At 32.3% G+C, this 71,824-nt stretch overlaps 6 protein-coding genes and 1 long non-coding RNA gene across 10 annotated transcripts; 3 read left to right on the plus strand and 4 right to left on the minus strand.

Annotated features, from left to right (window-relative positions):
- Nucleotides 1-8,976: 8,976 nt before the first annotated feature.
- On the minus strand, nt 8,977-10,881 carry LOC146959018 (auxin-responsive protein IAA32-like). Its single transcript, XM_085740548.1, has 4 exons — nt 10,312-10,881; nt 9,665-9,889; nt 9,307-9,415; nt 8,977-9,204 (listed from the first exon to the last, which is right to left on the minus strand). The coding sequence occupies exons 1-4, from the start codon at nt 10,454-10,456 to the stop codon at nt 9,132-9,134; spliced, it is 552 nt and encodes a 183-aa protein (XP_085596674.1). The 5' UTR covers nt 10,457-10,881; the 3' UTR covers nt 8,977-9,131.
- A 3,057-nt stretch (nt 10,882-13,938) lies between these two features.
- On the minus strand, nt 13,939-21,210 carry LOC146959019 (alpha/beta hydrolase family protein). Of its 3 annotated transcripts, none has more exons than XM_085740551.1 (10): nt 20,895-21,210; nt 20,445-20,522; nt 19,107-19,568; nt 18,552-18,654; nt 17,686-17,786; nt 17,431-17,605; nt 15,283-15,453; nt 15,098-15,198; nt 14,330-14,458; nt 13,939-14,202 (listed from the first exon to the last, which is right to left on the minus strand). In XM_085740551.1, the coding sequence occupies exons 1-9, from the start codon at nt 21,111-21,113 to the stop codon at nt 14,402-14,404; spliced, it is 1,467 nt and encodes a 488-aa protein (XP_085596677.1). In that variant the 5' UTR covers nt 21,114-21,210; the 3' UTR covers nt 13,939-14,202; nt 14,330-14,401. The 3 variants fall into 3 exon arrangements, with proteins under 3 accessions (XP_085596677.1, XP_085596675.1, XP_085596676.1); XM_085740549.1 differs by having other exon boundaries at nt 18,861-19,568; XM_085740550.1 differs by lacking the exon at nt 15,098-15,198 and having other exon boundaries at nt 18,861-19,568.
- A 5,469-nt stretch (nt 21,211-26,679) lies between these two features.
- On the minus strand, nt 26,680-34,063 carry LOC146959020 (uncharacterized). Its single transcript, XM_085734356.1, has 3 exons — nt 33,971-34,063; nt 33,679-33,878; nt 26,680-27,487 (listed from the first exon to the last, which is right to left on the minus strand). Exons 1-3 carry the CDS (start codon nt 34,061-34,063, stop codon nt 27,199-27,201), a joined length of 582 nt encoding a protein of 193 aa, XP_085590482.1. The 3' UTR covers nt 26,680-27,198.
- A 5,769-nt stretch (nt 34,064-39,832) lies between these two features.
- On the plus strand, nt 39,833-40,779 carry LOC146959021 (uncharacterized). Its single transcript, XM_085734461.1, has 3 exons — nt 39,833-39,989; nt 40,074-40,262; nt 40,361-40,779. The coding sequence occupies exons 1-3, from the start codon at nt 39,861-39,863 to the stop codon at nt 40,370-40,372; spliced, it is 330 nt and encodes a 109-aa protein (XP_085590587.1). The 5' UTR covers nt 39,833-39,860; the 3' UTR covers nt 40,373-40,779.
- Nucleotides 40,780-47,798: 7,019 nt separating this feature from the next.
- On the plus strand, nt 47,799-50,819 carry LOC146959022 (uncharacterized). Its single transcript, XR_015024780.1, has 6 exons — nt 47,799-48,116; nt 48,217-48,243; nt 48,646-48,723; nt 49,057-49,153; nt 49,399-49,423; nt 50,489-50,819. It is a non-coding gene; the product is annotated as an uncharacterized LOC146959022 (long non-coding RNA).
- A 4,364-nt stretch (nt 50,820-55,183) lies between these two features.
- Nucleotides 55,184-58,431, plus strand: LOC146959023 (putative glutamine amidotransferase GAT1_2.1). 2 transcript variants are annotated; one of them, XM_085740540.1, is made up of 6 exons: nt 55,194-55,319; nt 55,487-55,628; nt 56,611-57,344; nt 57,437-57,643; nt 57,737-58,022; nt 58,319-58,431. In XM_085740540.1, exons 2-5 carry the CDS (start codon nt 55,538-55,540, stop codon nt 57,989-57,991), a joined length of 1,287 nt encoding a protein of 428 aa, XP_085596666.1. In that variant the 5' UTR covers nt 55,194-55,319; nt 55,487-55,537; the 3' UTR covers nt 57,992-58,022; nt 58,319-58,431. The 2 variants fall into 2 exon arrangements, with proteins under 2 accessions (XP_085596665.1, XP_085596666.1); XM_085740539.1 differs by lacking the exon at nt 58,319-58,431 and having other exon boundaries at nt 55,184-55,319; nt 57,737-58,236.
- Nucleotides 58,432-59,557: 1,126 nt separating this feature from the next.
- On the minus strand, nt 59,558-64,013 carry LOC146959024 (uncharacterized). The gene is made up of 6 exons (XM_085740541.1): nt 63,382-64,013; nt 62,158-62,369; nt 61,605-61,884; nt 61,389-61,474; nt 61,208-61,299; nt 59,558-60,436 (listed from the first exon to the last, which is right to left on the minus strand). Exons 1-6 carry the CDS (start codon nt 63,706-63,708, stop codon nt 60,207-60,209), a joined length of 1,227 nt encoding a protein of 408 aa, XP_085596667.1. The 5' UTR covers nt 63,709-64,013; the 3' UTR covers nt 59,558-60,206.
- Between the last annotated feature and the right edge of the window lie 7,811 nt (nt 64,014-71,824).

Genomic DNA, 71,824 nt, shown 5'->3' on the forward strand with positions numbered 1-71,824 from the left:
AAAATAGTTTTTCTTTAAAAAAAAAATCATTTAAGTGTTAATTTAAAGCTAGACCATACATATACCGATACTTTTTTTTTACACAACGTACTGGTAGAAATTGTCCAATGCAACACCTTTCCCTGAATTGTCATGAATTTAACGAAAATGTTAAAGTATTTACGATAAGGAATTAAGGATACATTTAGATGAATTTATTTGAGTTTATTTGTTGATATAAATACTTGTAAACAATTTAAAAAAAGCTTACAATGAAAGTTTTTTTTTTTTTGGAGGGAAAAAAAAGCTTACAATGAAAGTTTATGACATGCTCATAAGTTGTCCTCCATTGTGCATTTCTATATAGACAAAATTGACTTTATTTTAACTTATCCTAAAAAGAAAATGTTAACTAGTGCTCTCGGGCATTGGTTAAGGATTATAAATAGTAACTTTTTATGAAAGTTTGTGTAATCGATGCATTTAAAATTAAATTTTTTTGACATTTTTATAGAATAATTACTTAATTTAGCATATTTAATAGTGCCCCTAGGACACTCGTTAACAAGACTCATTATAAAAATAGCTCGTGCATACATATGATAATAAGAGGGGGAAAGCGGCCAAATGTATAAGGTTTTTTTCCTTCCATACAAGTCAAACATTTTTTTTTTTTTAATATGAACCAACTAAAGTTCAAATACTTTAAAATGGATGACGTATTGGTATCCGATACATATCCTGCATTAATACCTACTCGATACGTCGTGATACGCATCGAGAGAGTACTTGGAGATTAAATTTTATTTGTTAAAAAACAATTGTCTAATACTTTTCACATACATTGGGGATACACAAGGGATAAGCAGCGGAAAATCGATATGCGCTGGATAAATGATGTTTCTATTATTTTTGGGTTATATGTAATTGACTAAGTAATAATGTTCTCTTTTTGGGATATATTATACGGCATGTAATTTGACTAATTGTCACTCCCTATCTTTATTATAAATATTACTTATATTTATATTTCTATTATTGTTCGTCGTCTGTTTTGTGTCTTTTTGTGTGTTTCAGAATATTGTTATTGTTGATTGTCGTGTGAAGATAATTTTATTGTTGTGCCCTATCGTTGTTTTACGTCTGTTTAGTTTAGATTTTGCGCCTATTTCTTTTGCTTTTAAGTTTTAGTTCATAGATTGTATTTTGACTTGTAATTTGTAGTTTAAATTTAATTTTTTTTTATTAAAGTATCCCAAACTTATCGTATCTTGAATTTTAAAAAATTTCTGTATCGATGCGGTATTATACCGTTATCATGTATAACCAAAAACTTTTTTTTACAAGGAGTATAACCAAAAGTTGGTTTGATCGAGCCGAAAGGGATAACATGTCGTTATCAGTGAGATTAATTTCCGACAGTTGTTTGTACCAATCAAATTACTAGCAATGATGTCTTGATCCTAAAATTCCAATTTGTTAGGAACTAGTAAGAGTTTAAGGCATCAAGTATTACATGCTCAGACTTAGAGTTTATATAGTTCAACATGTTATTAAATCGTTAAAAATATTATCACTAATAAAAAAAAGGAACAATGTTTTGGAAGTGCATAACCAAACATGTCTTCTAATATTATTTTTTTTTGAGAGAAAAAAACATGTCTTCTAATTGAATTGCTAAACTTGAGCATCGTGCATGATCAAGAATACAAATTTTCCTACCAATGGAGACTCATCCATGTTAGAAAATTGCTCTACTAACCATCACATTTGTTCCAAAACATCGAGAAAATATCAAAACAACTCCAACGGCAATGTTCCAAAACATCAAGAAAATACCAAAATACCCCTATTACGCCAAGGGTATTTTTTATCTTTCTAATGTTTTGGATCAAAAGTGATGATGATAAGAGCACTTTTCTCCAAGTTAGCCTTCACATAAGAGTTTAAGACCATCTCTCATTGTTCTAGACCCCCTCTATCTCTTCATCGAAGTTTTCATGCACAATCTAGTTCTAGAACGTGTTCTGCTTGGGAAAGTATAATGTCCTATTAAAAAGCACAGTCAGTCAATGCTTGAGTTTCATGTGTAGTAGAGCTACTCATTTACTCGCGAGTATCTAAATAAATGAATGGAAATTCCAAAGGCACGTGGAAGACAAGGAGACCTACTCCATTATTAATCATTGAATGCATAAAGCTTATCTTCTGTTACTGTCAACATGGAAGACATGGTAAAAACATAGGTGGCATTTAACATGGGAAAGGATAATCCTTTCCCACCATGGGTCAATTGAGTTCTACCAATAGATTAAATGAAGAACACTATTTTATCATAGTCCAGCAGTACTGGATTTTTTCCCCACCATCTTCCTCAATTATTTTCTCTCTCCTCCATACTCTTCTAATTTTTCTTCAATTTCTGTGTACAATCACGACACCCACTCTCTAATTATTTTTCTCCCTGATTTGGAATTAGGAGTGATGGATTTTATGAATTCGTTTATGCTGGCTTGTTATAGTCAGTTATGTGGAACCACCATTGAGATATCAAAAATTTGAATAAATCAAAAAACTAATACTACTAACTTAACCTTGCATGTTTCAAATTGTTGGGGTCTGATTGTTACAGTTCCAAGATGCAATTATTCAAGACACAATTTTTTAATTGAGATTTTGGAATTTGGGTTCGGAGAAGTTAAGGGAGCGTTTGGGAACACAATAATTCGATTGAATCTGGAAGCAAATTTCATTTCACAAAATGGACTGTTATGATTCATGCAGAGAAAAACCAAACATAACTCATTTTCTACTCAAATCCTCCATGTTGCTGGTGGTGGTGGGTGAGTGGAGAATGGAGGAGAGAGAAAATAATTGGGGAAGATGGTGGGGAAAAAATCCAGTACTGATGGACTATGATAAAATTGTGTTCTTCATTTAATCTATTGGTAGAACTCAATTGACCCATGGTGGGAAAGGATTATCCTTTCCCATGTTAAATGGCACCAAAAACATAACACTGCAAGAACAAGAGATGGCCAAATTGATCCTTTACAAGACATGGTAAAAAGCATAACACTACAAATGTGGCTTAAAAAAAAAAAAAAACATTGCTACAATGTTCAGACTTTGTGTCAATTTTTTCATTGTGAAAGTAGCTCAAGACAACACATAGAAAAAGAAAAATATTAAACGAATATTGAACCTGCTGAACCAGCATATATTTCATTTAGAGGTAATGATGTACCTATGGCTACACATTTGTCATAACTGCATTTGGGTAATCAATCTAGTAGCTAATTAAGGCACGGATGGTGTCTATTTTATTTATCTTCTTTCTCTCAACTATGTGTCTGTTTCAACTTAGAAACATGAACATGGTCCAAATCACACTACAGAAGAAAACTAAATTTGTCGTCAAAATGTAAAACCTTTTTTTTTTGTTGCAACCCTTTGGTTCTCGAAGAAAATAAGTTATGATAATCCACACTTCGATAAAAAAAGTGTGCATATTCTGATCAATAATTATTTTAGAATTCCAATAGAATTCATTCGATTGTAAAATCAAACCTCAAGAGATTTAAATAAATATAATTAAAATTAGGGAAATGTTAACTTGTGCCCTTGGGGTATAAGTTAAGAAACCAAATGTGGAATTTTTTTCTTGGAAATTGTGCATTCAATACCTTATAAAAGGTTATCTTCTCAATGAAAAATTTATTATTTAATTCCATTTTAAGTTTCTTATCTTGTGCCATAAGGGCACAAGTTAACATGACCCTTAAAATTAACATATGGTGAACTTTGAAGTTGGATTTTGATGTGGTTGATATTTTTTTTTTTAAATCAAATATCCTCCGCATGCAAATGCGAAGACTAATCCCAAGTTATGTGAGACCCAATTGGATGGTGAAATGTGATTGAATTTTGATTAGGTTTGTCAACTAGTTGAGTGTGTTTGGAACTTGAGACATAATTTCTCCAAGTTGTCTAGACTTCCAAATGTTCATCATGCTTCCATAGTTTCTACGAGATATCTTCTGATCGGATCAATATACTAGAATACACCAAAAAGACTAAGACACCTTGTAAAGTTGTCTAGTTAGGAAAGTACAAGACACACAATGACTTTAACAAAACATTACATACTTCTTCTGCAACCTTGAATAACTCACTCTAAATCCTCAAGAAAACCCTAAAATAAACAATAAAGGACTTGATAAATCACTAAAGTATATGATGCGATGATTGATGAGGAGTCATCAGTAACACTACCATTTATTTTTGTCAAAATTGAACAACCCTTCGTCCTAACAAACAACCAAATTTATTCCTTTTGTTGTAATGAAATGACAAAAAATGTAAACAATTTAAATCATGCTAAGAAATTTGTAATTACAACATTTAATATTGTTGTGGATTGGTTCACAACTTTCTTGAATCAATTAACAAATGTAATAATTTTAGAAACTTATCAAACCTTGATGAATGTATATATACTTTATTAATTATAGAAAACAAATTACTCCCTCCGATCTTATTTATAAGAGAAAGTTGGGTCAACAAAAGTTGATGGATCTGGACTGAATTGTTAACGAGATACATCAACTTTTGTTGACCAAAATTTCTCTTATAAATAGGACCGGAGGGAGTAAAATATCAATAATTTTAAATAAAAGTCAATTTTGAATATCAATAAATCACACACAATTGACATTCTCTTATTCTCAAGAATTAAACATTACTATTGGAGTCATGCATTTCAATTCCACAACACCACCAACTACATGCATGAACTACCAATATATCTTGCAAAAAATGCATAATTCTCTCAATATTCATGTATTAAATATGAATATAGGATTCATGCATCTAAATCACACACACCAACATCAACTACATGCATAATCAATATATCTTGCAAAGAATACACATTTTTCTTGTTTTTCATGTGTTAAAAATGACTATTTGAATAATGTGTGTCATATGAGAATAAATATTATACATGTTAGAAAAACAAAGTGATTATAAATTTTAACTTCTTCCTTCAAAAAAAAAAAAAATTAACTCCTATTATATTTATGTATCTAATATTTACCAAATAACTGATTGTTTTGTTTTGATTATAAAAAATTGAATAAATCTTTTAAAATTAGACAAGAAAATACAAGATTCAGTTATTTGGTCTCTCTTTTGGTTAATTTTTTTTAACCCCTATCATATTTATGTATCTAATTTTAACCTTTATTATATTTTAACCCCTATTATGTGTAATTCATTTAATCTTTTGAAATTGATTAGCCCAGCACAACACCAAAGCCCAAACTTTGGATGCCACACACCATGCACAAGAATAAATAAATGAGTCAATTTTTCCACAACGCCCCCACACAAACCACAACTACAACTTTATTACTATCCTTTGTCAAAAAAAACTTTTATTACTATCCAAATGAATATCCTCATGAATTGCAAGATTGACCATCTTTGGAATAAGATCGCGCGAAGTAGAACGCCACAATTTTTGACAGAGTTGAACACTTTCATAAATAACAAAACACTTTCTCCTAAAAAATTCCAACATTATCTTCTAAAACAATCAACCCCTCCAACAAGCTATACGTTGAGTTCACAGAAAATAAACCCCATTCTTCCGGCCTCTAACCCCAACCATCCTCCTCATGAGATCATGGTCATCCCTATCAATTTAGAGGCCCCACTATAATCTTGACAATTTTTATTTAAAAAGAACTGAAAAAAAATTCTACACCACTTATAGCAAAAAACATCCACGTTGTAGTTAAATATACGAGCAATCATTCAAGCGTATGACTTTTACCTACTAACAAATACACATTTATCTATGGACTATGCATAATTGACAACAAAATTGTTGTCTTCCAAACTTTTACCTAAGGAAAACTGACATTTAGATTTTATTAAAGGATTTTTTCTATAGGTGATTTTTTTTTTTTGCAAATTTTAAGGGCCCCCACCTGCATGAGACAATGATACTCCCTCTAATAACTCCATAAGATTACTTAGTAAATGCACCTCATACACAAACATATTCATTCGTCAAGAAAACAACCACCTTTCCTCCCCTCCAACCCCTTCCCTCAAATCCATAATCATGGCAACTTTTTGGTCTAAAAATCAAAACGAGAAAAACGATCACAAAGAGATATATTATTATATTACTCTATTTTTTTATTTTTTTTGAGAATTTATTATATTACTCAACATCATACATCATAGGACAAGAAAAAACAAAACAACATCATTAGTTTCAAAATTAGGGGTTCACACTCTTAATCCATGCGTTGAATTGTGCAAACCAACCTGACAGCCTCCAATCAAATTGTCTCATTCTCCTTCAATCAAATCATTTGTTTTTTGATCCCAGAAACAGAAACAACGACGAGTCTAACTGTATTTTTTATTTATTATTTATTTTATTTTTAGTTAAGATGGACCCCCGAACGGAATGACATCCACGACAAAACTGATACGGAAACAAAACTCTGATGGTGTTCAAAGCCGATGGAAAAAGTGATACGGAAACAAAACTCTGATGGCGCTCAGAGCCGATGGAAAAAGTTATGAGGAAATTACACTTCATTTTCACGTATGAGGGGTAGAAAGGTGGGTGTAATAGAAGACAAGTATCGTCTGTGGAAGAGGATGAGAGTCCTATTGAATTGGAATATAGGACAAAGAAGCACTGGACCTCATTGGAACCAAGGACTCTAGTGGAGCTTAGAGTTGAAGGGAAAAGCTTTGAAGAAATAAGATTGAATAAATGAATGAGAGGCAGAAAGGTGGGTGCTCTTAAGGACAAATATCGTAAGATTCAAAAAGAGGATATGAAAGCAAAAGAATGCTTTAGAGGCCATAGCCAAAGAGAAGGAAGAAAATAACAGCTGAAAGGAAAAACAATGGAGAATGTGGCCCCACCTCATAAGGCTGATCCACAGAAGATCCTTAGGTTGCATAAAGTGATCAAAGAAGAAATCGCTGACCATGAAAAACGATGACTCAGCATGTTAAGACAGAGAATAGTAAATTAGAGAAAAGTTGGTGGAACTCATCGGTGAGATGATGCAGTGAAATGGCTCTGGTTCATGACATTAAACTTTGACTACTGCAAATTCAGGTTTTGTATGAATGTTTTTATACAAAGAAATGTTAAAAATTTTCTTACTTTGTCTTGCTTTTTTAATTTAGTCTTAATATCCTTGAATAATTTTTTAGAATATTGTTGAAACAAATGATAAAAGAAACACAAATAGAGTAAGAATGAACTTCAACAGCCATGAAAAATAGTATGTTGAAATGAATAAAACAAAATGCATTGCAAAGTATGAAACCCAATTAGAAAAATTTGAAACAAACCATCTTTTAAAGAGCAATCCATGACAATATTTGAAAGTCCCATGATCTTGGTTATAGTAATAGAATGTGTTTTAGTAACACAACAAAAGACCATGAATTAGAAAGCCGGCTCTCGCTATTTATACCAAAAAATGACTTTAGGAGCTAACATTGTGGCTGTCCGTACAGCTACTGGTAAATTATAAATTGAAACGAACAATAGAGAATCATAACGTTTTTTATAATCAGTTGAAGCGCTTTCATTCTGAAGAGACCGATTAGTCTCCACAGGATTTTGGTTGTATAGAGTACTTAGAAGATGTATGTCCACTCGGGAAACTTTTGTACCCTTCCTCAATAACACTATTATCTCCGGTACACAGAACATCGCCTGTTACTTTATCAAGCAACTGAACATTTCATGAAGCAATGTCGTGTTTACTGAGTACATAACTACTTAAAAGAATTATGTAACAGTGCCAGCTTCCAAAACTCAATACGCCAATCAAATTCCTTTGATCAAAAAATATATTTATTTGGTAACTACTATTTACAGGAATATGAATCTCATTGCCTGCTTCATAGTCTATTTCATTTTGCGTGTCCCTTTGGTTCAATTTTTCTCAGTTCCTATTTGTGTAAGACCACCCACAATGAGCCTATTGAAAGCAAGATAAAACATGTTGAACCATTGGAGTGGGGTTATTGAAGATGAGGTGGAGGAAAGAGGTGATGAAAACATTCAATAAGTTGAATCTCTGCACCGAAAGCCACGCGGCGTGTTTTCATTTGTGACAAAGGGCGCGTGTGGAGACAGAGGGCGCGGAGAGAGATTTTTTTTTTGAATATGCAGGGACACGTGGCTTGCTACGATTGGCTGCTTTGATTTTTTATCTTCTTAATATTTTGGACTCAATTATTTCATTGCAAATAATTTTTTTTATTTTATTTTTTTTACCAAAATTTCGTGATTTTTTTTCTCTATAAATAGAGACTTGGATCATTTGATTTAGACACAGAAAAAAAAATCAAGTTTTTTCACTCTCTTAATCATATTATTAGCCTTTCTTTTGAAGTTTTAGTCTTTGATTAGTGAAATGGATCCCAATAACAATCAATTAAACACCCAAAATTCTTCTGATTACCCATTTAACTACCAAAATTCCAATAATTATCAACACCCAAATAAATATTGTTTTAAAAAAAATTAATTGTATTATTTTAATTTAATTATAATCGATAATTATAATTTTATGTAATTATAAAAACAAAAATTAAATAAGAATAAAAAATAAAAAGTGGTGGGGTAGGGTGTTGAATTAAAACCATTGGAGAGGTAAAAATTGAATGAGTGTTGAATTAAGAGAGAGAGTTGAAAAAGTGAGTGTTGAAGGTTGTTGAATATAATTTGCCATTGTACATGGTCTAAACGGCGGAGGAAAGTTTCTTTTATTACAATGAGTATGAATCAAAAGTTGGTTGATCAAGCCTAGAGAGATAACATGTCCTTGTCATAGTGAAATTAATTTGAGACAGTTGTTTGGACCAAATTACTATTAATAATGATGTCCTGATCCTAAAATTCCAAGTCGATAGGAATTGTAGCAATTGAAAGCAACACTGTAGTATCAAAGTCCTTAGATTTACTAATGATAATCACTTTTCAATTTTCCATGAAGGACTTGCCTTTACAATCTAAAACAGCGCATGCAAAGAGTTTAATGCATCAAGTATTACATTACATGGTCAAAGTTTAGACAACTCCATGATTTATCTATCTAAGATGAAGTGTTAACATAGCCTGCATTCTTTCTTGCAATCCTTAGCCTTTTCACACATTCTACAAACTCCCTGTTAACAAAACATTACAAACAAACAAAAAATAATTATTGTCCAACTAGTATATATAATAAAATGTAGAAAAGTGTTAAATGAAAAGGGATGAACACATACTTCCACAGGACATCACCAACAGTCCTCCAATTGTCTTCACTATCCTTGTAGAATAATGAGTACTCTGATCCAGATTGAAATAATCTTATACCAGATACTGATTGGCTACCTGAATAGGGTAATTATACAACTTATCAGTCATTTTGGTCTTTGAATTTGTTAGATGTTATTCGAAGAGTCCATGAATGTATCGGTTCATTTTATCAGTGACAATGCATCACACATTTATAAACTAAAATGTAAATAGATGTACAACTAATTTTATCATATTATAGTATCAGTTCTTTAAAACTGTCCACTTTGATAAGATGGAGAAATATGAATAATATGACATTATTGACACAAGGACACTACTTACCAAACATGTCTTCTAATTGAATGGCTAGACTTGAGTATCCTCCATGATCAAGAATACAAATTTTCCTACCAATGGAGACCCCATCCATGTTAACCTTCACATAAGCCCATCTCTCATTGCTCTGGACCCCCTCTATCTCTTCATCAAAGTTTTCATGGACAGATCTAGAATGTGTTGTGCTTGAATTCTTCATATTAGGCCAATCCATAAGGTCATCATCATACACTGAATCCAAACATCATTACATTACACTATGTATTTGAAATAAGTGTTTACTTTTCATCTATAATATTTATCTACTTAGACCTTACTGCTGTATTTAGTTTAGTAGTTTGTATCAATCATTTTTAGGTTTGTTTTTGCTAAAGACAACATACAAAATTCATTTAATATCTGACAAAAACACTGAATGAAAAATGAGGATTTAATTTATATACATTAGTGTAATGATTTTCTACACTGTCAATTAATCATTATCGTCAAAATGTTCACTATAATAATAACTTCTTCTAAAGTCATATATGATTGATTGTAATTTGTTAACAATGTAAAACTTTTTAAAATGATGGGGGTATCAAAATTTAACTCACTCAAATAAGAAAAGGAATTGAAAAATTGAAACAATGAACAAGGGGACGAACTCATACAGTTAGCAGAAGAATGATAAGCATCATGTTGAACAGTTCCAAGACTAAGACCAAGATCAATTATGCCATCATCATGTTTGTCCTGATAGAAAACTGAGTGAAAATTTGAAGAGTTCAAAAGAAAGCTAGATGAATTTGAGTCCATTGGTATGATATAATGTCCTATGAAAAAGTTTAGTGGTCAATGGCTATGAGTTTCATTTGTAAGACTAGCACATTTATATTGAAATTTTTTGAGTATCTAAGTGGAAATTCCAAAAGCACATGGAAGACAAGAAAACCTACTCCATTATTAATCATTGAATGCATAAAGCTTATCTTCTGTTACTGTCAACATGGAAGACATGGTAAAAACAAAACACCACAAGAACAAGGGATGGCCAAATTGATCCTTTACAGAAGTTATTCTGGATTATGCTACCTAACATTGCTACAAATGTTCAGACTCTTGTATCAATTTTTTCATTGTGAAAGTAACTCAAGAAAGCAAATGGAAAGTATTATATGGTATTGAACCTGCTGAACCAACATGTATTTCATTTAGAGGTATTGATGTACCCTTCTGGTTATACATTTCTCATAACTGCAGTTTCAGTAATCTACTAGCAGAAGTTACAGTGTATTTAATTCATTTATGGTGCCTGTACTACTATCAGAAGTTACCTTTGAATGCATAGATTAATGAAACACGTGGACATAAATCAAATTTGACATACTTATTGCGTGTTTGGTTCAACGTCTTCAAAATTGATTTTGAATGAATTGATTTTGTAAAAGTGAGTTGAACAATAAATTCAAAGCTAAAAATCAATTATGGAGGCAAAAGCTCTAAATCCTAGCTTCATGTTAGAATAAATTCTAAAGGGAAAATCCTTTCTATGCTAAAACAATAAAACATGTATAACTTAACTTTATTCCTCTAGAATAAATTTTTCCTCCACCAAAAGGGGAACTGAACATGCGCACATGTTTAGAGTCACGGTCAATTTGAAGCAATCAAGGCAATTTCGTTGAAGTTCTAGAGTGTAATTTTTATCAAAATCTTGATGGTACCATGATTCAGCCTAACTAAACGCTAATCTAAACATATACTTCTGCGATGTTTGGAACCGCGTCAAACCCTTGCAATTCGTACATCTACATGAAGCTATAAATCCTGGCTTCTCCACTTCACGGCAAAAATAACACATTGAGACGCGGTTTTGTGGTCGCAGTGGTTTTCAAACTTTTGGCCAATACTGAGTAAATTTGATTCAATTATTATTCAACCCAATTTTATATGAATGTATTTAAAGTTTAAACATATATTATTTTATATTTAACTTACTTTTAGTTAAAATAGTTTTACAAAATCAAGTAATTCAAAAATAATTTTTGGGACACAGAACCAAACAAGCAAGCAATAAGCAACGTGACAATAGATAAGATATAAGCGCATAAAGCTCGCTAAACCTTAGAATATCTGTTTGAGTTATCTTCATGTGTGACATGACTGCCACTTCCCAAGGGAACACCGATCTGGTCGGATTCCAACATCCCACACCATCGTGACTTTTAGCAGAAAGAGTTTTATTTCTCCTTTTTTTTTTTTAATGGGATCTAAGACTAACATGGTATGAGATGATTGATAAATACTGCTCAATCTCTTAAATATATAGTATGAATTCAATCTCATATTAAACTATACGGTGAGACTAATCTTTTTAGTGAATATTAGTACTTCCATGGATTAATTCATACCAAAAAAGCAATCATTTGTACATTGTGATGTGATTGGGATTGTTAGTTCTGAGCTATTGGAATAAATATTTGTACCTCGAAGATAAATTATAGTAATATTGGAATCTTTTGGAAAAATAATTTAATTGACATGCATATATAATGTTAAGATTTTGCATATAATTTAAAAGTCATACAAATGAAGGGTTGTGATCGATTGATGGTATATCAAAATTAATCCCTTAGAATTTGGTAATTTTTTAACATTGTGTACAAATGTATCGATAAGCAAAATACTCCCTCCATTTCAAAATGAGTGTCGTTTTAGATGTCTACACATATTAAGAAATGCAATGATTAAAAGAAAGAGAATGGTTATTTTACCAAATTATCCTTATTAACTATTGGTTAGTTTTAAAAGTAATACTTTGGAAGTAATGTGCAGAGTATTAATTGGAGGGTACAATTGAAAAGAAAAAGTTACTCCCTCCGACTCATAATAATTGTCTCTTTACAATTTTTTCTTTTTCTCAAAATAATTGTCACTTTAGAATACCAATGCAGCATTTATTATTTTTTCCATTAATATACCCTTATTTATTGAAATTCATCAAACTTAACTACTCCACTAACTACAATTAATAAGGGTGTTTTAGTAAATGATACAAATTTTACCATCAAAATCAACTCAATTAATCATTTCCTTAATAACCGTGCACAAACCTTAAACGACTATAATTTAGAGACGGAGGGAGTATTATTGCATTGGAAACTGAAAGTGACATTCATTTTGAAACAAATTTTTTTGGCTAAAGCGACACTCATTTTGAAACGAAGGGAGTAGCTAATATCCGGCTAATCAATTTTAGAAAAGGACTACTGATGTCTGGGTGTAAAGTTCATCTGTAAAAATAAATCTAGGTGTAAAGTTTGTTTTGAACAAAATCAAGGAATGACTTAGATATTTCTTGAGATGTCAAGATCAACAATGGAGGGTCCCGTGAAGACAATGTAGAAGGTGAAACCATTATTGATATCTCTTGCTGGCAGAAACACAATGGCCTGGTATCTATACTATTTACTTATCTTCTTTCTATCGACCTAGAGAAGCCTAGTAACCTTTTCTCTTGGATAGTGACGACAATGTGTTTGGTTCAACTTAGAAACATGTTCCAAATCACTATCGAAGCCAGCAAACTAAATTTGCCGTCAGTGTGTAAAACCAAACATTATGAGACGTGATTAAATAAAAACATATAAGCGAAAAGAAAAGAGTATAAAAAAACAACTCGTAAGAAGGAACTATGGGAGACTACAATAGATTTGGCAACAGTAAAAATATGTGAGCCCCAACTACTAGGCTACTTGACCATTACATCGGATTCTAGAGTTTTTTTTTTTTTAATTTAATTGGTGGCCATAACCATTACATTGGATTCTTGAGTTTTTTTTTTTAACGTATCGCTAATTGTCAAACAAAGAGTACTTCCTACAAACTTGAAAAGATACTTCCTTTTCAGCTAGAAATGACCAAACGGTGTAATTTCTAACAAACTCAAAACTTGATCTATCTTAGGTTTCATCAACTGCAATAAGTTGTCATTTCTGCCATAAAATGTCATGGTGTCACCATCCTTGGCAAATAGCAAATTGGTTTGTAACGTTTGGCAAAATAATATCCACCACTGACATGACGTCGTGATGGCTACTATTTGATAACACTAATAATAAACTGCTGATTAATTGATTGCAGTGATGCATGATTATGATTCTTTGACTCTTAGTTTCACTTCTATATCCGCGCCACCAAGCACCTAACTGTTGTAAGTGTATCATTATCAATTAAATATAAGATCATCTAGACTGGAGGCAAGATGTTCAACTATCCATGTCCAGGCACCCGGAACAGAGCAAATCGGTCAATTTACATTCAAGAAACTTGGGCAGGTTATACAAGAGTACTGTGTAATATATTCTATACAGAAATTTTATAACAAATCAGCAACAATGCTGAATTTTTTTCTTTAGGACTATTGACTTTGTATTTACTATCACTGTATACCTGGTAGTAATTCAGCTTTCAGAGTCCTATCCTTCACTGCCATGGGTGGAAACAAAATGTGAAAACTTCAAACTCCAATGCACAAAAGGGCTACAAGTTCTTTTAACTTTCTGCATCATATTATATACCCAGTAAAAATGATCAGATAAATAATCTTGTGATTACCATCAACAGCGTCAGGTTAGTGTGGCGTAAGTGTTCTAATAGGTTGTACAGAATGCAACAAGCAACGCATACCTGTTAGGAATGTAGTTATCAAGCGTGACCAAAGAATAATGTATTTGATGAATTGATGGTGTTTGGCGTACATCACTTGTCGTGACAACTAAGAAATTCGATTATACAGGGATATACCTGCTCCACTGCCTGCGCTCAATATATGCATAGAAAAACATCACAAAGAAAGAAGCAATAAATTTAAAAAAATATATATACCAATATTTGTGTCAAATAAATCTTGATACAACGGAAACAAGCAGAGCACCAGTGAGACAATTAAAAATGGAAGAAAAATCATCACAAAGTATAAGGAAAAAAACATGGCAATTTGGCAAGAGTAGATGGACGAGAAGATAAAACTGAATAGGCCATTACCATTAATCACTATATAAAATGAGTGAATAATCCTTTTGGTCCTTGAAAAGATATCAAGTCAACCATACTCGGAGGGTGAAAAATGTGTACTAGAAAAGAGTTTTGGGCTGAACCTTGTAATCACACTTTTTGCAGGTGATATCTTTCATAAAGGAAAATAACTTTGTCTGGGAAAGAAGAGAAAGACTTGGCACATGTGAACCTTGCATGACACTTAATGGCTACATGTGCATAACTGCATATCCATCAAAGTCAACTGACATTTATTAATGTCAAACTAGTTTGACTGATGGAATAATTTTTCAGGAACCTCGGAAGCAATTTACTCAATACAAAATTGGGTGCATATCAGCAACAATTTTCCAATCTAGCATAAACTTAACAATGACACTAAAGGGAGTAAGGTAATACCAGTCTTCCTCCAACCAAATCATAATGAGCATAATGTGGGCCTTCGGGTTCTCCAAAAAGTTTATAGGTAACCAGGTGCTCAGGAATTAGTTTAACGGTATCTGCTCATAAAAAACCTTTAATATCCATTTCTTGAAAGCCCAACAGGCAAAGTAAAACATCTACATCTAGGATATGAAAAATACCTTCCACAGCTTCAGGTGGGCAAATCAAATCCTTGTCTCCAGCAGTAGCTAAAATAGGAATTTTGCTTTTGTGTAGATGCTCCTTGTAAAAAAATGTCCCATTCCTATTACATAAACCACGCTCTCGAAATGCTGTTGTGAGTTGTAAGAGAAGTTTTGCGGGTATGGTGCCTGCCAGATGCAATAATATTATATGAAGATGATTTATAAAGTAACTAGTCAAATATAAATAATTTTCTTAACTGAAAAATAAAAAGTTGTAAGAAATTCTAATCCCAGGTATACCTAATTGCTGAGCAAAAGCGAGAATATCTAGAAAATACATCTAGCAGGGTTAGATAACCACAATTTTAATGAAAACCAGTCAAATCATCATTTCCTGCTCATCATATAATTCCGAATTAGTTCAATATTTTACCCTAATATGACCCTAATATGACCTATCCATGCCTTCTAGGTTCAAAGGCTTAGCCCTAGTCTTATATTAAAAACGAAGAAATAACATAACTTTTTCAACATACTGGTCATCATAGCATGTTTAAATGAAGTTATGCTATATCACTAATTCAAATCCATCTGATTGGCCATTTTAGCATGCTTAAATGAAGTTATACTATATCACTAATTCAAATCCATCTGAATATTCTCTCTCAAGATTTTCTATGATGATAATATATAACATACAATTCTCATCATCCGTAAAATGGAGCTACCGGGATGATGGTTGTAAGTATAGAGTAGGCACTAAAACGAAGGGCATGTACTTGTTCACACAGGTTACGGCGAGTCCAAAACAAATAGCATGAAAGTCCAACAGAATGATCCAAAAAATATATATTCTACAAAAAGAAAGGAGCCCTCTAATTTATATTTTCTTTATTTTCATGATAGTATCAATCCAGTGGCCATGCTATTACCTCCAGATCCTTTTAAACATCAAGTGCGCTTCTGAAATGAATCCAAAAAATCATTGTTTCAAAAACCAGACTGGTTGAACTGGGAACTGTGTCATTCATTACGCTGGTAACTTATTGGTTGGACCGGCGGAAATCCTTCAGGTTTGGTCCAGTTTGATACAAGACGTGTTTGTATTATTTTGATAAAACTAAATACTTTGGCATGCACAGGTTTCGAACTCTTGACACAAAATTCTTCTGTGTCAAACATTCTACTTAAGCTATACTTATATAATAATAATAATTATATTTAATAAATAAGAGTAACGAATAGCTCATTATAAAAAAGATAAAAAAATTAACGAATAACAAAAATGTAATACCAAGCATGCTTTGTAATTTGTATGTTTTTTTTTTTTTTACGTATGCATTGTAATTTGTATTTAAATGCGTAAATCATTCATTGCATTTGATTTTTTTTAGAATCATTGTATTTTTTAAGGTATAATCATTCATTGTATTTGATAGTTTATTAAACATATATATTTTTATTTTTCTACTAAAAATATATCTTTTCATTAAAAAATGTGATTAATGTAAAAAAAATGATAAAATTATATAAATAGAACTTTGGGTTTAATTATATCTTTTATTAATACAAACTATTATTTTAAAACATATTTAATCTTGTTTTAAATAGTTTGGTAATTTTTATGACATTTTATAGGTGTCTTGTTTTTCTATAATTTCTAGAGAATGAGTTATCCGGTTCAATTGGATTTAATACCTATACATATTTAATATAGAGACCTGGTTATCTAACCGAGTCATCCGGTTTAATGTGATTCAGCCATGCGGTTCAACCAGTGACTCGGTGGTTCGATCAGTGACCCAATACCCTCAGGTGGGTCAATGACCAGTCCGGTTTTTAAAACACTTATTGGAGAGGAATTGATAGTTTGCAATTTTCACGGCAGTGCTCTCAAATGTTAACCCAGATACTATTTTTGATCCCAAAATAAACTAAACCCCTACTACATGCAACAAAAAATATGTGCACAATCCAATTTTACCTTGCGCTGAGATTCAAAAGAATGGGAGGGATCAGACTCCTACGTCCTAACCACTTGTTAATATTAATAAGTCATAACGGATCTAAAACTAACATGTCAAGAACAAACTTTCCTAAGCATTTAAACAATTTGGTGATGGTAAACGAATATTTTTAGATTTCTCAAGGACAGAAACTTACAGAAGTTATTCAAGACCAGCCTTTTAAATAAATCGGGATCCATCATGCCCTCAGCAGAAATCAAAGTATTTAACCATGACAATGCATATGGTGAACGAGATGAAACTTCATAAGCTGCTACCAACATTGCCCCTAAAGGAACAACAGGGACACTCAGAGCCTGTGCAGGATCTGCCTGTTTAAAAATGACTCAATTACTGCCTTGACAAAAGCTCTCGAGGGAGTAACCAGGAACAGATAAAACTATCCACTTACAAGAGGCAAAAGTAACTTCAAAGTTGATTTGGATGATGTGTAGTCCAGAGATGATGCCAGTGTAACTACTGCAGCCAATTTGGGTTCTTTTCCTTCAAAACCTTGCATGAAATGAAAACACAAATGATAAGTAACTAAATAACTAACATGTTTATTTTGTAAATGTCTAAACAGGTCTATATGTGTGTGTGTCTCAATATAGAAAGGGGCCGTGCTACCTGTAGACCTAGATTTATACCTCGACGTATGCTCACTAGTAAAACATGACATGGGGAATGCTAAGGTCACACTCTCAAACACACTACTATAGTATGAAGCCATGTCATCCCCATTTTTATTCTTTTAATTGGTAACCGGCTACCTAATGAGAGATATCATCCTTTATGAATTTAAATTATTTATCATTGGGCATGATTATAGAGGATATCGTGAGGTGTAGCCAACCCCACATTGTGTAAAAAGGCTTTCGTTATATCACTACAGACACCATCAGAACAAAAAACAAAGTTAATGATTTTCATTGACAAAGTTGTCGGTTGCCATTTTCTCCACAAAGTAAATATTGTACTAAAAACCAATTCAAAATTTCAAAGTCTTGACATCTAATAACTGGATAAACGATGGTATAATTGGTCAGCCGAACAATAGAACAGAGACAACGTATCTGCCACAGATAGCCACCATTAAGATATCAACCTACTATGGAAATTTCCAAATCCTACACCTTCGCTCGGAATTAAAAATTAATTCAGGATTAGAGTTTAGACAATAATGGATGTTGGTTGAGAGAGTAAAAAATAAGATGATAACAAATAAAAGAAAAATGGTCCATGGTTGATCCACACTATAAAAAGCTGAAAACTTACCAAACCGTGACAGCATTGAATACAGCAAGATGCCACCCATGGAGTGTCCAATTGCAAGCAATTTTCCATCTTTTGGCATGCTCTGTCTCAAAATGTATTCTATCTGTATAGATAAAACAAAAAAAAGTCATATAAGAACAAGATATATGCAGCCAGAGAAAGTGTCCTTTGAATATCCCAAAAAAGAAAAGGACTGTGATTCATATAATTGTTTTTTTTTTTTGTTTGAAAAAATTCATATAATTGTTATCCAGAGAAAAAAGGAATTATGAATGTGTAACATTCCAACGTGATCAGATGTCCCCTCACCGCTGCAGGAACATCTTCTTCCAAGTAATGATCAAAGTCCCAATTGTACGTCACCATCAAATCCAGTTGCTTCTGAAAGTCTTCTATAGTAGAAGTAAAGCGAGCTTGCAAATCAAATAATGGAGGAGAAACGGATAGCTGACCTGCCTCAATAATATTTACTAGCTTTTCACTCAGATCAGTTATTTGACTAGTAATGCCAGAATTTTGTCTTGTTTCCAACAAAGTTGCAAGCTTTCCCCTTACCTCATTGAATTGTTCATATAATGGAGAATCCACCAAAAGTGTTGAAATCTGATCAAGTAATTTAGCAGACATGACCTTCGCTTGACTTTCACCAAGAAACCCAGAGACTCTTTCGGACAAACGCGTAAAAGTCTCAGTCAATTTAGCGACCAGCTTTGATTCATCCCAAGCAGTAGCTAACCTAGCCAGGTCTCCTATGACAGCCACATTCTCTGTTTCTACTCCTTCTGAGGCAGAACTGTAAGGTTTAGATACAGTACCAGATATGTTATCTAATTCCATTTTCGAAGATATGGGTCCATTGGTTGCATTTTCCAACATATCTTCCATCTTCTCAGACATTGCATGGGCAGACTGCTCAATATCTTTGGAATTTGATTCCTGAACACTCAACCCAGCTCCTCGTACTTCAAGAACCCAAGTCTCAAATCCCTGACCTGACATGTGACGTGCAAAGGATGACTGCAGTACATATCATGTGTTAGTAGAAGCCAGATATAAAAATAAAAATAAAAATATGTAATGCTTGATAAAATACAACTATCCAGCTATGATTAGGCAGAGAGTATCATTCACTCAAACATAGTTTAATTGCATAAAATGATACAGAGGAAAACTGAAAATTTAACCACGGTGGAAGGAAAAACGGAGAATCAAAAGATGCATCTTCAGTGCATTCTTTTAAGGAAGAGTAGTTCAGAATTTCACTATCAAAGTGCAATTTAAAACAGTATATTAGTGTCTCAATATCAACACTCAAAAGCCTCTAATTCCTTTGTTCATATTACATATTATTTTCTAATATTTTACATCCATAATTTCTAATGCTAAAGAAAAATATTTGGGTGTGAAAAATACACCGAAAAAAAAAAAAAACATATAAAATGGCATAACAACATTTCAGAGATGTGTCTCGTTTGATTGCCATACCTGTGATGCGAGACTTTACTTGCGTTGAATCATCTAATTGACCAATTTCATGTGCCAAAAAATATTTCAGGCAGCACAAGCAACTTATGTTCCAGACAATGATAAAATACAACAACAAAATCCATGCCCAGTATGTGGATCTGTTATTTTCTTGCTCTATGCCTATCTCTAACTATATATGCTCTATCAAATTAACCTTCCGTACTAGTGATAAAACACAAACACCGATAAAATTTGAGATGCAAAAATTGAAAATGAAAGAAGAAAGATAGGAAAGTAGGACAGGTAGAATCAAATGAAAACTACATACAAAACAGAAACACACACGCAATGCACGCACAATTATGAATGAGGGGCTAAGAAATTGTAGATACAAATAAGATTACTAGAAAAAGAAAGGTTTATTACCGTAGGCGAAAGGTCATATCCAACGGCATTAGTCCCCACTCCTGACAAGAGCAGCAGAGGATGATTTCTTGGAGGTGCCTGCGAAACAAGTACCGAATTCAATTAGAGATGATAAATATTTATCTAGATGATTCAATATTTATTAATGCAGTGCATATATAATCAATGTCTAAATTATCTAGATTTTAACATACATGACATGATCGTTAAAATATCACATAATTAATATCACAGTTGAATGGTGGATTTTGGAATCCATAAAAGATATACGAGTGTTGTAAGTGTCTATTTATTAAGCCTGGTATCAGATTATTATTATATATAAATAGTAAATTTTATTAAATCAGTTATTGCTTGAACACTCTTTCAGGTTTATAAACTAATTGATATTCATTGGAGAAGTTGAACGAAGAATGGAACAAGTGAAAGTAAAGGGAAAAAGTAAGTAACCTGAGGAGAAGGGTGGTAGCGCCAGAGAGCGAGTTTCCAATCGGAGTTGTGGACGGAGACATAGTGGAGTTCGTCGGCGGTGCATATGGAAGGCTTATCGCGGACGGCGGTAGAAAAGGCTCTAACACGAAAAGGAGCGGTGGCGCGTGGAAAACGACGGAAGGTTGTAGAAGAAACTTTGCAGAGAGAATACATTGGATCGTATTGTATGATTCCCATATCTCGATGGATGATGTATTGTTAGTAGTACTTTTCTTCTGATTCCTTCTTTTTGTCTCTTTGAAGTTTCAATTTGGGTTTTCCAAATCCAATTCTTATTTTTATGGCGGTTGACATTATCCACGCACAGTTACTATATGGAGTAGCAACTTAAAATAAAAAATAAAAAAAATAAAAACTTTTCCCACCTAAGATCAATTTCGGATTCACACACATATTTATTTAAAAAAATATATTTGCAACACACTTTTTGACATTTTTTTATTACTCTAAATTTGTAAGAGTTCCCCCAAATTTTTATTTATATAGTAACAACATAATTTATTTTTTAATGAATTGATTTCATAAAATTTGTTCCGACTAAAAGTAAGTTAAATGTATAGTAAATTTTGTTCAAATAAATTCATGTAAAAGGGAGTTAAAAATGAATTCAAGACTAAAATTTAATTTAAAAGATAAATTTTTAAGGCAAAATCAAGTATAGTTTTTAACGTAAAAGAAAGTTATCGTTTTATTATTATGCTATTCATAATATTCTAAAGGGAAATGCTAACCGAAGTTATATCCTTTCAAAAAAAAAAAAAAACTCACCAAGTTATATATAAATCAAATTATTTTGTTTATCAAAACCATATTTTTTATTTTCACCTTCTTTAACCATAAGCAATCAACTTCTTTCAAAAAAATAAAAACTATGAGCAATCTACTATTTACTTAATGTGGTAATCAGAATGTTACCATGAGAGAATGTACGAGATGATGGCGCAAGTGGTTGCGCGACCGGAGATGAGACCTTTACCGCAGCAGAAACATCTAGTGACGAGGTTAAGGAAAACTTGATTTATAAGAAGGCAGAAGAAGGCACCAAAGCCGTAGATGGTGGAATCATCAGTGTCGTAAACACAGATAGTTCCGTCGACGTTGGGAATCTCTAAAGCCTGAAAAGCGTAAAGGGATGAAAGATATTAGAGAAACAAAAAAAGAAAAAGGAAAACAAGAGTAGTGGTGTGTATAAATGAGACAAGGGTTACCCATATACAATTTTCTTCGGCACGAAAAGCACAAAAGAAAGCAAGGAGATGCGCAAAGATGTTGGCGAGTGTAACTGATATAGAAAAAGCCATGATTTATCAGACTTGTTGCAGACTAGGTATTTTTTTTTGGTACAATTTTGCAGACATAAAATGTTTACCATTTTATTCCTTTTCTTCCATGCTTGAATTACGCAATCTTTCCAAAATCATTTACGAAAATTTCGCATTTCTTCGCAGGATCATACCAAAGGAAACGGGATTGTCATAATATGCACTGATTTTATTTAATTTTTTTTTTGACGAAGTGCTATTTAGATTTTATAGTTTTTTTTAGTTAACAAGAGAAAAGATTGTAATCCAAAATTCAATTACGACATGACTAAACTATGATCAAGAATTATTCTTCTAAAAATATACCTCGGGTTCGTTCTCCTAAACAATACGTCTTTAATGAAGCTTTTTATTTTTACAAAATTATTAGTGAAACTTATTAATTAAGTGTTATTTAGTTTTTGATTCATATACTATTTTATTATTTTAATTTATTCAATGCTACTTTTTGAATGATATAATAGTCTCTCAACACAAGCCAACATTGTTTTAATGACAAATGTAACGCCCGTCGTAATTATTTAATTATTTGATGAGTTTTAACATATATTTATATGATTTATATATGCATGATTTATATGATTTAAGAAATTAAGTAGTTTACATGATTTATAGATAAATTATGTGATTTTCAAGATTGATGTGAAGTATATGATTTTGTGAAGTTATAATGTTGGTGTGACTTATTTTATTATTAAATAAAATAAGATATGAAAAATAAAATAAAAATATTAGAAGTTGGGCTGTGAGGTAAAATGAGTAAGTTTAGAGGTGAGAAGAGTAATGCGAAAAGATAAATAGGGCAAACGTAAGTTAGAAACGTTTTTTCGTGAAACGCTTTTGGAGGAAAAGGGAGAAAAGTCAGAAAAGAGGAGAACTAGAGGGAGAGCTGCGATTTCATCATAACCAGGTAACGGTGAGACTAACTTTCAATAATATTAAGGGTATGATTCTGAAGAATGAATTTAACATGATTAGGTTGAGTTTTTATGAGAATTGAGAAATTAGGTTTATGACCGATTTGATGATTGAACCGTGAAAAGTTGTTAGATTGATGCAAAACTCGTATACAGACCTTAGATATTTCATAGGGTGATAATTAGATGTTAATTGGATGATAGAACAAAGAGATTAGGTGAAATTTTGAGGAAAACATGTTTCTGGCTGTACTGACATTCATCGCTCGCAACTGCGACCAGCAACACTCGCAACTGCGAGCTATGAACTCATCGCTTGCCATTGCGAGCAACATTACTCGCCACTGCGAGCTACCCCAGACGCTCGCAACTGCGAGCAAGATCGCTCGCCACTGCGAGCAGACCCATTACTCGCCATTGCGAGCAAATCACTCGCCATTGCGAGTTAAGCTGCTAGTTGCCCAATTTGTTTCCCTTGCGATCCTTTCGCACGTGTAGTCATGAGTTGGTCTTAGGAGTAAGAATGAGGGTTGTTTAGGATACTTCCAGATGTTCCAGAAGTCTGTTAGATGACTGAGATTATTAGTAATGTTGTATAAGTGATATCTTGATGTGTTATGGAATTTATGTTGATGTAATTCATTCCTCAAATGATGTTGGAACATTCAAGTATTGTTACATGTTGTATTTTGCTGTTGTTTAATGTTGTTGTCCATTTAAATGTCTTGAAGTTGCATGAGTCGGTCTAAGTTGCAATGATTTAAGAAGTTGTCCATGTTTATGGAATTGTAAGAGATGTTCTCGATGTTTTTAAGTTGTCTAAGTTGTAGGAGGATTGAGTCCATTGCATGCTCATTAAAGATGGGGGCTTGAGGCCCGGCAGCTTAATGCTCAAACTACGTTGGGGGCTTGAGGCCCGACAGCTTTATGCTCACATGTTGAAGAGCCTATTTACGCTCATTTATGTTGGGGGCTTGATGCCCCGAATGGTACCACATGCATTTGCATATCAAGAAGTTTACGATGATATAAGTTGTTAAGAGTTGCATTTGTCAAGTTGTGTCGCATTGTCGAGTTAAGTGTCAAGTTGAATATGATGTCTGATGATGATTCAAAAGATGTTGTTGATTATGATTTACTGATGATATTTGATCATGAATTGATATTATGCTATGTGATAATGTTTTATGTTGTTAAATGCATTTTGATGAATTATATGTTTAATTTATTGACTGTGAAATCTCACCCCTTCTGCTTGAAAATGTTGCCCTTCGTATGGGTAACTTGCAGGTAACAAAGACTAGAGGCGTTCGTGAGTGGACTCCTCACAATGTGTCTAGGTGCTCTGATACGTAACGGGATGGGGCTCGCTTTACTTCTATTCCTTACGTGTCTTTTATGAACTTTTTATGAATAAGTATTGAACCAAATTATGAGATTTTCTGATAAGGCCTGCGTGCCAAGACTTTATTTATGTTGAACTATTTTCCGCTGCAAAGTTTCAGATTTTATGATGTTGAATTTTGAAGGATAATGTTAATTATCCATTTTATGACTTTCAAGTAGTATGTGACATTCCGTTTATGATTTAAATACTCTGATTTAATATGAAATTTTTATGTTGGGAAAACGGGGTGTTACAACAAATGTTAGAGTGTATTTGGATCGAGTAATGTTTTAAGATAATGTAATTTTTTTTGAATTCCTACTATCGATAATCTCTTGCGGCGATGCTTACTTTAGAATCAATAACTATGTGCAACTATGTGCAGGTGGTTGCAGATCAAATGAGGACATTAATCATTTGTTCTTGTACACTACAATTTTTTTTAATCTATTTGGACTTTGGTTTCTCATTGGGGTATGTGACGATGAATCCAGCTCTCATCACAAACCATTTACATCAAAACATCATCGGTCAACTATGTATCTTTTATGGTTATATTGCGTCTGGGTGATATGGAATGAAAGAAATGGACGATTTTTCAAGCATAAGGAGCACTTTTATCATTAATTGCTCGACAAAATTAAGTTGTAGACGTTTTGGTGGTCGAAAGAGAAATATGTTACTCTCTCTTTCGATTACCATTTATGTGGTTTAACATATTTTTGTGTTTGGGATCTATAACTTTAATTTGTTTTTCCCTTTTGCTAGTTCCATTGCTTAGACTTTGTAACACTTTGAATTAGCCTTCTCTTCCTGGCACACCTTGTGCTAGGAAGTTTTTGGCCCTTTGATGATATCGTTTCATTTTATCTTTTTCAAAAAAATATTACAATGTAATTTTTTAGGAAATTTAAATCTTTTTAGGTAAATTTTATTGTTTGGATGATAATTTGGAGAATTTTTAAAATGATGAAAATTTATTGTGTATTTTGACCAAGTTAAATTTAGAGAATTTCAAATCACACCTACAAGCTTGTAACTAAATTTCTTTCTTATAGTTATGTGTCTCCATTTATAGACATGTTAACAACATTGTAAGAAGTCCCTCAAAAAAAAAAAGAACATTATAAGAAGTATAATTTTTCTCTCAAAAAAAAAAAAACATTATAAGAAATTCTTTTATAAAAAAAAATAGAATTTTTAAATATGTAATGAATTAAATATAAATTTTTAAAAGCCAACATATCAAAATAAAACTAATGAAGATTTTGACCTAAAAATCATAATTTGAGCTAATTTTCTAAGAATGAACTTTTTTATAATGATTTAAACAAGTCTTTAAATACTACCAAAAAAAATCTTTAAAAAATCATTCAAAAATTTAAAAGGTTAAGCATAATTAAAAAAAAATTCAATTTAATAAGGACTAAAACTACATACTGAAATTTTTTATAGCGACTAAAACATGTCAACTTTTTTATCAGAACTAAAAGCGAAATTAACTATATTTATAAGAACCAAAAACTTATCTAACCTTTTATTTTACTGTCAAAAGAATATTATATCTATCAAAATATTATTACAAGAAACAACTCATTTTTTTTTTCTTCTTCATTCAATTTCCTACAAACAAATACCATGGGAATGCGTACTACTTCTCCTCCCTCTTCATTTTCATCTTGTAATGTGTCTATGCTATATCTTGTGGAAGCTCTTACTTCGCTTTCATCTTTGAAAATCAAAGGTAGGAGCTAAAGAATATTAGGAGCTTAGGATAACCAATTATACTTTTATTCGATACATGATACTATGAATTGGTAAGAAAAAAGATATTTTAAAATTAGAATATTTTATAAAATAAAAATCATTGAATCAAAAATGATGTATGTGGAAAACGATGATGCATATACCTGTTTTAATACGACAACTGCATCAATTTAGATTAATGGTAATCCGTTAAAAAAAATCTCGTTGAGTCGAGACCTTTGGCAAGGGATCCTTTATCACCATTCCTGTTTTTGCTCACAACAACATAAGCATTTGATGCACTGATGCAAATAGTTTGATGAGTCCATTTGTTTTAAGCAGGGCCGTCCCCGACAATTCGGAGGCCCCGTTATAATCTTGACAATTTTTCATTTAAAAATAATTGAAAAAAATCTAAAGACTTTTACCCACAGACAAATAGGCATTTACCTATGTACAATGCATAATTGACAGCAAAATTGCTGTTTTTAGACTTTTACCTACGGAAAAAGGACATTTAGTGACGGATTTCGGCCGTAGGTACAAGTTTTTTTTTTCATTTTTTCCAATTTTTGAGGCCCCTCTAAGTTTTAGGCCCTGTGCCAAGGGCCTTGATGCACTTGCACAGGGCCGGCCCTGGTTTTAAGAGCACCACTTCCAAATTGGAAATTATAATATATTGAACCCTTGCCATACTACTACCATCTATAATGTTTCAAGCACTCCTATGACGACGCAAATATCGCATGTACTCTACCAACAAGGTTTTTTAACACATTGCTCCTTCCATGACACCCAAGAAGAAAAAAAAAAACTAATCCAACAAAAAGGAATAAAAACAACCAAAAGTGTGTAAATTAAAACCCCAGCTTATTCAAAGTGGTAAATCTTCATCGCCTTTCTGATTCAGGAACATGATTACGTGTGTCCATTTCAATATCTTCTTCATTTTGGTGTCTAATCCAAAAATCAGCGGTGTCAGCCTTGCAATGTGCCCAATAGTACAAAATAGAAGTTAACATTGAAAACACGGTCAAGACAGCCCCAACCGCAAACACGCCTTTTCGAAGTGCGCTGCAAGACAAACCAAGCGTTGAATAATACCCTCGATATTTTTTCTTGTATGCACTCGTAGTAGACCCTACTAACAAGCATGCTTCTGCCGCCAAAAAACCAATCCTGGTTCCACGACAATGATAGCAATCATCATTATTTTCATCCACTTATGTTTATTAAATTGTTATACTTCACATTAAATGCGTGTCGAACAAATATATATATAGAGTAATGATATTTTGACATCCATTTGATGACAACTTTGTTGACAACCTTGTTTTTCTCACTTCTTATTGGCCAAAAACAATGGAGAGAGAAAAAGGAAGAGAGAGGATAACAACATCATGTGAATATGTAAGAGAAAGTTGTCCAAAAGTTGTCAAAAAGTGGTTGTCAAAATATTATTTCTCATATATATATATATATATATATATATATATATATATATATATATATATATATATGGGGTTGCTAACTTACTCCCACCTAAAAACATGAGCAAGTAAGTTAGCAACCCTATTCTCACTTGGTTTTGACCAAAATACCAACTCATTATTATTCAAACCAACTTTGAATGTAAGGGTAGTCTTGTAAATCTCATTTAATTAATTAAAACAAAAACCTCTATAACAGAAAACATCTGTTGTTTAACGTACTCCTAAAAAAATCTGTTATTTTCCCTCAAAAAAATAAAACCTGTTATTTAACCTACATATGTCTACTGTACAACGTTGCCCAATCAAAGCCATAAATCATTCACTAATAATTAATTCCAAATTACACAGTTCGTTTTTTTTTGTTGGAAAAAAAAATTCTGTCTTTTATTTACACTGATCAAAGACATTATTACACTAATCATGTGAAAGAAAAAACATGACGAAAGAATGATCCTCCATAGCATTTTTACGCAATCGTTTTTATTTGTAGTGTTTCAATCAGTCATTTTAGTTCATTATTCAATTTGAAAAATATATAAGAAAAATTCAGATCGAGTGTTTCACACTTAATTAACGTTAAGTGGTTTTTCTTTGAAAAAAGGCAACATAGAATGTTTTAAACATGCTTTTTGTCTACTTACTATATAATAAATATTAATCCCTGTGATTTTACCATTTTGCCCCTAGGAGGGGCATTTTTGTAATTTTCTAATAGGTGGGATGTGGTTGTTGACACCTCACCATTATATGGGTGCATTTCCCATTTTGCCCCTCACAATTTTTTTAATTATTTTATAATTTTTATATTTTTAATAACTTTTAACTATTTTCCAATTTTTATGTTTTTAACTATTCTTCAATTTTTTTCTCCCAAATTCAGTTGTTTCTACATTGCTGTCGTGGCAGATTAAGATATCGTTTGACCCGACTTTTTTTTTCCAACTTCTCTACATTTTTAAGGAAAAGTTAGGCCAAACACAATATCAATTAAGTACTTACTAAAAAAAGTAATTTTTTAAATGCATAAAATTGAATCAAATGAGCTTTGGTCAAAAGTTGTTGAATGCTACTTCAAAAACCTACTTCTCGACAATTTATTTCACAAACATCTCTCTTCAATTCACGTTTGAAACCATTTAATTTTTTAAGGAGGTTCCATTTACTTTTATTTTTTTTCAAAGAAATTTTATTATCTTTTTATCACTTATATATTTAATTTCAATATCGTTTAATCATCACAACCTCACAAATATTTTTAGTCACGCTGTCATTTAATGATACCAAATATTTTTATTTCCTTTCTTTAACCTCGCGAATATATACACACACATTAACATTTAGAGTAATACTTTATGTGTGTCTGTTTTTTTATTATGCTAATGCGTATAATTTTTTTTGACGTTGCATAATGCGTATGATTATTTTTATAAAATTTTGATTTTAATTAAAAGTAAAATTGTAGATGTCTTTTCTTCAAAAAAGGTCTAGATGCCTAAAAAAATTATACTTATATATATATATATATATATATATATATATATATATATTTTGCACCTTTATATTGTAACAAACTATGCATATCTTTTTCTTATTCAAAAAAACTAAACATATATGTTTTCTTGACACCAACAATGCAACAAATATAATATCATATACTATAAATTCTTATCTTTTTGAAAGACACCAAAAATATGGTATTCTAATAACGAAATTTGTTATAGAGTATAATTGAAATAGAAAAAACCAACTATTTTGATATTATTTATGTTATTATTTCAGGCTCCTTAAATTTTTTCTCCTTTTCAAATATTTAACAAGTCATTTATATGATGATACAGATTTGTATTCATGTCACAAAAAATAAACGTTATTGAGTAAATATAGTATTTGTAAAAAAAAAATATCTTTTACTTTTTAACATTTTTAGCCTTCAGAAAATATTTTAAACATTTTTATTTATTATGTTAATTCATAATAAATTCAAAGTTTTGTCCTCGTGAGATTAGCTCAAATGATAGGAGCAATGCATAAATATATGCCAAGTCCGAGGTTTGAACCCCGGAAACCATAAAAAAAAAAAAATCAAAGTTTGAACAATATTTTGCCAAACAACATTTAACTTAAAAATAGCTTTAAAACTAAAAAAACAAAGAAACCAAATAACTTTAGCTTCTTTCTTAAAGACCTTTATTTTAACTTTGTTTTTGAAGTAACTTTGAGACCGTAAAAAACCTTGGCCAAACGGTATCTAAGTTCAGCTGGGAACACTATTTCACTTTCTTCTTCATAAGAAGTCATTTTCTTCCTTTTTTCATGGTTCTGAGAACATACATGACTTGAGTTGACTGATTTTTATGGCTTGAGGGGTTCATTTTTCGACACTGTTTTAGTTTTTGCTTCATCATAGGCGGTTTTCTTGCTTTTTTCAACATTCTGCATTTTAAGGTTTTTTTTAATTGTTAGTGGATTATGTACTAGAAATTGTTATGTTGCATGACTATAGAAAAATCTTCCTTTGTTATGTGGAGTATAGTAGAGGTCGTGATGATTAAATTTTAATTCATGGTAAGGTTTTGACACAATTGTTATTTTAACTTCTGGTACTGTAGTTGAAAAAAAAATTGATTCATGTGGGTTATTTTAGTTTTTGTGAGTAATCCTAAAGCTGTAACAGTTTTCTTATTTGGTTTATTCTTTCCTATATCATTGAGTCGTATGAAAGTTGATTGGTGTAAATTTGTTTTGGTCATATCATTGAGGTCCAAAAATTTGATGATACAGAAATTTGTGCATTTAAGATCTGGTTGATTTGATGATGCAAAAATTGATCACATAGAAAAATGTTAGCTTCTTTCGATATCAGAATGAACAAAGGGATTAAAATTAAATGATGTATTATTGTATTTCTATATAGGACTTTCAATTTCAAGGGATTATGACTACATTAAGGATCTCAAAAATGATTTGGACATTTGAAAAATAGGATTTGGAGTGCTGGATTCTTGGATTGTGACTGGTAGTAATGAGAATCAACATATGAAGCTCATTATTTGTGATGCAAATGTTAGATGAGTTAGTTAAGATTTGTTGTAATTTCCTTTATGATTTATCAATGTTACTTATTAGTGTACATTTTGATTTATTTATATTTTTTGGTTTCTTTCTCGGGTTTAGGGTGATCGAGTTCATGTAATAACTCGATATAGAGAATTAGAGCATTGGAAGACTTTGATCGAGGAAAACAAGACTTATACTTTGTAAAATTGTCATGTGTTTGATAATGACATTGCATTTAATCCCTTTAACGTTGTTTTTGGTTCTGGTACAAAGGTGCAGAAGTATGACAAGTTAGCTAACGATCTTACTCATGAATTTCGCTTTAAGTCATTTAAGGAAATTCAAGATGGAAAACTCAAAACTGACGTTTTATATGGTATAGTTATGTGCTTTAATTTATTTTTGTGTTTTCTCCGTTTATAATGTTCTTATATATGTAATTTTTTTTAAAGAAATCATCGGGCTTCTTGAGATTGTCAAGACAACGCCAATTGGAACGAGAAAGAAACCGTGTACGAACATTGTGTTGAAAGATAAAAGGTATTATTTTCTAATTTGTCAGCATCAGATGATAGGATTTTGTATAAGTTTGATAATGACCTGAAAGATGTCTTTCCTTATGTAGTGGGAATATAGTTGATGTAACACTATGGGAAAAATACTTCGTAGCTTTATCATTTACCATCTATTTATCTTGAGTTTTTTGCTTCCATTTTGTAGTCAATAGCTAGATTTGAGATCCTGCACGAGTTCTATTGTGAAAGAGATGGATTTGGCCAACTGCATATGCAGCAAGGTTCTTATTTATCTGCAATTTGTTTTGTACCCAGCACTTCCCAAATGAGATATCAAGGACATTTCTAAAAGGAACACGGAAAACAATCACATTCATCGACAAACAAGCTCAAAAAAGGTATAAGTGTCGCTTGATAACGGCAAAGAGAGCAAGTTACAAAAAATACTTAGGCGGCCAATGATTCAACTTTTGCCGAGAACATATGTTAGGGGTAGGTGATAAGCTAATTTTTTATCTAGAGAAGCCACCTAAAAATATGTACGTTCAAGTCGTTCCCAAATAAAGATTTGGTGTTCATGATCCGCACTTTGAATAGATCACCTTAACTCTAATCCTAGACTAGATTATCTTCACTCACCGATGCTACTTCTTTGCTTGATTTCATCTGATGTAAATATGAGTATCAATCCTTTTTTGGTAACTCTATAACAACAACCCTCTTTTTTATAATTTTGGATAATGTGTAAATTCTTAATCTCATAAAGTGATTATATGCTCTCACAATGTTCCGTCGTTTTAACGTCTCTTCTTTCGAAGAATTTTTTATCGAATACGTTATTGAACCCGTGCGAAGCACGGGTTTGTAACTAGTTTTAAAAAAAAAAATAACATAAAATGTAATTTACAAATTTATCCTTGTGTTTGGAAAGAACTTAAACTAGTAGCATTGAGTTTTTAGTAAAATGCAAGTGGGAGTAGGGTTGCTAACTTACTCCTTAGGGTTGCTAACTTACTCCTTCATGTTTTTAGATGAGAGTAAGTTAGCAACCCCCTATATATATATATAGACACACACAACAAAAACATCAAAATTATTGGTCTTAGATACAAGCAAAATCCAATTACCAATAGTTTCTCCCATCTCGTATACAAGTAACAAGAACATCAAAATTGTTGATCTTAACTATAGGCAAGATTCAATTGCTTATATTTATGGGCAATATTTTTATTAAACGGGTATTACCGACCTCATGCATCAAAATTCAAGTTCGACCACTTCAATATTTATCATATCATTACTAATTCATAGTTTTCTATCCAACCCAACAATAACGATGTTCACATCTAAACCGATCTAAAATAAAATCGTAAACAAATTCAAAAACAAACAAAATCTGTACAAAACCAAATTTTATTAATTATATTAGATTTGCTTTTGTAACAACCATTCGATTTGGATCGTATTTTAGATTCATTTTTCAAAACTCTAACCAAAGAGCGCCATACATAAATATTGATATTTTTTTTGTTTGGATTCTCATTTTTTTTGTCAAAAAAAATACTTATTATAGTTGAATTTAATCTATTTTTTATTTTTTACTATTTCACGTGATTTAATACAAAATCGTTTATTGTTATTTCTGATTGTTAATTATATGTTATAACATACATATATGTTATAACATACATCAAATTCAAACATATGATTTTACGGTGTCTTTATAATAATAATTTTAATAAACCTTTTTACTAAATTGTATTTTATGCTGATTGTTAATTATATGTTATAACATACATATATGTTATAACATACATCAAATTCAAACATATGATTTTACGGTGTCTTTATAATAATAATTTTAATAAACCTTTTTACTAAATTGTATTTTATGGTCTATTTATAATATTGATTTTAATAAAAACTTTTACTAAATTGTAATTCGGATATAAAAAAACCATTACAAACAACCCCATAAATCGATCATATACTTTTTAGGAGTCATGCAAACCAAACCGAATCACAATTTTTTTTTTTTTGGATCCGAAGACTTGTTACTTTATAATCGATCCAAATTGCACCCCTATCCAACACTACATGAAATCAAACCAAAAGCCGGATTCACCTCAACTATATTTAATCCTTAACTTCAAAGTGGACAATCTTATATATAGATCAAATGATTTGTTTATCAAAACCATATTTTTCATTTTCACCTTCTTTAAATATGAGCAATCAACTTCGTCCAAAAAAGAAAAACTACGAGCAATCTACTATTTAATAAATGTGATAATTGAAATGTTACCATGAGAGAATGTAGCAGATGATGGCGCAAGTGGTTGAGCGTCCGGGGACGAGACCTTTCCCACAGCAGAAACATCTAGTGATGAGGTTAAGGAAAATTTGATTTACAAGAAGGAAGGAGAAGGCAACAAATCCGTAGAAGGTGGAAGCATCGGTGGTGTAAACGCAGATAGTTCCGTCGTAGTTGGGAAGCTCTTCCGCCTGAAAAGGTAAAGGGATTAAAGAGATTTGAGAAACAACAAAAAAAAAAAAAAAAAAAATAGTGGTGTGGGTTAATGAGAGATTAGGGTTACCCAGTAACGATTTACTTCGGCGCGAAAAGCATAGAAAAAAGCAAAGAGATGCGCAAAGATGATGATGAGTAAAACTGATATAGAAAACGCCATGATTGATCTGTGTAAAGAAGACTCGTTGCAGACTAGGTATATATATAAAGAGGTTACAATTTTATTCTTTTATTTCAAGGCTTGAATTACGCCTACTTACCAAAATCATTTACCAAGATTTGGCATTTCTTGGAGGATGATACCAAAGGAAACGGGATTCTCATAATATGCACTGATTTTATTTAATTTTTTTTTTTTACGAAGTGCTACTTTTGTTTGGTAAAAAAGGAAAGAAAAAAACGTTGAGAGTGCTCTTTAGAAATCGTGGCTGCTCTAACATAATCCTACAAAACCGGCTTAAATGAGATGACGAATGTCTCTTCTTGCTTAACTAAGGTCATGGATTTGAATCTACCATTGAGCATGCAACAATGTTAAAATTCTAAGGGAGAGTTTGCCGTTCATTTGGGTCCCACAATACTCGATGGATTAGTCTTCGCAGTTGTGCGCGCAAAGGATACTAGTTTACGCAAAAAAAAAAAAACAAGAAAAGAAAAGTAAAAGACCCAAGCTAGGGTCGAACAAACTCAACCCCCAAGACATCTGCTAAGCTAAGGTCATATCAAGAGGGGCATCATACAAAATAACAAGGCTACTATCACTTAGAGCACCCTTTTTAGCTAGGCATTCAGTTGCTATTTACTTCTTTTTTTTTTGTTGGCTTAATTGCAGTTTTAGCCCCCAACTTTCTCAAAGTTGCGATTTTGGCCCCTTAAGAAAAAAAACTACAAAACTGCCCCCTAAGTTTTGCAACTATAGCAGTTTTGGCCCCCCAAGGCAAAAAAATAAAATAAAAAATGACACGTTGCACCTCACTTAGGGTGCCACGTCAGCGTAGACCGAGTCAAAATTGGTCTTGGGGGCCAAAACTGCCACAGTTACAAAACTTAGGGGGCGTTTTGTAGTTTTTTTTTCTTAGGGGGCCAAAATCGCAACTTTGGAAAAGTTAGGGGGCTAAAACTGCAATTAAGCCTTTTTTTTGTTAACAAGAGATACGATTGTAATCTGAAGTTTGGTTACGAAATAAATAAAATATGATCAAGAATTGTTTCATCCAAAAATATAACTCAGGTTCGTTCTCCATATATAATAACTTGTCCTTGATGAAACTCATTAACCACCTAAAGTAGTTGCTTGATTAAGGGTTAGTTTTTTGTTCATATATTATATTATTATGTTAATTTATTCGATAATACTTTTTGAATTTTATAATTAGTCCCTCAACACAAGCCAACATTTTTATAATGACAAATGTTATAGCGTATTTGGATCGTGGAATGTTTTGAGGTAATGCAATTCTTTTAGGGAATTTAAATCTTTTTAGGTAAATTTCATTGTTTGATGATAATTTGGAGAATTTTGTCCAACTTAAATTTAGAGAATTTCAAAGGACATCTAAAGCCATGTGTCAAAAAAAAAAAGGACATCTATAGCCTGAAATTTTAAATTTCCTTTTTCATAAAATTTCTTCAAATTTTGCATTTTGGACCTAAAGTATTTCAACATTTTCAAATTGACCCCAATAAATTATCAAAAAAAATTAATATAAATTTTAAACAAAAGGAAAATTATATGAAATAAAAACATGGAGATACAAAGATTGGGGTCATAAGACATAACTCATGTACAATTCAAACATGAATATAGAGTGAAAAATCAAATCAGGTGGATCAACCCTAAACTATCCTAACAAACAATCACTCATCACGAACACAACCTTTCGAACCCGCGCACAGGTGTCAAACCAGATCACAAATAAAAGATGAAGAGTAAACATCTGCCAAGAACAACCATCGTTTATAACTGGCGAATGAATCGACCACCAACACGAAATCAAGGTCCATGTACCAAGAATTCCTTGAATCAAGCAGCACACATAAAAGTTCTTTTGAGCAAAATGGTCTAAGAACAATCACAACGACTGAGACAGATACAAAGTTGGTACCATAATGGAGGCAACCCTGACGCCTTGAGACCTGCATATCTCAACAGATCATGGACATCAGAGAATTGAAGAGTGCATAACACCAAACACAATCATTTTCAATCAGACACGTATGAACATAGATCAAGGGATGAGTCTAATATGTTAGTAACCAAAGACCTTCTTAGGATAACAAAACCAAATTAAGGAGATCCTTTCGGGTTTACGAAATCAACCACCACAAAAGAGGTCACATATATAAAGCCACATAATCTCTAATTAATAAAAAAACTGAAGATCTACGAAAACAAACCTTCCACCGATGAAGAAGAACCGACGATTCACACACTAAAACAACTCGGCAACCCTGCAACACGAACACACAACGACCACGACACTGACGGCTGAAACAACACAGAGAAATGTGAGGCTGAATGGAACACCCGCCACCGTAAGGACAAATGGAACACCCACCACACAATGAGCCACCACCGAGAAAACCAAGAAAAACAGCCCAACACCACAATAGCGATGACAACCCAACGACTGAAGGGTGATAGCGGAGACCTTGTAGTAGAGCTGTGGAGGTCGCCGGCGGAGAGGGCCAAACAACACTACAGGGGGAGAACGAGGCGCGTAGGAGAGGCCTTGTCACACCGTCTCTATGTGAGCCTACATTGGATCAAATGAAGCTTGGATTTGTGAGGGAGAGGCGCGGGGAATCTTGTTTCTAAAGAGAGTTCATAGAGTTTCGTTTTATTTTTTTCAATCGCCATATATATATATATATATATATATATATATATATATCTATTCTATATATAAAAGTTGTCCCAAGCCAATTTTGAAGCCCTAATTTTTCCTAAACCCTAGCAAATAAAATACCTGTTTTAACCCTGACCTAAACCTTAATTACGAAACAGCTATAGAGAAAAAAAAGCCAAACAACTGTACGCGCGCTCAACAAGCCTGTTTCTCTTCCTTGAAAACAATCATTCTGACCTAACCCTCCATTTCATCTCCGCCGCAGCCATATCACCACCATCACTAACTCTGGCCTTCTCTTCTCTCCTCCTTCATTACAATCTAAATCTTCATCGTCGGTGACCACGACCGGCGACGATCCACTCTTCTCATTCTCACTACCAGCCTCCTCTTATTATGTCTCTCTCTCTCTCTCAAAACCGAATATCTTCTTCCTCCTCTTCTCCAAAACCCATTTTCAATTTTTCCTTCTCAAATTCAAACTCCCTCTCTCCGGAACTGATACGGCAGTGGCAACATAACAAGCGGAACCGAAAGCTAGGACTTCATTGTGAGTATTATACAATCACTTTTTTTTTTATTTTGGTTGATGATTCCATTTATGATTTTGGTTTTTGATTGGTTGCTACTTTAGGTTTTAGATATCACGCACCATGTTGCAATGGATGGGATGATCAAGGCTGACAGTGAGTTAGTTTATCCTTCTTTTTGCAGAAATTTCAATTATTATTCTTCCATCCTTTGCGTTTATTCCTCTTCTTTATGTTCTTTTTGCTTTCTCTCTTCTTTGGATTTTTTTTAAAGACTCTTCTTTTCTTCTTTGGAATTGTGTGATGCTCTCTTTTGAATTATAGTTGAAAACGAAATTGAATGTATTTGAAATTAAGGGTATTTGAATACTATGTCCTTTCATAATTTTGTAATTCCATTAGAAATTGACACATACTATGTATTTGATTAAATGTCTAAATAACATGTGATCTATATTATCTTCACTGTAGTGCTTACTTTTTTCTTAAAATGTATGATTTTGGTAATGTCTTGGTAAGAGTTTATTCCCAAATTCAAATTGTGACCTCCACTGGTAATGTCTTGGTGGAAGATCATTGTTGAAACTTGAGGCAAGATCTAATCTTTTGATTACATGTAGCAATTTGAACATTCTTCTTGATGTCCTTTTTTTCTTCATATTTTTGCTTTCGCTTCGGTTTAGTCAGCCTTGATAAATGATGTTATTTCATTATGCATTTAATTTCTTCTGTTGCAAAGATGTCTGTAAGATAGTGTTAGATTTATTTCAAGTGTTTGCTCATGTTTTGATTATTGTTTCATTCAAAATACAAGGAAAAATATAAGGCTTAGATTTTGAGCTGCCACAATTATTTTCCTAATTTTATGCTAATTAAAAGCACAAATGTTGATTAAAAAGTTGGTTTGGCTAATATTAGTAATAAGTTTATGTTTTCATTCAGTCCCTTAAATTTTGTGAATACCCTAGATTTAACAACTTTATGAATGTTAAATCAATTGAGACCCATTAGTTGTATTGATGATAATCTATTTATTATGTAGCACTGCTATTTTTTCTTTCAAGCAAATAGAGCATCGAAATCTGTAGATTCTAAAGTTTCAGCTTTGAGCAATTGATCTATCACACATATTTCAGTTTTCCATGTATATAGTTTACTATACTATGTTTAATTCACTAAGACATTTTAATGGTTCCCGATATGTCTCAAGTGATTTGCTTGGCCGCGCACCAACCACACTGTGAGACATAACCGATAAATAGATGAAGGAAGAGAATTAAGGTATGTGATTTTTTGACGAGATATATCGACTTTATTTGTGTTTATGGTATGTGATATGTCTCAAGTGATTGTGCTTATAGGTGGAGAAAATAATAGGTGCAGTTGTGATATGTTGGCAGTTGCAGTCACATGACAAACATTGACATTGACAGTCACAGACATAATTATATTCGAGTCAGAGACATATCCATGTGCTTATATAGTATCAGATCGTTCTCTGCGACTTTGAGAGAAACTAATAGTTGGGGTTTGATTTGTTTGCCAATTTAGTGATTTTTATATCAGGGATTTCATAAATCAAAGTAATTTTTCCTTTTTCCGGTGATTTTTCAGTGGCAATGTAACTTTAGCAATTGAAATGCTAACGGTGGTGCAGCCGATATGCATTTTATGGATGTATGAGGTCCAGTAATTGAATAAGTCAGGTCTCAATTTTCATCCTTTTTGGTTGAAGGTACTGTACTTTTTCCTTATAGACTCTGTTTATCACAAGCCAAGTCTTTGTTTTCTTAATTGTTTATCCTTTAAACTTCTTAATTTGCATTATCTTATGTAATAAATAACTCAATTTTTTTACTTGGTTTTGAAAAAGTTCTTCGTAGGATTCCTATTCACCAACACTGTTGTTCATATAAATAATTGCTTTTTCTTTCCCATGGCAAGTTGAATAATCTAGGAATTGGGTGGTGGTTGCAATTGTGAAACACAACATTGCTGTCATCAATAGAGGGTGAACGTTAATTTGTTCAATTTTCGCTTTTCTACCATTAATGCATGCTAAGCCATGTAAATTGTGTTTTTTATAATAAGTCTATGAAGATCAATGCATGATAAGCCATGTAAATTGTGATTCCAATACATGTAATTATTATACTCAGGCATTAATGGTAGTAAGCGCATAATTCCAATAACCCACATCACAAGCATAATTAATTATTCGATTCATATCACATGAGAACCTCCTATAAATACCCCTCTTACTATCATCGAAATTCATTTGTATCTCAGATTATATTCATACCATTGTATATATCGGTTGAATTTGTGAATTTCCTATCACAACCAGCAATTACGTTTCAGCAAATGGATAATTTTGGTGTCAACATGGCTCTGGTGATTAGTGGTGTAAGAGGTTTGGGTGGTTTAAACATTCTGGTTTCATATCGAATCATAATCAAAATATCTCTTTGTTTTGCATGCTATAAAAGAATGGCAGTAACCAATAACCATTTTGCATTCAGCCATGTAAATTGTGATTGAATTGGAGGTTTGTGATGAATACAATCTATGAAGATCAATGCATGCTAAGCCGTGTAAATTGCGATTATCACCCATTCAAGCCAATGCCACTTCCGATAGAGACATCTTTATCAACTCACTCAAACTTAGATTCAGAACATATCAGGTTGAATTTGATCCTACCAACGTAAGTGTTTTTCTAAACTCATTCTTTTCATTATTATGCCTTGATCTAAATATTATGATTTAAAAATGTGTATTTTTGTCATAGGGAAATGCCCGCCTGCCTGGTCTGTTAATTATTGAGGATTTTGGTTCCGAACTCCAACCTTATGTCCCGTTGATTGATCCAAAACTTAATATATTTGAAGCAATTGTTATCAACTACACTTGCAATGAAGAAGATGATGGTGAGTCCGACAATGAAGAAACGACTTTGCTGAATAAGATTCCTCTATTGGTAAGTTTAACAGATAAATTGTATAAATATTTTGTAAAAATTTTATATGCATTTTCATACTGTTTGTTTTTAACAACTTAATACACCATTATGTTCAGGAAGCTATATAATGTAGTGATTCCAATGACAAGGCTGACGTCGCTTTAACCAGTATTGAAAACACTCCAAGTAACAAATCTGGATCAAAATGATCAGCTGAGAATGTAGAATCTATCAGCATGCTCAAGATTGAAAATGGGGAAGCTTTTATACCAAACATGCGAAGATAGTGTGTGTTAAAAAGAATTCAACTGAATGAGGCACCTAATTGTTTAGTGTATTGCATTATGTGTTTTGAGTTATATTTTTTTTCAAATTCTATCAACTGTCATGTGATGCAATGGTGTATTTTTTAGGACTTCCAACTTTTGTGATGTTTGGTTGGAATAATCTGTCTATCCAAATTATTGAGAGTCAAACATATTATGTTTTTTTGAAGCTATGCAATTGAATAAGACTCAATATAGATGTTCCTCAACTTTTTTTTTGTGAGATGTTGCTCTATGAATATGCTCATAGTTCCTAACTAAATCTTTTTCATTTTGAGACAAATAATAACTGTTTGATAGTCAATTCTTTTCACCATTTGTCTATTCTTTATCAGCAACATTATCTTCACCTTTCATTCATCATATATCTAAACTTGGCAACTACCCAAATATTTCCCCTTTTTAGTCATGCTACTGCTACATGGAATAGACAAATCTATAGCGCAAGATAACACAAACAATAAATTCCTTCAAAAAAAAACACAAACAATAATCTAATCATTTAAAGTGTTACTCATGTGTTTCTATGCATTTTTGCTGTATAAAAATATTTATCATTAATGTAATGATTCTTTAAATCCATCTTCTATCTTCTAATTCTCACGTGTTACATTATTTGTTTCAAACATCATTTTCTAATTTTGATTACTCAATTTAATATTATATGCGATTTTCCTTTAAAGTTGATTGGCTTTCAATACTTAATGAGAACGATGTTAATCTCGAGCTTATTTGATTAAAATGGCATACTTTTTAATTCTTTTATTTTCTGTGATTTAGGTTGTGTTGTAATATACCAATTGTATGTTTGACCCAATGTCTAAAAAAATGAATGTTGAATTGTAAGCATGAAAAAACAAAATGAATGTTTGCACTAAAAAATGATGGCATTAAAATTATAAGTTGTAGCAAACAATTATAATGTTAAGATGGTACTTAATTGATTAATTATGTATAATCTACAATTACTAATGAAATGCAGAAAATTTAATCTGTAAGAAATTTAAACAAATTTTTTTACGCAAATGTCTGCAGGATGTACAGGAGGTTGAAGACTCATGCAGCAATACCTCTGTGATTGACACACCAACCAGCAAGACAAGTCTTAAGAGGTCATCTGATAGCATTAACTTTGTGGCTGTTGAACATGGTGAAGCTGGTCAGGCATCGGTTACAAAACCTAACAGGGCTGTTCGTATCAAGATTGAGTCTACCGACACTAAAGTTGTTTAACTTGCTCGAATGCTGGAACTATCTGCTTTGTTATCGAATTTCTTCAATCTCCATGAATCAGACATTTAGGATTCAGTGTTTTTCCTTTCTGTAACAGGGTCGATGTCATGGAAATTGTTTAATATGGTACATTAAAAACGTTTGTGGCAATTTATTTTATAAGTTGAATTATACTATTTTTTTCGATTCAAGGTAAGTATTTACTTTCATATTTGCGTTATATTTGTTCTTTTGTATGACCCGTGCGTTAGCACGGGTCGATGGTCTAGTATATATATATACTCTCAACTGATTAAGGGTTGGGAAATTTGTTAAAAAAATTGTAATTTGATCCCTAAATTTTCCAAAAATTACCAATTGACGCCTCAAGTTTTTCAAAAATTGCAAATTAATCCCTCAAAATTGACCTGTATTTTTCAATTTTCGAAGTTGACCCAAAAATTTAAGAATTTATAAAAGTTGGCCAAAAATAATAGCAATGAAATTATTTATTACTCTATCCAAACACAAATATATAAAAATGAAGACAATTCAATTAATTGAATTACTTAGAATTCTAATTTTTCTAAAATTTTAAATCACATCATCCAAACACACTCCTAGTGGGGTTAGTTATTAGATTAATTTTTTCTCCTTCGCTCGGATTTGTACTCAGGGTCTACAAATCTTAACCCATAGATCAAACCAAATTGAGCCTATCCACCCCACACACGCCAATATATATTCTGACCCCATATATGTTTCAGTTTTATAAAAATGAATATAAAAATTTGTTATTTACATTATTAACTTTATGAAATGAATTCTAAAAAAAATATTAAATAACTTTATGAAAAGAATTCTAAAAAAATAATAATAGCCAATGCCAAGCCCTTGGCCTATTGAGTGGAATTGGGGATTTGCATTTTGGACGCTAGCAGAAAATACTTTTTCTCTATTATTAGTTATTCAAAAAAAAAATTATCTCATCGACGTTTTTAAAATATAAGATTTAGTAATCATAACTATGAGTGATAAAAAAACAAAAAAAATTCAAAAAATAACCCATTTAATTAGTCAAATTTTTAGATGTACCATATAATCTGCTTAATAGGTGTACGTCGAAATTTAAAATAGTCTTGCAAGGCACAATATTAAATGTATAGTTTTTGGACATATTAAAATAAATAAAAACATTAAAAAAGTAAAAGAAATAATACTATTATCTTGTGGCCATGTACAGTAACTCTAATGATCGGTGAGTTTGAGCGTTGATATAAAAACGATAACGATTGGCCTGACTATCTTTTTAAACTTGTAAGGTACTTTTTAGATTACTTATGCCCCTATGTCAGACAAGAGTACAAACCCTTGTTAAAAACTTATGCCACTATGCCAGTGAATGTCTACTATTTATTTCTTTTCAACTGTACCCTCTAAAGTATTGTATTCCACTTTAAATTTATAGTGAAAGACAAATCAATAGTTAATAAGGTCGATTTAGTAAAATTGTCATGTTTTTAACAACTTTATTGTATTTTTTTAATACATGTGCAAAAATCTTACACAACGTCCATTTATTTTGAAACAAATGGAATGAATAAATGAATAAGTCAGAACGAATATTTCAATTGGAGCACGATTATTTGTACTTTGTAGTATTCTCACTGTAGTCCTCTATTCACTGTATTACTATTTGGAAAGAAAAAAAAAACTTTGCCAGGATTTTCTAATCAATTAATGAGTAAAATATAAGATAATACACTGAGAAAATGCGGCATGAGGCTTGTACTAGTCCAGAACGGAAATGGATCTCTCCATTTTCTCTCTTTCTTGTGTTTTCACAATTTTTACATCTCAACTCTTAGCCAACTACTTCTAAGGATAACAACTTTTTAGATTTATGGGGATTTTTTTTAAGAGTAATGATATTATGACATCCATTTGATGACAACTTTGTTGACAACCTTGTTTTTCTCACTTCTTATTGGTCAAAAACAATGGAGAGAGAAAAAGGAAGAGAGAGGATAACAATATCATGTGAGTATGAGAGAGAAAGTTGTCCAAAAGTTGTCAAAAAGTGGTTGTCAAAATATCATTTCTCTTTTTTTAATGATTAAACTTGTTAATGCTTTTTTATCTTTTAAACCTAACACACTTTTATCACAATGTTAGTTTTTTTTTTTTTTAATGGCAAATATAATTATAATAAATACTCCCTCCGGTCTTATTTACAAGAGACAATTAATTTTTTAGATACATTAAATAATTTATGTATTTGGTTTAGATTCTTGACTAGATACATAAATTATTTAATGTATCTAAAAAGTCAACTTTCTCTTGTAAATAGAAGATAAGGAGATACCTGTACAAAGCACACCTAAAGGCCGCCAAAAGACGCCACTAACAAACACCCCACGGAGGTGACCCGAACCCCACAACCGGGATAAGAGAGACCCCCCAGAGGAACCCCCAACAAGAAAAGCCCCCTAGAACAACAAATAAAAAACACCCAACAAAAAGGCCCCTACAACAGGCAAACGAGCCAACCACCTAAAAAACACCTGCAGGGAAAAGATCGCAAAGAAAGACCCAAGGAAGCCAGCCAGAAAGGTAGAGGCAACAACACCCCCACCAACCTCCCCAACAACCCCAGGTAAAACGACCACCAAAAACCCTACCGCTGCCAACACAGGATGGGTTGCACCTCCCACTCATGATAAGTGCAGGAACTAGCAGGACACTTAGCCAGGAACCACTTCCAAGCTAAGAGTTTTACTCGATCCACCAAAGGCTCCTCTCGAAGGGCGCCACCAGAGAAAGTAAGGTCGTTCCTAGAGGTCCAGATGGTCCAAATAACAGCATGCCAAACAAGAAGCAAACCTAGCCTAACTCTCTTCCCCCTACCTAATCCCGTAAAGGACAAGAAATGTTGGGCAAGACCTAAGGGAGACACAAAAACCCAACCCAACCACCTAGACACCTGATACCAAACCGGAAGAATAGAAGAACAAGAGATGAAAAGGTGCATAGAAGACTCAGACGGCACCTCACAAAAGACACACCCCAGACCCCCTTTCGGAAGGTGGACACCACGACCAAGAAGGTTAAGCCTGGTCGGAATCTTATCAAGAATAAGCTGCCAAGAGAAGACAACCACTTTCGACGGGACACAAGACTTCCAGGCCCGAGAAACCGCCTCCAAAGTAAGACCCGGAGGGACCCCAACACCCGGGAGGCCTTGCAAAAGGTGGGAATAAGCCGATTTGACCGAGTACCGACCATCCTGGCTCAGAGTCCAAGACCACGAATCCTCCCTATCACAACGGGATCGTCTGGACACCACCCCAAGCAAAGGTCCCAAACCCAGTCACTACCCACCCACGTTCCTAAGTCCCCCACGACAATGTTAGTTGTTAATAAACATAAAATTGAATATATCAAAAACATGATACAGGCGTTTGAGTATGTCAAGCAAGCAATGTGAAACTGTGTTTGTTTTAAGAATACTAGTCTTCGTGGGATTAATTTTGGTTTCTTACGTACGGACTTTATATATGTATGATATTTTATTGGATTTCATGAGATACATGATTGAGTATCACTCACATGGAAGGGTAGTTAGAGGTCTAAATTGTATGTTTACTGTGTTTATTTTGAAGGTAGAGAATAAAAACAATTCTCAAAAGGTTTCTTATTTTAGACCAATTTCATTTGTTTGATTTATGTACAAGGTGTTATATAAGATATTGGCAAATAGACTGAAAAGAGTTATTGAGAAGGTAATTTCATATGCTAAATCAATTTTTGGAAAGGGTAGGCAAATCTTGAATGATACTTTGATAGCAAATTAGGTGGTGGATGAAGCAAAAAAGATAAAGAACTAGGTTTTGTTTAACGTTGATTTTAAGAAAGTTTACGACTATATGTGGACTCGAGATACCTAGATCATTAATTTTTTCGATATATAGAAAAGGTTGATGTACGAGTGTTGTAGCACGACAACTGCATTAGTTTTGATTAGTGGTATTCTAAAAGCAAATGAGGTAGATGAAGCAAAAAAAAAAAAAAAAAAAAAGGACTTCGTTTTTTTTAAGGTTGATTTTTGGAAAGCATATGAAGATGTGGATTGGAGATGCCTCGATCTTGTAATGTGGAAGAAGAATTTTCGATAGATGGAAATTATATGATGTATGAGAGGTGTACCACGTACGACAATTGCATCAGTTTTGATTAATGGTAATCCATTATCACTCTTCTTGTTTTTGCTAGCAGTTGAAGGGATGAATTCGTTTTTATCATCATGATAATGCAAGCATTCGATGCACCAATACAAGTGATTGGATGAGTCCATTTGTTTCAAGAGCACAACTTTTAAACTTGAAACAATAATATATTGAACCCCCCACCATACTACTACCATCTATAATGTTTCAAGCATTCTCCTATTACGGCGTAAATATCACATATATACTCCACCCAACAAGGTTTCTGAACAACCAAAACTATGTAAATTAAAGCCTAACCGTATTCAAAGCAGTAAATCTTCAGGCCATTTCAAGTTCAGGAACGAGGTTGTGTATTTTGCCATGGTGCCTCTCCCAGTAGACAGTGTCAGCCTTGGAGTATACCCAATAGTACAAAATAGAAGTCAACATTGAAAACAAGGTCAAGGCAGCTCCAGCAGCAAACACACCTTTGCTGAGTATGAGGCAAGACAAATCATGCCCTAAATAAAACGCATTAAGATACGCATTTTGGATTGCATTCGTAACAGATGCTGCCAACAAGCACGCTTCTGCTGCCAAAAAAACAATCCTGATAACACAACAACATTTGAACTCAAACTAAAAGCCAAATTCATCTCAATTATATATTTGGTCTAGGTCAAGTTGATTTGTTTATCAACACCATTTTTTTTAATTTCCCCTTTAATTAATTATGAACAATCTACTCTTTACTAAATATGATAATTGGAAAGTTACCATGAGACAATGAAGAAGAACGCTGCACAAGTGGCTGATCGACTTGAGACCAGATCTCTGCTGCAGCAAAGACATTTGGTGATCGTGTTTACGTAAACTTGACTGATGAGCATGAGGACACAGGCGCCAAAGCCGTATATTGTGGAAGCAAAGGTGTAATAAAGGCAAAAAGTTTGGTCGACGTTGGGAATCCCTTGGACCTGAAAAAACGTAAAGGGATGAAAAAGATTTGAGAAAAAGAAGAAAACAAGAATAACGGTGTGAACTAGAGTGATAAAGGTTACCTCACGACGACCTAGTTCGGCGACAACAGCCAAAGCAAAAGCAAGAAAATGTACAAAAATAATGAAGAATAAAAATGGTTTAAAAACAGCCATGATTTATATTTTGGAGGATTGGATACAAGTGAAGAATGAGACTTGTAGTCGAAAACTGTTGTATGTTTTAGGGGTTTGGGGTTTTTTATTTCCTTAACCCATAAAGCAGTTAAAAAAATTCCTTTTCTTCATTAGTAAAAAAAATATTACGAAGATCTCGCATACTAATTAGTAATAAAAACATTACTAAGATCTCACATATTAATATTATTTTTTATTTTTTTTGTTGAAGAATTTACAATTACTTTTTGAATAGTATTTTTTAGGGGTAACTTTTTGAATGGTATTATTTGTCCTTAAAAAAATAATTGATATTAAATTAGTACAATAGGTGTACGCTCAGCTTAAAAACAAACGTCTGAAACTCCAAATATTCGGTTTAATGGTAAAACAATAGTCCTTAGACATGAAAGTCATGAGGCTTGAGTCCTGTCATTATTGTTGAAAGGGTAAATCTTAATATTAGACTATTAGAAGACCAGTTTTAGGTATGTTTTGACAAGTGTCAATTTTTTAAGTCATCCACCTATACATCACAAAAACTACAAGGTACACTCTTTTTGCCAAATTTAGCTCTCATGGCTTAGGCGCCAAACTCATTCTTTTGAAATTCAAATCCCCACTAAAATACAAAGAAGATGCACTCAAATCCACAATTTTAGGAAAAATATCTATTCACTTCCTCAAAGACTCATACTGTCATACCTCATATACCAACTTTCTCACACTAACTGCAAATTTCTTTTTCTCTCTCATAATCTCAAACCCGCTTCTTCTCTCTTCGTTTTCTTTATTCTTCCCTTTCATTGTTTCTTCTTCTCCTTCTTTTTCAAACCCTTTTCCTCATCAACATAAACATAAACATGGAGTTCTTCTTTCACTATTGAGTTCTTCATTCTTTATTTTTCCTCAGATTTTTTGGTTCAACCATTGTACAACACGGATCTACAACACCAGATTTGATCTTTAAGGGTAAGTGACTCTCTCTCATTTTTTAATTTCGTTATTTTTTTATTGTTCAAATTATTGCTTGGGTTTTTCTCATTTTTCATATTTTGAATGTTTTTGACAGCAATGAACAATCAGTGGCTATGATAAGGTAAATTCGTTCATCTCCCTATAAGTTAAAAATGTGCTAAGAGTTTTCATCTTGCTTTCCATCTCTTATTTCATGAATTGATTCCATATTATTATTATTCTTTTGTTGAATGTTCAATTGTTTGTTCACATTCACGGTTGTTTTGATGCTTTTGCTGAAACCTCAATTTTTTCTTTTGATTTTGAACCAATACGAGAACTGAGTTGTTGTATTAGTTGGTGGTAGAATTTCCTCAAAAGAAACCCCAATTTCAGTTTCCATTAATTTGGATTATACTTTCAAGTAAAGTTCTTCATGTTATTTGGTTATCGAATTTTGGTAGTATTTATGCGATGAATCAAGATTTTAATTAGTTATTTCAATTTTTTAAATGCACTGCTGCTGATTTCTTCAACCCACAAGGTGTTTGTAAAAGTGTCTGAATAAAGGTTTCAAGATTATATGAGTGGGATGTGTTATGAGGGCTACTTACACATCCAGGTGAGCTTCTATTGTTTTTTGGTTTATTTTGTTGCATTTTGTTTCTTTGTAGATGATCTTAGGTGTGACTCTTTAATGATTTTAATGGTGTTTTTTACAATACTATATAACTTCATTTTACTAGCTCATTATGTATACAATATGCTGGTTCATTTATTTAGAGTCAAGCACAAGATTCATTTTTTTGTTCCCTAAAAATAATCTTTTTTTTATTGTTGTGTGCAGAATCTCCATTGTATATTTTCACATTATGCACTGATCTCTCTATGCTCTTTGTGTTTCCACCATTTCCACCATCTCACCTTATTTTATTTTATTTTATTTTATTTTCAGCACATCATGGAAGAAGAAATAAGAGCACAGTAGTAAAAGAATTCTCTTGTGGCCGAAAATGGTATCTCGGCTGTCCTTTAGAATTTTGCCATTCATGGTGAGGCCCAGCGAAAACTGTACTTTGTTGTAGTTTTAAAGGCTTTCTTCTTATTGTTCTCATATATTTTTTACGGTGTTTCTTATTTTACAAGTAGGTGTTTCTTAAGATTCACTGTTTGTAAACTTCTTATTTTACAAGTAGATGAACTAAGATGATTATAGTGATGATTCAACTTTCTTGGTTCTTTATTTGTTTGATTTACTTCTGCTACCAATAATGCTATGTTGCTTTGTACTTTTCAGGTAGTTGATACCAATCCAACCAAAGGTATTTTTCCTCTAATCAATAGTGATACTCCTATTTTATTTTTGGCTCTATTCTAACTTAATTTAGATTCTTTTTAAAAAATCATTTTGCTGTCACTTTTGCTTAAATATGATTTTATAGTTTTGTTTGGAACTTACATTTTAGTGTATCCAAATGTGAAGTTAAGACTAAAACTTAACATGATTGTTTTGTGTTGTTCTGCATCTACTGCATTAGTTGGGGTAGGAGCGTTTGCATATTGGAAGGATTTTGTTATTTTCTTTCCATAATTTAGATGTCAGAAATAGACTTCCTGAGAGATTTTTTTTGATGCCATTTATAGGTTAACACTTTTTAAAAAGAACCCTCTTTCTACAAAAAAAAAAGGGGTTTTTAAACCCATCTGCAATATTCGGTTCTTATCTTCAAAGTCAAACCCAAGATGCTTTGTTGGTCCATGCGACATTAGTGTGAAATAATAAAGTAGACATTTTTAGCTACTGCTACTTTTATTCAGGAATCTTTCTCTATACTCCTTCAAAGCTGTATGACAAAAACAGGTTGTATGGTTCCTGAACCTCATATACTTTTCCGTGAAAGATTCCTCACCCCCACAATTCAAATTCAAATCGGATCAAGTTCCCCCCTCTTTCTACTATTTTTTCTTGCCACACTCTTCTATTGACAGTTAACTACTCCTTTTATTCAATATTCACTATAATTGAAGTACATTTTGATCTATTGCCATATGTTGTTTTCTCCAATTTTATAAGGATTTTTTCCCCATGCAGTCTTCAACTATATGCATTTCAAATGAGCTTCCCATATATTCTAGCTTTCATATGAGCCAAACTAAATATAATTGAAACTATGAGCACTTCAAATCAGGCCCACAGACCTCTTAATGCATTGGAGGGCTAATCAAAATTCTTAAATAACTTTTACTTCTTTTGATGGCGATCAAGTTCTGAGTCACTATTTGGGCTTAAGGAAGAGTTATGTGCATCTCATAGATTATGTTAATTTTCAATTTTATGCATATGATAAACGTACAATAGCGTTATGATTTATTGATAACTTCCACAGGCAAGGTTCAAACTACAATGGTAAGAAGGTTTTAGTGAGCTTCATTAGTGTTGGGATGGGTGGATTGTCACCAATTGATGGATTTTTCAAGGCACTTCAAGGCTTAAGAGTTAGCAGCAACTTTATCGTATCTTTGTTTGGTCTGCTGATGATTCTATGCCAATGGTTTTCGCTTTCAGAAGCAATCACAAGCGTTTTTGAAGATACATTACTAGCTTAAATATGACATTTGAATGATTTTAACGTGTATTTAGTATTACTCATGATGAGACTGTAACATATTTGTGAATGTATACATGTTTATATCTTAATAACAGACTAATTTAGCTCATACTTTTAGTAACAAATGCATGAAACTTCCTCAAACTATCCACTTATTAATCATAAAATCGTTAAAGTACAATTGTAGTCAAATTTAACTTTCACAATCATACAACAAAACACAAACCATACACCAACCAGACCAAAATTATATTGTTTCTTCCTCCTAACACACAAGGCCATTTTGGCAAAAATGAAAGCAATTTTTTATAATTTGAATATGTGGTTGATCAGTTGGAATTATGCAAGATCTGGTGGTGGTTTTTTTAACTTTTTATACACAAGGAAAGCAATGTACCTGATTTTTTTTCTTTTGTTATCTGGAGTTATGTTCTTATGTGGGCATGTATTGTACTTAAATCTACAAGTGCATCTCTAACTCTTGCCTTATGTTATTTGGTTATGTCGCATCATTCGATAACACTTTTGTTGCAATACTTGGTGTAAGCATGACGCTGATTCATTTTGCAATTGTTTTCAACTTCATTATTTCTTTATTATTTATATTGATGAATTTTAAATATTAAGCGTCTCATTTTTTAAACTTCAACCATTTGGTTGATTCACAACACTACATGATTTGACATGTAATCATATTCAACTTTTGAATTGCATTGGAGGTAGTTTAGCTACTTCAAGGGTAATGCTTTGATCGTAGAATTGGTAGTGTAGTATTTTTTTTTGGTTAGCGACTAGATAAGTAGATATAATACAAGTCAAATATTTACTAAATGAGCAGATATAATACATTATTTAAAAAAATAGATATAATACATATCAATCAAGTCAAATCTTTACACGTGGCTATTAAATTTATGGGGACTTTATAAAGAAAATACATGTGGTTAAGCGGAGGTCAGGAGGATATATCTTTAAGTGAACAATTATCTCATCAAAAATTAAGAGGATTTAGAAACAATTCATACACAACTCAATCCGCACTCCAAAAACACGGGGCCTGTAAGATATACTTATGGTTTGAAAATAAAATGAGTTAAAAATTTTGTTTGTTGGATTAACAAATAATAGTGAATTTTGAGATATACATATATGTTAATCAATATTAAATGTATTTCATTCTGTCAAAAAAAAAATTAAATGTATTTCATATTAGGTATAACAAACTACAAGTATATAAAAATATGTATATTTATAATTAATCTTCTCATAATTAATTTTCTTTAATTAATTTTCTTCCCGTGCGTTGCACGGGTGTAAATACTAGTATAAATACAATTGTAAGGGTTATTTGAGTTGAAAGTTTTTTCATTCATGGACTAGGGCATGATCCCTTTGCCCAAAAAAATTATTAGAAAAAAAAATTTAATGTCTATAAAAAAAAGCTTAAAAAACTCGACAAAGGAATAGAAATAAATTTCTTAACTTGATTATATAAGAATAAAAATTAAGAGAAGTAGATAAGGAGAAAGAGAGAAGAGAGAGATATATTATTCTCTTGTGATCTTTAACTATGTTTCATGTGATTTTTATTTATAGAGAAGTACAATGACATAACTTGAGATGAATATGAAGGTGTGACTTAGAAGATAAGTATCATGGTGTCATTTAAGAGATAAGTGCAATAGTTTTGCTTGATCTAATAGTATGACCGAATAATCACATGGTTAAATGGATATTCACTTGTAATATTCACGACATTGATCCCCATTGATTGACTATTAAGGATAAGTCTCATTAAACCTTACAAGAAAAAACACCACCGGAAAAAAAAAATCTAGTGAAGGAAAAAGAATACTTAATTCGTTTATGTGATATAATCTACCTTGTTAAAAACCTTACCAAAAAATCATAAAAACCTTACCAAAAAATCATATGGGATAAAACCATGACTAAAGAAAAAAGAAGTGCAAAATACATTTATCATTTCCCCTCGTAAAGACAATTATATATGAGACGAAGAAGGTCAAATAATCTTTTCTACTATTTACTCAAAATTTTCACTTGGGGTAACTTTTGTAGAAAGGTCTAGTCTATCTTCATACGCTTCTCCAAATTAGCAATTCTTGAGATATTATCGTCATATTAATTTGTTGCAAGAGTCCTTTAAGAAAACCACAAGTTTTTAGTATTTATATGTACACTCATAATCATTAATAAAAGAATATTATTCACTTCTTTTTTTGGTAGTGATATTATTCACTTCTTTGATACAGTACTAACATTTTCAAATGATCAGATGATATTACTGTTTATATAAATTATATGCTTGAATTTTTTTCCAATATATGTATTTACTAATATTAACAAAAATAAAATACCACAATAAATACATTAGTGTCATCGTTTGAACTATGATATGGGATCAATTCAAGTTCGTCATTTTTTTGAGGGCATGATTTTTACTCGCATGAAACGACATCACAATTATTCTTACATAATCAACTGGTTTTGTCCATATCAAATTATTTTAATAAGTTTCTTTATGCACAAAATGATATAGATTAAGAATAGGTTGCATACCCTCTCCATTGCCAATACCCTAAGATTCCATTTTCCTCACTACACCACCATGTTAAGCTAATCAAGCCACTATGTTTGATAATTTCCATTCTTCTTAGATTGTGTTAACACTCATGTCATTAATTACTATAACTATTTAAATTGTACCTTTGTCTCTAATATAAATGTAACCAAAAAAAAAACTATCAGTATAAATAAGGTCAATTCCTTTGTATTTTGATCATTAAGAAATAACAGCATTGCTATATATAGCGAAATGCTATATAGCAAACATCCCGAGCATACACGCGACAGCCTTACCAAATCAGAACATTTGAATGACATTCAATGAGAAGTCTTGGAGGAAAAGAATGATTGATTGATTCAAATCAATCAAATCATGGGATTCAAATCATGAATGGAAGATATATGTACTTCCTAATTTACTTAGGCTTAGCTTTCATAGCAAGATTCTGATTCACATAAGGAAACAAAATCAAATTTTCTTGTTTTGTGCAGAAAGGCGTATGAAGGCTTAAGAAGAAGGATTAAAGTTTATAGAACTTATTAGGAGAGGAAAGCAAGGAGGGGGAAAATCAACACTAAACCGCTAACATCTAGATATGGATTTTGTCAACAAAAAAAAAAACATCTAGATATGGATGATTTTTGTTTTTCTTTTTTACAAAAACTAGATAGCGATAATGATGGGTACTATTTCGGCATGGTATTATGGTGTCCATCTCTATTCCGTGTTTTAAAAAAAAATGCATGTACTTAAGTTCGTAGGTAATAAGTTTGGTGTCCATGCCCGCATCCATTGTTCATACTTCAACAACAAAAATACAGTATTTCTTCAATAAAAAACATAATTAAAATTTGATTTAAAATCTTTTAAATCAACTTATAAAATATTGCACATCGTAGTATTTAGCAAAAATAAAAGCTTCTAAGGTATAAAAAAATGCATATTACAATTAATATCAAAGATTTATGGTTAACTAATTCGTTTTAGACAATAATGGCCATGCAACCATGAGAGTAGCCAAAATCCAGTGGTTACCGTTATTGATAATCCAAGAAATATTAGCATACATGTGATGCCAAACTTTGGTGATACCTCTTCAAATTGGAGTGACACGGTGTATGTCAATGTTTTCGTATAAAACAATATTTACTTTATAAAATAATATATTTTTTTTTGGTCAAGTAGCCTAGCGGCTAGAGAAATTCTCCTTAAAGTGAATAAGTGGGGTGTCTGGGGTTCGAACCCCGGCCCCTGCATATAATATGCATTATCCCTTACCAAGTCAGCTAAGATCACAAGGACTATAAAATAATATTTAAATTGGTAGGAAAATTAATTTTACAATTTTTTTTTTTAGCCAGGTAGCTTAGTGGCTAGAATTCACCTTATAAAGTGAATAAGATAAAGTGAATAAGTGGGGTGTCCGGGGTTCGAACCTCAACTCCTGTATATAATAATGCATTGTCCTATCAACTGAGTTATGCTCACGGGACACAATTTAAATTACCATAAAGTGAAAAGAATTATTTCATTTTAATAATTTTATGATTTCATTTCATCCTTAACCTTAACCTTAATTAATAGATTTATAACAAAAAAGAAAAGATTGAATGAATACATAGATAGATTGTAGTACCGAAAAAGAAAATAAAATAATGAATGAATAGATAAAAGAAGGTGAATTTTTTATTCAAACATTAAATTTGAATTAAAATAAAAAAGAAAAGTTTGTAAATAAATGAATTGAATTACTTTAATACATCCGATCTTTGACTGAATCTTTAATTAATTAACCCATCCATTTTTGTCATTAATTCAGCGATTGACTGGTCCTATTTTTTCGTATCTATTTTCGTACAAAATATTCTGTTGCTAGTAGCAGCAATAGTGATCAATGAAAAAGAAATTAAAACCCGTAGAGATCCATCTACATTTTAGGAAAATTAAACACAACAATGGACGCTTCCCAATTGCCGCATTTCGCAATCACAATTAACACACAAGAAACGTTGCTGCTCCTAGGTTTTACCACTAGCTGTCATTGATTTTTCAGATATTGTCCAATTAATATGTGATCAATTGTTTCCTTAATTTGCAAATTGCTTTCTGATTTATATCATTTTTTTTTTCTATATTAACAAGAACAAGAATATCTGATTTCTCTTTTTACAATTGTTTTATTTTCCCAGTTTCACGTTGTTGTTGTCGTGGTCGTCTAAGTCATCTCAATCTCAAACGTTATGGCGAATTCTAATCTCTCATTGCTTTTGCCAAGGGTTCTCATCGTTTCTCGTCGTACCATCCGAAAGAACAAATTTGTTGATTTTGTTGGTAATACACTCTCACTTTTCTCTCACATATTGAGTTATGCATGGTTAGGTCACGGTCACACTTGTGTCTTTTGTTAGTATTATTTGTGTTTGTTAAATTGTCACGCTCTATATTTGAATTGTTTGTTGTAAAACTGTTTTTTTTCTGTTTCCTTCAGTTATTTATTAATCCTTCATAAGTGATAGCTGTTGTGTGACATTCTGTCGTTACCCTACTATAGAAAAAAATATATATGACATGTCCATCATTGACTCAAGATAATGATAATAAAGTGTTTTTGTGTCTTTAGATGAACATCTGACAACCGTAATATTAAGGAAGTTATTTGTAAAACTGATTTAGTTAAAATTGAGTTTGAAGTGAAGTGATTTTGCATTTGAATATTCGCCCAACAAACAAGTTTGATGTAAAACTTAGTTGAGTTTTAACTAACTCCTTATAGTTTGTCGTGGTCTTCCTCCATCACTAGATTCGGTCGTCATCCATCTTATATACTTTTTCTTACTAGATAGTCTACATTTCTCATCCCCACATGCATGTCTAAACCACTTAAATGTTCACTTGAGTCATGTTTTAATAGAGTCAAACTCAATTTTAACATACTTGTGAATTGTGATGTGAATTCAAACACACTATTTTAAATGTGCAATTTGTAGACATGTTTATTATGAAACACTTCCGGCAAATCAACACAAACTGCACTTGAAAGCAGTCTTGGAATGCATAGACAATTAGACATGGCTACCATTTTTCTTTAGTCTGGGTATACAAATTAAATTTGTAAGTGCTACTTCACATGTAAGTAACAGACTTCCGTTACTATAAATTACACTATTTGAAATGACCCGTATGCATTATTCATGAACTCTCAGCGCATGTGAAATTTAATGAATGAGAAAAAATCATGCATCAGAACATTGTTTGCCTTGCATTCTTTCATATTACGAGTAAATCCTAAGAAATAATTCATTGAATTGCACAGGTGAGTATCATCTGGATCTCATTGTAAAATATGGAGCTGTTCCAATCATTGTCCCAAGAGTGAGTGGAATTCATACTCTCTTAGATAGCTTTGAGCCAATCCATGGAGTACTTCTTTGTGAAGGTGAGGACATTGATCCCTCTCATTATGATGATGCAGACCTGTGTGGACTTACCCCTGAAGAGCTTGAGCAAATAAGGCAGCTTCACCCAAGTGATGCTGCCATTGATAAAGAGAAAGATTCCATTGAACTAAGGCTTGCAAAGCTCTGCCTTGAAAGAAATATACCTTATTTGGGTATATGCAGGGGATCTCAAATCCTTAATGTTTCATGTGGAGGCACACTTTACCAAGATATAGAGAAAGAGCTATTCGATAAATGTCAAGAGTATCAAAGAGTAGTTCACATGGACTATGGAAACTACGATGGACATCGTCATTCGATATATGTAATGGCGAACACCCCTTTGCATGATTGGTTTAAGGACTCTTTTGTAGATGACAAAATGCAGATCATGGTGAATAGTTACCACCATCAGGGTGTTAAGAGACTTGCAGAGAGATTTGTTCCAATGGCATTTGCTCCAGATGGTTTGGTTGAAGGATTTTACGATCCAAATAATTACAATCCTGAAGAGGGAAAGTTTATTATGGGTCTTCAATTTCATCCAGAGAGAATGAGGAACCAAGACAGTGATGAATTTGATTATCCTGGATGCAGTATGGCCTATCAGGTATACATTTTGTTCCTTATAGTTTTTGCAATGCATGTAAAATTGATAAAAGAAATACAAATTAATGATTTTTGTTGGTGGTTGTGAAATAGGAATTTGCAAAGGCTGTGATAGCTTATGAGAAAAAACTCAGCAGCTCAATACTGGTCCCAAAGTCCACAAAGCTAAATGAGGAACTGGAGATGAAGCGGAAACTCATTCTGAAAAGCTTTTCAGTGGCTAGAAACATTTACAAGTCTGATTCTCATATGGTCGCAAGCCGAAGTTCTGAACTTGAAGCAGGAGCAGAGTTTTTACAGGTTACTTAAAACCTCTATTAATTATATCCTCAGTTTATAAATGTTAAACTCAATTTATCTTAATACCATATCTTTCTGTGATAATGGTTGTAGGCAAATACAGCACTTAGTTTGCAGCAGGAGAATAGGCTAAAGCAGGTTGGTGCAACAATTAGAAACGGTTCAAGTTATGCACAGAAGATGAAAATGAATCAGGTGAGGGAGAAGGCTGCTAGGACTATGATGTCAAATATGTCTGTAGAACAGTTAACAGATTTGGTGTCTTTCTATGGATTGATGCATCAGATATGTTCCGAGACAATGGACAGAAAGATGCTTGAGCTAGAGCTCCTAATAGAAGAAAGTTGATTTCCTTGACAGTAAAATGTTAGGATTATAGGTGTGCAGAAATTTTGGTATAAGTTTGGTTTTTTTTTTCTCCCTTTACAGATTTGAAGGAAGCAATATTACATTTCCTTTACAGATTTTGGTATAAGTTTGGTTTGTTTTATTTCCTTTCATGAAATGCTGGTGCTTTTTTCTTCCTCTCCCGTCCTTTTCTGGGTAGAGGACCGGCATTTCTCTTGAGAATTAGAAATAGACTTTTGACTTGATCCCTCTTTGTTATCTGTTCATTCTGAATGGTTTGTTGCTGTTTTATTAAGCTTAACTATCAGAGCTGGTCTGTTAACGCAGTTGAGGAATGCCCCTACACTCAGCAATGTTTTCTGTTTTGCGATTGAATGAAGCGATTGGTGATCTTTCATGAACGCTGGTTTCGTTCCCAAGACTAAAAGGTTTGGAAGAGCATAGCTCTCGAAACCAATCATCTGTGGAACCAGCATTGAAGTTATTGAATGAAGTTATTTATCATTAAAAAAAAAAAATAGGTGCTTACGTTTTGTGATCTAATCTTCTGACTTCAGCATCTAAAACGTTAGACAAAATTTGGAATTTTCTCAAAATAATGGAGGAAAGGAAAAAGAAAAAGAATGGATGGAAAATAAAACAAGCAAAATTGGCGCTCTAACTTTTTTTTTTTTCCCAATATAAGGATGACAAGGATCGCAAATTTTAAACCCGTTGGAATATGTCCTCTCGATTTATAAAGTTTAGGAGTGATTTGAGGTGTATAGAGAGCATTTGAACCTAGCTTAATGAAACACTATCATATTTATATTTCTAAATCTGCATACATGATTTGTAATAGAAAAGTACTAAACGAACAAATTTACCACATTTATAAAAACTGCAAAAAAAATATTTAGTGGTGAATATTGGTGACAATTTTGACCAGAAAGTGTAGTTTAAATCAATGTAATTTGGAGAATGTAAAAATAAACGAGTAATATATTAAAAAATATGACCAGAACCATTAGAAAAACTTGTTGCAGTCTCCTATGTTGTGATAATTTTGGTTAAATAAGACACTACAAGCATCACTAATTTATACGTACAAATGCTTGGACTGTTGTTAAAAGTCTCGATCTAGGCCTAAAATGTGCAGTAATCGCCATTGAAATATATAATAAAACCTTGGTGTACAAGGTAGAAAATAATAGAGGAAAGGCTAGAAAAAACTACAAATCAAATCATTGAGAAAGTTTTATAGGTTGGCTCTAAAAAAATGTTTTAAAGATAAAATTGTTTATCCCTAAATCTATACATGCCTATATCACAAAATCTTATGACAACACCAAATCTATTTGTTGACTTAGATACCTGGTAGAAAAAGGCTCGATTACGTTTTTTTTTTTTTTTTGTAATGTTGTATAGTTATAATTGAATACTTTCTGAGCTTTTTTTTTTTTTTTTTTTTGTAATGTTATATACGTGCTAAGATCAACATTTTTATTCTCTAAAAAAAATATCAACATTTCTATAACAATAAAATAGTATTGCAATCGGTAAGGGAATAAATAGAAGACCCAAAAATTTCACCCTACAAACAATTTCATTGATTTGAAAACTCAACAAAAGAGTTCTACAAGTAATAAGACTAACAAAACGTAACTATAGTAATTCAAATACAGATTTGGGGAAATTCAAGCATGAGTTACGTACACTAAACAGTAACACCACATGCATTGGAGCAAAATTCCCCCGATAAATTAAAAACTACTACATGGTGATCAGCTGGACATTAAAAAAGCAGCCTGTTCTGTTTAACAAAACCATAATACCAACATAAACATATTTGGAAAAGAAGAAACAACCGATGTAGGACTCGTCGTCGATGTTAGCAAACAAAACAACCTCACAACAAACATCAGCCACCACTTGCGAAGCTTCTCTTAAATCTGTACATCCACCATCAACTCATTCTGAAATACCCTTTAAAAACTGCAGCTTGTCTAGAGCTTTGCTGCTTTATTACCATTATACTCTCCTGATTCTTTCGCTTATTACAGCAGGAAATTACAAAGGAGAGACTTAACATCTTTTACGCCTTTTCTTTTACCATTATGTCAAAAAGGTGATTAATTCTGACTTCGTAAAGTACAACATTTAAGAAGGTATTGGCAAATAGTAGGACCGATACTTAAATGGCTGAAGGGTAATGGTTACAGGCACCTTAACGCCATTATCGGCTGAAAAACAGGAAATCTGGGTGACTGACCTGAAGCAGTCTTAACCACTTATCAGCGTTCTGTAAAAGAGAGTTGGATAATTGGCGCTCGTATCCACCACTTGGAGTCCACAGAGGTCCCTTGAACTTATATGAAGCAAGACCAAAAACAGGCAACGACATTTTCGGGACACCGTCAATCTCGGTTGGATATGATTGTACAGGAGCATGGACTCTTCGTGAACCTGAAAAAAGTATAATATTTTTCTCCTTAAAGCAACTCAAATTATGCAAAATACAAACTGTTACCACATAGACTTGTAGCATCTTGCAATAATTGAGCCATTGCAATAAATTAAGCAACTATAGTTGGCAGAGTACGCTTATATAGAAACATTATCCGTAATTAAACCCAAGTCTTTGTAATAGAAGATGAGGCCGTCGAACAATCAACTCCAGCTGTTTGAAAATTGAAATAGTCCGATTTTCATAATTTAATTTCAAACAGCTGGAGCAAAAACAGCATGTTTTCCTAAACTTTTGAAACAAGACTTTGATTAAAAAAAGGTCATCTAGACCAATAATTTAATATTGAAAGCAATGATGAGGCATTGTGGGACTCACTAAAACATCAAAATATGGAAGGACAAAAATATGAGAAAAATAACAATTACCAGGTTCCTAGAGTCTAGACATTATTAGTCTTATACTCAATTGCTTGCGAACTAAAGAAAGGAAGGTCGTGGAACAAAACTATTCAATAGAGATATCAGCATACATCCTAACCATAGAATAAAGAGGGGGTTCTAAAATAACATTACAGTCTGCATAGGTATCATAGCACAAACTATTTAATGCTAGAAGCCTAACACAACAATGTTAATCAAAGCATGAAACTCATTCATTTATATCAAAGAAATCTTCTAAAGTAATAAACTAATGTGTTATTGTATCTCAGTTATACTATTGTTATAAAGCAAAATCCAACAGCTAAAATGAAGGAAAATCCACCCTACCTCCCAAAGGTGTATAAAGAGAATGGTATGTCAGAAAGCAAGCATCGAGATCTTTTAATGTTGGACCCATTGGGATTCTGTAAATTGGATACCTACAAGTAGAACATAGAACAGGTGAGTCACATGTGCACAAGTAGAATACTTTAATGTCAAAGCACATAGATAAAGAAGAGTAGAATACCATGCTACAGATATCCAACTTGATGATAATATATCACAACTTCTAAGTGTCAGAAGTTGAGGGAAACGAAAAGCAAGGTCCATTATCTATCCACCACAAAAAATTATAATCAAAAGCTAAACGAAAAAGAAATAGAAATGACACACGGCCAAAACTCGATTCCGGTAATACTGAGGAGGAAGGCAAGAAAGTAAAGGTAGAGTCTTAAGTAAGCACCTTATCAGCCAAAGGTTCGCGGCCGTAAGGAGGGTCCCGTTCAAGATACTCAAATAGCAAGTAGCCTTGAGAATTGACAGATTCACCATCATCACTAGAAAAGCCGTCTTGCAGGGGAGTATGCTGATTTCTCACCGATAATCTACCCATCCAATGAGATACCTCATCCGAGAGATGGGGAAGATTCCTTTGTTCCCTATATCCTCTAACAGGTTCACAATCACTGCTACCATCACTACTTGAGTCCCTGAAATCACTGTCACTGTCCTCGCCTAGTTGCCTACGGAATAACAAAATATAATCTATTAATATTGTATACTAGTGCGCAGTAAAGATCAACATCTAAATGAAAGTAGAAATTTCTGTCAAAAAAAAAAAAAATGAGAGTAGAATTAAATTAATCATGTAACATACACCTTGCAATAAAATTTGCAATGTACAGACCCAAAACTGCCCTATTATTTGATTACATTCAGAATTTCAATTTGCACCCTATAGAATGAATAACCACTGCAAATATATCTTTCAATCAGGGCTGATATAGCAAATATACCTTGACTTTACAGGTGGCTTGGCAGACTGGACATAAATTTGAATTCCAGAAAGATAAGGAACGTAGTATTGAACAACACTATCTTTGTCATTTAATACAAGCGGCACTCCAGCTCCGTAAGCACTCCATTCCCTGAACGATTCCCACAAATCACCAAGAACAAAGTAAGGCGGAACTTCCTCATTGCACGTCCTGAAGCTTCTTGCAGACCTCTGCAATATCCAATCGCAATAAAAAAGATTAAAAAACACAAATTTACACATTTACAACCGTACAGTTCAGTTTCCTAGTCACAGTTTCTTAAGAAACTGATAAAAATGTCATTAATATTTAATATTAAAGATTTGCTTCTAGGGAATCACATTTCAACTGGGCATCGTGTCACACACTTAATATTTCTACCGGCATTTGATAATTCCCCATTGCTTTTTAAAATGCAGAAAAAATACGGCAATAATCAAGTAAATGACACATGCTTACATTCAAACGATTATTTTTTTATTACGAGATTGTGTTGTTACATTCATTTCGGTTATTTTTAGGCAACTGTCGCTGGTCTGTGAAAGCTTAACTAACATTTAATAATGCATTAAATACAATTCTATTCAGTAAAAACTTCAATATAGACACCCTCCGGTCACAAATATAGGCAAAAATTTATATTTTATATTCATTCAATAAATGATGCATGTTGTCTACAATAAAGACCACATACATCATTTATTAAATGAATCTAAAACATGGATTTTTGCTTATATTTGTGACCGGAGGGTGTACTTTCTATTTCTCGCTCATATGTAAAAACCGGTTTGCGTTGACCAGCCGCCGCTTGAATCCAAGATGAATCAAAACAGAAAACACATTACAACCATGAAAACCGGTTTGACTCTGCATATAGAAGCTGCCAGCTAGTGATCCAAAGCCCTTGTGTTTTTTCTTTCATTGATTACTCAAATTCTTGTGTGCCCATTACACCTGAGCAAAACGCTGAACTTAATGTTTTTATACTAAAATTAAAATTTGTTATCCATGTGCTACATGTTTTGCTTCCTCCTCTGCATTATTTCTATGATATTTTCATAACTTAAATGTCAGTAACAAATTTTCAGTTAATCCAACAACTAAATAAACTAAACCAACAAACATAAAAAACGGTTTCATCACTAACTAAGTTAATAAAGAAAACCTATAAATAAAACAACTAGCGCAAGTAACAAAAACAACCTTAGAGAGATGCTGAGCAGTAACAGAAGGTGTAATGGATTCCAAAAACCGTTCCAAATTACTCAACCGCTTCACCTCCGGTTCACACGACGGAACTGCAACTACTTTCTTGGTCTCTTCAGACCCAACCCGGTTCTCTAATTTCTTGTCAACCGAATCCACCGATTTCTCTCTTACAACCGACGACGACCGACTCGGTGTAACATCGCTGTGAGCTCTACGAATTCTATCATTCTCTGCTGTATGTAACGCCCTGCGAGCTTGCGGTGGATTATAAAACCGATCCTCACCACGACCTCGTGAAAAGTTCATAGCAGTACCCAACATTCCTAGGGTGCGTGAATAAAAAAAAAAACGCCCCAGATAAAAAAAATGGAACTTTATGAAATGGGTATTTGGATAAACCTCGAGTGTGGTCAACGGTGTTGAAATTATTGGAAAATTCGATAGGAAAGAAGAAGATCTATTAAGAATTGGAGATTGGAGATTCTAGGGTTTGTGAAAATTGGGGGTTTAGGGTTAATAGAATTGAATTGGAAAGAGAGAAATTAAAAGTGAAGTGGGTGTGTTTGAGTTAAATAAAAAAGAGGGGGGAACGTGGAGAGAGTCAGAAAATGGATCTGGTCGTTGTTATTGTTGTTGTTGACAGTGGAGGTAGAAGGGTAGGGATGAAGGGTAAATGGGTAATTTTAAAAGAGAGGGAAAAGGAAGAGATTATTCAATTTAAGTAAGTTCAACAATTTATTATTTATTGCAAAAATGCATATGAAGAATGAATCAGTTCTCTTTCTGTCTTTGAAGGCCAACCACGAACTAAAGGATTTATTGTTTTTCATTATTAGGAGTATTCATTTTTTAAAGATGGAAAGAAAAGTAGATGCAAAATTTATTGGGTCATGCTAACCGGTACCCTCGGGACACTGGTTAAGCATACCATAAAAGGGAATTATTACCATAAAATGAAACTGTTTTTGACTTTATTATAAATTAATTACACAGTTTCAATGCATTATCTACTTTATAATTTCCTTTTTCATATCCTTGACAAGTGTCCCGGGACACCGGTTAGCATTTCCCAATTTTATTTTCTTATTATAGGTTTGTAAAACTTCATTTATTTGATGGTTAATTTTAGTTTCTTGTATAAGGATGTCATAGGGCAATTTCTATATTGTTCTAATTATTAGTCTACTTTGTTTAAACTTTATATAGTATAATATAGGCACCAAAGAGAAGATCAGGTAAAAAAATATATATAATGATGATAATAACACCATGCCAACCCAAGTGGGTTTCCTAATTGTTTCATGATATTCTTCACTTCTTGAGAGATTCAAAATATTCTCTATCATCCTTTATCATTCTTCCTCAGGTTGGAAGATTGTCCTCTTCATCCTCAAGACAACGATTGTAACCTTATGACATAGGATGAAATCAACCATTTTTAAAAACATGTCTTCGACTAACATTTTGGAATCCTTACGTTGTCGAGTCTAAAATAATCCTAAGGCAAAATCCATACTAACGTTTTTTCAAGATGACATAGAAACTCGACGAGGCATATATAAATTTGTTGGGAAATGCTTTTTCTCCCAACAGAATATCAAGCGAATGCTTCAAGAAATAATAGGCTAGTTTTGATTGGAGGATTATTTCTTGATTTCCTTTTTTTCAGCTAACTGCTCCTTGCATTCCGCCAAACAGCCAATTGTTATTGCTCAGTTTTGGTTCAGGATGTTTTCGCTATAATTTCTTTCCCACTACATAGCATTGCTCAAATTTGTTTTACCCTTGAATTATTCCTTTGTGACCGAAAATTCAAGTGGCTTGAATTCCTCTTTTACTCCGTTGAATTCATTGAGTGGTAGAGGTGTCAACTTGATTTTAATCTCATCCCTCATAAAGTGTGTGTGTTAGTAACAATCTTATAAGGCGGGAAGATCATATTGTCAAGGCCTCTCGAGAAGAAGTTTCTAAGTTTCTATAAGATTAGGCTACCACAAATTGTGAGATTCTAAGACACGTCAATTACTCCCTCCGTCTCACAATATTAGTCGTTAAGGTTTGAGCACGATTATTAAGTAAATGATTAATTGTGTTGATTTCAATGGTAAAATTAGTAGCATTTACTAAAACACTCTTATTAATTGTAGTTAGTGAAGTAGTTAAGTTGGATGAAATTCAATAAATAAGGGTATAATAATGGAAAAAATAATAATAAATGCTGCATTGGTATTGTATAGTGGCAATTATTTTGAGAAAAAGAAAAAATGTTAAAGAGACAATAATTATGAGACGGATGGAGTACAAAGGATTAAGCCACCAATGATTTAAATCAAAACAAAGCTTGAAATCTTGACTTTCATCCGCCGCCAAATTTGAATTTTTATTCGATCATAACTTGAGACAATGTCGATGTTTTGTTGTTGAAAATCCTTTTTTTTTCTTTCAAAACCCCCAAGAGCAAGCTAGTCAAATCGCATGAAGACTACCTTTGAATTCTTTACGAAGCCGAACAAGAGAGCCAAATTGTTGAGCAATGGACAATGTTAATTGCATGAAGACAACCTCTAAATTCTTTAATGTCAGTGTATTTTTAGCACATGATATTGCTACCATTGTAAAAAAATTACACATACATTCAATAATTTGTCGTTTCACGTTTAATAAGTTAAGAATAAACGATATCTCATACTTATTTTATGATGTAGCAAAACATAATCAAATACATATGTTTCAATGTTCTATCAACTTAATTAAGTTCACGAGGACTGCTTTAATTCTATCTATCATATATAGTAAAAATAAAAAGTTCACCAAAAGAAGAAAATCATCCAAAATAAGTTCGGTAAAAACTAACTAAAGAAGCAGACAAACACAACACAATTCCTTTTGGCGTATATTACCATGCGCTACATCAATGCATCTGCGTTTCTTAGCGTCACATGGTTTCTAATTGAATAATTCCACTGGCTTTCTTTTATTAGACTTTGCTGGATGATGTCGGTAGATTTTTTATGAATTGAAATATTTACAAAAGTATATAAAAAGAAGACATTGTATTAGTGTATAGAAGAAAAACAAGGAAGTGCCCATGAAAAAATAAAAATAGAAGAGGAAGAGGTGTTGGGACATTTTCTTTTACAAGAGCTGTTGGGGCGTGTTAATCACATGACTATTGGTGGTTTAGTTGTTTAAAAAAAAAAATGACTATTGGCGGTTTAGTTAAAAAGAAATATTTTTTGTTAAGCAGCCAAAAAATAGCTGTTCTCTATCCTAGTTCTTAGCCTACGTTTTTTCTTTGGTTGACTGAATTCTCCAATCGGTTCTGTAATCTATCATCAAATTCTATTTTTCCAGATTGGATATGGTTTGTAATGTTCCTCCACACACCAACAACAACCGGTTCCACAACCTAAGTTAAAATCGAAACGATTCATTTATGCATTGATCGGATTAAAATTAAGAAGGTATGACTTGTGCAAAAATGGAATAAAATTAAGGAGTCAAAAATGTTATTTTTGAAATAGAAGATCAAAATCGCCGGATTACAAAACTTAGAGGTCAAAAATACATTTTAACCGTTATTTTATCGAACAAATTAGCCTATTTTCCCAAATTGATTATTTATTGTTAAAGACATATTTTTCTTTCTTTTCTGTTGATAAACATCTTTGCAATATTTTCTAATAATTTTAGAAGTTGTGGTTGGTCCTAACACAAATCACAAAACCGACTTCTAAGATGGTATCAAAGTTTCCGTTAAGATTCGTTGAGCTACCTGTTATCAGGTTTCCGCAATCAGACCATCATCATTTATGTCTACGAACCAAACTCAATAATACTGGTCGTGAGAGGTGTTAAAGAGTCAAACAACAGACAAAAGATGCCATAAACATGTGTTTATAAGTGGTGACAATCCTCACCTTATAAATGACTCAACCACGATTTCTAAGAAATAACTTCTTTATTGAGTTGTTATTAATTTGTTATATTATGCACAAGTGTCTTTTTTATAGTTAGATAAAATGTAATATCAATTTTTTTTTTTTAAATTAAAGGTGAGATTTATTGATTTAATAATAAAGTTAGTTTATTTATGGGCGCCTTCTACCATGAGAGAGGCTGACAAATCCCCTATGGTGAGCAAGTTATGTTGTACCGGTAATTACAAGTTCAGCAGGTATTTTCATTTAATTTAATAACTTATAATAGATTTTGTCAAAAAAAAAAACTTATAATAGATATTTTCCCATTTTTACTTTTATGTAATGAAAATTAAAATTAAGACTATTTATTATGTAATGAAAATTAAAATTAACACTTAAAATCTTCATTACATACATCCATACCTTTTGTCCAAAAACAACACACGTCCTTATCCTCTTCTCATTCAACAACCAAAACTGAGTTTTAAGAAGAAAAAAACACATATTAATTACAAAAATCAAGATCTGTTCCATCTTCTTACAAACAAATATGCAACATATTCCTTATGAACAGATCTGTTCTATTGTCTTTCAAACTGAGTTCAAGTGAAAGTAGCTTCCTGAGATCCAAACCAAGCAAACCAAGTGAAAGTAGGTTTCCATAATGATTTTGACATCACCACCAACAATCTCATCTCTTCTTATTCACCAAAATCGAAACAGTAATAAAGTGATCTCATAGCTTCAACATTAACTGAATTCAAATTTGTAGATTTCTTCATCTCCTAGCTTCAAGATCATTATCACCACCAAATTTAACATCACCACCACCAAAATAACCCTGACATTAAAACCCATAAAATTAAAAAAGATCCCAATTTGGTTCCATTTTTCTTAATCTTAGATTTTAATAATTTTGAATCATGTTGTTTTAATTTTTCCACCAAAAACGTGAGTCACAAAATGGGAGGGGGGTTAATCTTTCTACTTTTGATTATTTCTGTTTAAGAATCCATATTTATGAAAACCAGTTTCAATGTCAATTTCTAAGTTTTTTAGGCTCGGAAGCATTGAGTAAGTGAGATGTGTGATGAAGGGTTGATTTTGCAGTTATGGGTATGGAATGGAAGATTTGGTGGTGAAGATGTTGAAACACTATGAGATGATGAAAAATTCTGCGAATTTGGTGGCGAGGGTGTTGAAACATCAAACGTATTTCACATTTCATCACTTTCAATCAAGAACAAATTAGAAATAGTGTCCAAATCTAAAATGAAAATGTGGTGTTAAAAATATGCTTATCAAATGTTTTTTTTCTTCCTGAAGAAGTATGTTCTTCGTGGAACATAATTGAAAAATCCAGGAATTAACCACTAATAAATGATGAATAATTCTAAAAAGGTTATTCAATCAAAGGTTGTTCAATTATGAATTTAATAGGACAAGTATTTAAATTTAATATTTAATAGAAAAAGTATTAAATTAATTGGATTAATATTTTTATAAATTATTCCTTAAAAAAAACATTTTAATCAATTATGAAATATGAAAAAAATAATCAGATTTTTAATGATGAGAACACTGTTAACTTTTTTTTTTTGAGAGAAGAACGGTATTAAATATTAACATGTTAATAACCTTATTATGTGATAAAAGCCGTCTATCACTGTTGAAACAAGTTTCCCTTCTCAAATCTGGCCCATTGAATTAAAAATCAATATATCTTATGGTAGAATCAAGCTCTCTCAGCGCAGGAAACTTGATTTGCTCTCTCAGAGCATCCACAATGGTAGTTCCCTAACAAGGACTCCTTAAATAGACCACACGTGACACATCACTTATTTATTATTTTTTAATAAAAGTGCCTATTAAGGACTCAATGACTCCAATGACAATACACTAATAAGGACTCCAATGAAAAGTATTTAAATATGTCCCACTATCTTTACATATTAAACAAAAATAATTTATCTATTACTCATTTTTACAGGTGGGACCAAGTAGTACACATTTTATTACTTTTTTAAACGTGGGACCCGTTAGTTACTCAGGAGAGAGAGGGTCCTTATATAGTTGCCCGTTCCTTAACGGGGACTCAATTTTTCTTCCTCCAATGGAGGGTCCTTAACGGGGAGTGGTCCTTGTTAAGTAAGGACCCCCATTGGAGATGCTCTCACGGAAGCCTTGGCCTTATTTATGTACTATCTCACTTAAAAAGAACTACTACACCTTTGATAAATTAAAAAAGAAAAAAAAGCAGGGCAGACATAATAGGAAGCGGATTCAGTGACTTTGGCACTTGGTAACTTTGTGACTTTGACCAATAAAATTTTGACACATGACAAAATCTTTTAAAACCAGCTTTTACAAAAAACGACTTAGAAGGTTAAGAATATATAAAATAAATCCAAAAGGAAAAATGATTTTACTACCATTTATTTTAGATCCAAATTATCAAGATATTATTCAGGTGAAAGCACAAATTAAATGGTGCGAAGAAACAGCTCGATATTATCTAAAAGAAGATTTTGATTATTTTCTCTTTAAAGAAAATATAGAATTAGCTGATTCGTTAAGAAAAAATCTTCAAAAACTAGCCAAATAAATCATGGATGGTCTTATTAATCCATTTGGAAAAATAATACCTCAACCATTTATATTAGAACCTAATTATAATAATATAATTAGAATGAGAAACCAAATTAATTGGTTAAGAGAAACGGCATATTGGTTCCTAATATTTGAAGATAATTACACTACATACTGGGAGTATGAAAATTTTGCAAATCTTTTAAGCCTTAAAATACAAAAGTTTATACATGGCTAGTAAAGGTGTAAGTGAAAATATACAAGATATTTTTGAAAATCTAACAGTACTTCAGAAACAGTTAGATAAAATAGTAGAAGTTCTACTAGAAAAAGAGTTTGAAGAAAAACTCAATGAAAAATTATCTAACTTAGAAGAAAACCAAAAATTGTTAGATGAAAAACTTTGTGTTAAAATAGATGATTTGATCGATCTATTAAAACTCTTACCCATAAGAGATAAATGTCTAACCCTAGAAGAATTACAAACTTTTGTCAAAAAAGAAGGGGGAGATATGGTAGAAATTTCAGAAAATATTGAAAAATCAGGAAAAGAAATTAACTTTTTCGCGCCGTTACCCTAATATGGACGAAACAGAAGAAGAGATAGCTAACCAGCTAAATGAATTACAAACATTAATGGCTTCCCTAGACATTAATAGAAAAAACCAAATAACCGAAGAATCTGATGATGAAAACAAGTTTGTTTACGACTTTGGATCAGAAAGTTCTTTCAGTATGGAAGAAGAACCACAAGTAGGGCTTGTGAAAACCAATGAGCAACCAGAGTCATCAGAAATGGGACGTAAAAGAGGACGTCAAGAGGATAGTGAAAGATTTATTGATCAACAAATCATTCAAAATAAAATGGATGAAAGAAAATTCAAACAAATACCATCTAAATATATACCTACAATAAATCGTCACAAAGAAGATAATGTTTTAAACATTGATTGTAGTGAAGATACCAAAAAGGAACTAAGAAGTTGGTACCATGATCACATGGTAACAATCCAATTAGACCCTACACTTGGGAAACTAAGTCCAAAGAGTATTTTCAACTACTTAAAAACTAAAACCATAGGTAATGCTTGGAGTTTTATGTCTGAACAATCAGACTCAGAACTTCCATCAACAACCGAAGAAGTAATAAATCATGTTTATTCAATTCTGAAAAAAGAATTCGTAGGCTTTGATGCACCAGAAGCAGAAGCAGACCTAATGAATACAAACATCCATAGGATCTTTAATCTAAGAATTTGTGATATGTGTTATGTTGAACCATTTATATGTGAATTTAGCAAATACTATTATGCAATATCTCCACAAAAGAGATTACAATATAATCTTTTAGGATTATTCTACAATAAACTTCCATCATCTGTTGGAACAATAATGGAAAAAATAATCCAAGAACACTTAGAAGTAATCGTGGGATTAGACGATACTCTAGGAACAAGAATAACTGCTTTAAGAAAATGGATATCCGAAAAATGCATGGAAAAAACTGCTAAAAGAGAAGCAAAAATAAATGTTTGCTGTGATAGAATTCAAAACAAAGTAGGAAACTATGGTTGTAGTAAACCTAGAAGAAAGAAAAAGAAAAAAGTTTTTAGAAAAATTGATCGTTCTGAATATAGAAGGAAAAAGAAAATTCCAAAAAAATTCAATAAACAAAAATATTTTAGGAGAAATAAAAAATATCCTAAAAAGAATTCATGTCCTAAAGGAAAGAAAACATGCACATGTTGGTTGTGTAATGAAGAAGGACATTATGCAAATGAATGTCCTAAAAAGAAAGATTCTAAAAAAGAAACCTTGAAATTAATTTGGGAAGTAGGTTTTGAACCAATAGAATCAGATATAGATTCTGACGAAAGTAGTATTTTTGAATATACTACCGAAGAAGAAATTGAAGAATGAGTAGA

This window comes from Medicago sativa, chromosome 1 (genome assembly GCF_051527215.1).
Source record: "Medicago sativa cultivar Bolivia chromosome 1, Bolivia_mono, whole genome shotgun sequence".
NCBI classification, from domain to species: Eukaryota; Viridiplantae; Streptophyta; class Magnoliopsida; order Fabales; family Fabaceae; genus Medicago; species Medicago sativa.

Coding starts and splice junctions, on each gene's coding strand:
- LOC146959018 (XM_085740548.1), bottom strand. CDS start 10,456: ATGGACTCAAATTCATCTAGCTTTCTTTTGAACTCTTCAAATTTTCAC. Junction 9,890..10,311: donor TTATCATTCTTCTGCTAACT/GTATGAGTTCGT, acceptor GTTTGGATTCAG/TGTATGATGATGACCTTATG. Junction 9,416..9,664: donor TCAATTAGAAGACATGTTTG/GTAAGTAGTGTC, acceptor TACCCTATTCAG/GTAGCCAATCAGTATCTGGT.
- LOC146959019 (XM_085740549.1), bottom strand. CDS start 21,113: ATGGGAATCATACAATACGATCCAATGTATTCTCTCTGCAAAGTTTCT. Junction 20,523..20,894: donor GCTACCACCCTTCTCCTCAG/GTTACTTACTTT, acceptor CTTGTTTCGCAG/GCACCTCCAAGAAATCATCC. Junction 17,606..17,685: donor TGAAGTTACTTTTGCCTCTT/GTAAGTGGATAG, acceptor ATTTTTAAACAG/GCAGATCCTGCACAGGCTCT.
- LOC146959020 (XM_085734356.1), bottom strand. CDS start 34,063: ATGGCGTTTTCTATATCAGTTTTACTCATCATCATCTTTGCGCATCTC. Junction 33,879..33,970: donor CCGAAGTAAATCGTTACTGG/GTAACCCTAATC, acceptor TTACCTTTTCAG/GCGGAAGAGCTTCCCAACTA. Junction 27,488..33,678: donor ATCTGCTACATTCTCTCATG/GTAACATTTCAA, acceptor TCGTGGAACCAG/GATTGGTTTTTTGGCGGCAG.
- LOC146959021 (XM_085734461.1), top strand. CDS start 39,861: ATGCATGCTAAGCCGTGTAAATTGCGATTATCACCCATTCAAGCCAAT. Junction 39,990..40,073: donor TTGAATTTGATCCTACCAAC/GTAAGTGTTTTT, acceptor TTTTTGTCATAG/GGAAATGCCCGCCTGCCTGG.
- LOC146959023 (XM_085740539.1), top strand. CDS start 55,538: ATGGCGAATTCTAATCTCTCATTGCTTTTGCCAAGGGTTCTCATCGTT. Junction 55,629..56,610: donor CAAATTTGTTGATTTTGTTG/GTAATACACTCT, acceptor TGAATTGCACAG/GTGAGTATCATCTGGATCTC. Junction 57,644..57,736: donor CAGGAGCAGAGTTTTTACAG/GTTACTTAAAAC, acceptor TAATGGTTGTAG/GCAAATACAGCACTTAGTTT.
- LOC146959024 (XM_085740541.1), bottom strand. CDS start 63,708: ATGTTGGGTACTGCTATGAACTTTTCACGAGGTCGTGGTGAGGATCGG. Junction 61,300..61,388: donor AGTTGGATATCTGTAGCATG/GTATTCTACTCT, acceptor TTCTACTTGTAG/GTATCCAATTTACAGAATCC. Junction 60,437..61,207: donor TCTTTATACACCTTTGGGAG/GTAGGGTGGATT, acceptor TACTTTTTTCAG/GTTCACGAAGAGTCCATGCT.